At 36.4% G+C, this 52,693-nt stretch overlaps 3 protein-coding genes and 1 long non-coding RNA gene across 11 annotated transcripts in view; 2 read left to right on the top strand and 2 right to left on the bottom strand.

Moving 5' to 3' along the window:
• Window positions 1-5,342: 5,342 nt before the first annotated feature.
• Window positions 5,343-22,884, bottom strand: gpr107 (G protein-coupled receptor 107). Of its 3 annotated transcripts, none has more exons than XM_052556290.1 (18): window positions 22,465-22,884; window positions 22,158-22,280; window positions 21,865-21,915; window positions 21,053-21,141; window positions 20,795-20,937; window positions 20,140-20,168; window positions 19,994-20,050; window positions 19,718-19,840; window positions 19,484-19,617; window positions 19,252-19,327; window positions 18,944-19,017; window positions 17,762-17,879; window positions 17,516-17,646; window positions 17,308-17,351; window positions 14,158-14,207; window positions 13,688-13,771; window positions 12,129-12,250; window positions 5,343-6,337 (listed from the first exon to the last, which is right to left on the bottom strand). In XM_052556290.1, exons 1-18 carry the CDS (start codon window positions 22,561-22,563, stop codon window positions 6,247-6,249), a joined length of 1,638 nt encoding a protein of 545 aa, XP_052412250.1. In that variant the 5' UTR covers window positions 22,564-22,884; the 3' UTR covers window positions 5,343-6,246. The 3 variants fall into 3 exon arrangements, with proteins under 3 accessions (XP_052412250.1, XP_052412251.1, XP_052412252.1); XM_052556291.1 differs by having other exon boundaries at window positions 20,140-20,165; XM_052556292.1 differs by having other exon boundaries at window positions 20,828-20,937.
• A 126-nt stretch (window positions 22,885-23,010) lies between these two features.
• On the top strand, window positions 23,011-29,570 carry ndor1 (NADPH dependent diflavin oxidoreductase 1). 5 transcript variants are annotated; one of them, XM_052556286.1, is made up of 15 exons: window positions 23,011-23,119; window positions 23,700-23,841; window positions 24,281-24,358; window positions 24,449-24,546; window positions 24,742-24,840; window positions 25,844-25,945; window positions 26,043-26,231; window positions 26,321-26,448; window positions 26,575-26,792; window positions 26,968-27,075; window positions 27,967-28,081; window positions 28,180-28,326; window positions 28,586-28,704; window positions 28,826-28,920; window positions 29,093-29,570. In XM_052556286.1, the coding sequence occupies exons 2-15, from the start codon at window positions 23,707-23,709 to the stop codon at window positions 29,235-29,237; spliced, it is 1,776 nt and encodes a 591-aa protein (XP_052412246.1). In that variant the 5' UTR covers window positions 23,011-23,119; window positions 23,700-23,706; the 3' UTR covers window positions 29,238-29,570. The 5 variants fall into 5 exon arrangements, with proteins under 5 accessions (XP_052412246.1, XP_052412249.1, XP_052412245.1 ...); XM_052556289.1 differs by having other exon boundaries at window positions 23,056-23,214; window positions 26,578-26,792; XM_052556285.1 differs by having other exon boundaries at window positions 23,057-23,214.
• A 358-nt stretch (window positions 29,571-29,928) lies between these two features.
• Window positions 29,929-33,289, bottom strand: ntmt1 (N-terminal Xaa-Pro-Lys N-methyltransferase 1). Of its 2 annotated transcripts, none has more exons than XM_052556293.1 (4): window positions 33,136-33,289; window positions 31,978-32,152; window positions 31,185-31,437; window positions 29,929-31,035 (listed from the first exon to the last, which is right to left on the bottom strand). In XM_052556293.1, exons 1-4 carry the CDS (start codon window positions 33,180-33,182, stop codon window positions 30,779-30,781), a joined length of 732 nt encoding a protein of 243 aa, XP_052412253.1. In that variant the 5' UTR covers window positions 33,183-33,289; the 3' UTR covers window positions 29,929-30,778. The 2 variants fall into 2 exon arrangements, with proteins under 2 accessions (XP_052412253.1, XP_052412254.1); XM_052556294.1 differs by having other exon boundaries at window positions 31,978-32,192; window positions 33,136-33,268.
• An 18,252-nt stretch (window positions 33,290-51,541) lies between these two features.
• LOC127957017 (uncharacterized) overlaps window positions 51,542-52,693 on the top strand; it is a 4,596-nt gene continuing 3,444 nt past the window's right edge. The window contains exons 1-2 of the long non-coding RNA XR_008153687.1: window positions 51,542-52,478; window positions 52,583-52,693. The exon at window positions 52,583-52,693 is cut by the window's right edge and continues 18 nt beyond it. This is a non-coding gene — a long non-coding RNA (uncharacterized LOC127957017). The remainder of the gene's footprint in view (window positions 52,479-52,582) is intronic.

The following is a 52,693-nucleotide window of genomic DNA, read 5'->3' as shown; positions in this document are numbered from 1 at the left end:
ATTTATTTTATAATATTATTATTACAAATTTTTACATTTTATAATATTTGACAGCTATAACATATGTACACACACACACACACACACACAAATATATATATATATATATATATATATATATATATATATATATATATGTGTGTGTGTGTGTGTGTGTGTGTGTGTGTGTGTGTGTGTGCACGTGCGTGTATGTATGTAACAGCAAATATACATTCATGAATCATTAAACATTTACATCTTTTAGATTTCATTTAAATATTATTTATTTAATTCTATTTTAATTTATTAAAAATCCTAAGAATCAACATTGAAAACAATGAAAAGTAATCAGTTAAAATGTATGAACAGTTTAAATATTGCTAGCATTGGAACAAGTTGATGCAAGATTCAGTTAAAAATGCAGGAGATTTATATATACCGTAATAACTTTAATAACTTTAAGATTATATAAACCTGTTCACTGTGTTTTTTAAAAACTTTGGGGTTATTAGAACTATTACGTGAATCTCTTTCTCCATTCTTTTATTTTGACTGATATTGAAAATATGCATCACATTACTTTTTTAATTGGTAATCCATGTAATCTAAATAGATGGAAAATTTAAATACAAATAAAAAAACATACAAAATTTTATTAAAGTAAAAATATGTCTAAATATTATCCTAAATATTGTACATGTATATAGATAATCATAAATGGTTTTCCTTATATTTTTCAGCAATTATTCAGCAATTAAATGGTATATATACAGATGCTGGTCATATAATTAGAATATCATCAAAAAGTTTTTTTTTTCACTAATTCCATTCAAAAACTGAAACTTGTATATTATATTTATTAATTACACACAGGCTGATATATTTCAAATGTTTATTTCTTTTCATTTTGATGATTATAACTGACAACTAAGGAAAATCCCAAATTCAGTATCCAGGAAAATTAGAATATAACTTAAGACCAATACAAAGAAAGGATTTCTAGAAATCTTGGAAAACTAAAAAGTATGAAAATGAAAAGTATGAGCATGTACAGCACTCAGTACTTAGTTGAGGCTCCTTTTGTCTAAATTACTGCAATGTGGTGTGGCATGGAGTCGATCAGTCTGTGACACTGCTCAGGTGTTATGAAAGCCCAGGTTGCTCTGATAGTGGCCTTCAGCTCTTCTGCATTGCTGGGTCTGACGTATCGCATCTTCCTCTTCCCAATACCCCATAGATTTTCTATGGGGTTAAGGTCAGCTGTGTTTGCTGGCCAATTAAGAACAGAGAAACCATGGTCCTTAAACCAGGTACTGGAAGCTTTGGCACTGTGTGCAGGTGCCAAGTCCTGTTGGAAAATGAAATCTGTATCTCCTTAAAGTTGGTCAGCAGCAGGAAACATGAAGTGCTCTAAAGCTTCCTGGTATATGGCTGCGTTGACCTTGGACCTCAAAAAACACAGTGGACCAACACCAGCAGATGACATGGCACCGCAAACCATCTCTGACTGTGGAAACGCTACACTGGACCTCAAGCAACGTGGATTGTGTGCTTCTCCTCTCTTCCTCCTGCAGTCCACTCTTTGTGAATCTCCCCCACATTTTTGAATGGGTTTTGTTTCACAATTCTCTCCAGGGTGCGGTTATCCCTATGGCTTGTACACTTTTTTTCTACCACATCTAATCCTTCCCCATGCCTCTCTATCCTTTTGCAAGGTGTCAGTGGTCGTCTTTTGGACAACTGTCAAATCAGCAGTCGTCCCCATGATTGTGTAGGCTACAGAACTAGACTGAGAGATCATTTAAAGGCTTTGCAGGTGTTTTGAGTTAATTAGCTGATTAGAGTGTGGCATCAGGCATCTTCAATACTGAACCTTTTCACAATATTCTAATTTTCTGAGATACTGAATTTGTGATTTTCCTTAGTTGTCAGTTATAATCATCAGAATTAAAAGAAATAAACATTTGAAATGTATCAGTCTGTGTGTAATGAATGAATAAAATATACAAGTTTTATTATATATATATATATATATATATATATATATATATATATATATATATATATATATATATATATACATCTATGACTCTAAGTGCCATCTGAAATTTTCATCTAAAATTATGATTTTTATCAAGATCCTATGCTAAGGATAAGTCATTTTACCTTAATGGCAATGTGCAGGTCCTTTTCCAGGCTATTAAAGTGAAATAACTGAACATAAATATAGGAGCCTGATAAAAATCCTAATTTTAGATGAAAATTTCGGATGGCATTTAGAGGACTGTGAACTCTTCATATATATATATAAAACATAAGGCAAAGGCTTTATTAATATAAAATGATATTTGTGTACATTCATATGAATAATCCTAAAATAGGATTATAGTTGAGATTATAGTGTGGCTGTACAGAGGAAAGGCTCATAGTCTGTCATATTCTGATGAAGCCACAGTTATAATCTGCTGGCCCAGTTTAAGTACAGGCCAATACATTCCTCAGGGGAAGTTTAGTTTGTGCAGTGCTGTGCATGCATCAGAAAGAGAGAAAGGCAAATGTTTAATTTTTGCTTCTAAATGAAGAAGACAGAAACAGAAGAAGATGATGCTGAGTCAGCTTCATGCAGCTCCGTAAACACCCAGCAGCCTTTGCCAACAGCATCACCTGCTAGAACACTTTCTGAACTACATTGTAGACATTTAGTATATAACTTTAGTATATAGTATAAAATCTTGTAGATTTTAGGTTGTATTTAGTTAAACTTGTAGTTGTCCTGTATTTGTCTGTGGTGACTGATTATTGTTACTTTTCTCAGAATAAAACCAAAATGTAATACATAGTATTAAAAAAAAAAAAAAAAAAAAAATTAAATTTACATGCAGAATGGTTGGCTCCATAGATTACCATGTAACTACATGGGATATAATTATGGTATTCAGATCCACACTACACATCAAATAACCATGGTATTACCATTGGATACCACAATGGAGTTACGTCTGTTAGAGCAAACTATGATTTACACTGATAGTGTACGAAAGCACAGGGCTCACTGCAAATATTGTGATTAATATAGTTTAATGAAAAGCAATTTTCTAAAACAGAATCATTCTGAAAAACAAACAAACAATACAGCCAAAAATCATTAGGAAGGTGGAAGATGCCTATAAAGTGGCCTATAAATAGCGTCCAAGCAAAGAGGGGAAAAAGTAATTTACTTTAAGACTGACTTATGAGATACTGCACAGCAGGAGAAAAAACTGGAAAGTAGCCAGGAACTGAAAGACACTGAGTAGTTTGTAAACGTCATGCAGAAAAAAAGAAAGCATTTCTCTCATCATAAAATGACATGTTGTGCCAAGCATTTGGCTTGCCAAGCAGCACTTTTCTAAAATGATGGAAGCTATATTTGGTAACATGCATACAATATATCTACTGTAGTATCTCAAAAGAGACTTTTATGTTTGATGTTTTCCTTTTAGCTGAAGGTTATGGAAGGATTTTCTTCTAAAGTTGGCCCAGAATACAATGGTTTAATGGAGTCTTCAATCTTTGTCCGCACCTCTGAAGATATTTTTCTCTCAGAAAATGAGACCACAGACCATACAACCCACTGGGCTAAACCAAAGATTTCAGTTGGAGTATATGTGCTACCTTTAAGTCATTAAAGTTATTTAAGATTGCTTTTAACGACTTATTTTCTTTGATCTGTCCTTGTATGGCTATAATGCAAATACCCAAATAAAAAATAGGCAACTAATGTTTATTGAGTTTGCCACTTTCAAGGCTTTGCGACTGTGATCTTTTTAACAGTTCAATAAATAAAAGTGAAAAGTGTGTGAAAGTGACGTGACATTCAGCCAAGTATGGTGACCCATACTCAGAATTTGTGCTCTGCATTTAACCCATCCGAAGTGCACACACACAGAGCAGTGAACACACACACACACTGTGAACACACACCCAGAGCAGTGGGCAGCCATTTATGCTGCAGCGCCCGGGGAGCAGTTGGGGGTTCGATGCAATCTCAAGGGCATGAAGGTGAAGGTGAAGAGAGAACTGTACATGCACTCCCCCCACCTACAATTCCTGCCGGCCCAGGACTCGAACTCACAATCTTTCGATTGGGAGTCTGACTCTCTAACCATTAGGCCACGACTTGCTCCAAAAATACTTCCCAAAAAAGGCCACAGCAGAAGCAACCTGCGATTCTGCAAGGCAAGTTACAGACAATAGGTGTTTTTTTTTTTTGTTTTTTTTTCTGAATGAATCAGTGTTTTGGAGGAATCTGTTTTTTAAATTATTCAAATACTAATTTTAGGAACATTTCCTTGATGCCACCTAGTGGCGTAATAATGTCACCTGCAGAAAGAGTCACTGATGAACGCTCAGCCAATCAAATTCGATCTATAACCCCTGACCTCCTAGTGGTACATTAATACTGTGCAGTTAGCCTTTTAAGAGATAACCATAGCTTCAAATCAAGTAGGCTAATTTAGCTTTAAATAATAAGTACAAGTGATTTTAATAATACAAACTTTTAATCAAGCCAGATAAGAACAAAATTAAAATACAGTACTACTGAGTACCGTACAGTACATATATAACATTTTCTTTTAGTGTACAAATAATGAATATCTGTAAGTTAATTTCAGCAAATAATAACTAGAAAAATATAAATCGCCACACTGTTTTGTTATAAACAGACAATCCAAGTGACCTAAGGTAAGTAAGACAATAAACTGATTAATATGAAGTAATCAAGTAGCACATAATCGCTATTATTAGATTCAAAACAAGGGATAACATTTGCAAAACAGAACATCTAATGCATGTTAACATCTTGTGCTTCACTTCATCTGTTCTAAATTTAACTACTGAAGCTTGCATCTGTCCCCATTATTATTATTAAGGGATAATGGATAAGAAACTAAATGTAATTTTCTATGCAGGCACAAGGGGAATAGAATTAGCATTTTGGAATTGTCCTATCCTCAGCAGCCAAAACTCATCATTAGTCCCTATCTGACATTTTGTCAACATCAGATGCTCTTAATGGCACTTGAGCAAAAGTGAGCACAGCACTCCAGTCTTGTGAATTAATTATAAGCAAGCCGTTTGCTTCAGTGCTGTCAAATGATTACAGTGTCCAAGCATGATAAGATACTGCCTGAACATTAGTGTTTATGATCACTTTTTGTAAATATAAAGAGTGGACAATTTGTCCTAACAAAATACCAGTCCACCATGTGTATTCCTTATGTTGAAAAACTAAATCTTCATGTATACAGAATGCATAAAAACACCGATACGAATAGATATTTACACTCTTATAACAAAATATAAAAGACAAATACAAAGGAAACCATTGCACAATTTAATACTGAAACACAATTTCATAAAGCTTGCTCAAAGATAACTGAAAATTAGCAAAATATTAAACCTCAAAATAAAAGCTTCCATTGCATCACCAGCCGTCATAAATTACAAGATCCCTTAAATCATTTTAATCTACGTTTAATACATTTGAAATACATGTTTCTGGACACACTGGAGCTATTTCGTGAAGATCCATCATCATCCATCCTTATTAAATCACAAATACTGAAAAACATTTGAAAATACAAAGCAGCTGTCATCAAATCTTACTAAGCTTGAATACTGTACATCTTATTTTTTTTTTACATGAATCTGGGTTATGTTTGTTTTAAGGGCCTGCATATTTACATAAAAAGTGATTCATTTTGAGAACTCAGAGCAGTCAATAATTAAATTTAAATAATAGCTCAAAGATACTTCACAGACCAGCTATTTTCTGCACATCGCAGTGACCTCACGTAAGCTTTCACTTGACGAGAGTGTATCTGTTAAAGTGCAACAGAGTGTCCAAGATCAAGCAATGTGCCGGAAGGTCAAAAGAAAAGAAGAAAACCAAAAAAAAAAAAAAAGATTTGCACTCTCTGTCTCTCTATCACTCACTCTCACACACACACACACACACACACAATCATCAAGGTAAAATAAAAATAAAGCACAACACCAAACGTGTCAATTAAAACTACAGTGGCAAAAGGAATCATGGAGTGCCTTATTGTGAATTCTTCATACTGTCTGTGCCACATTTACAGAGATAGACATATATGTGGATATGGAGTGCGGTATCTTCACATGTGATTATGAGAGAAGGTCCACTGCGAATTCTGCGCATGAATATCCCACTTCAGTAGTCCGAGGCACACAGAACCGACAGAGAATTTTTTTCTTCCATTATGCCATGCTCTCTCTCTCCTCTGATGGGCCGTTTGACAGTTTCTTCATTTTCTTAACGCCCTCTCCCACGGCTGTTGAGGTAGTTACACTGAAAGGAAAATGAAGAGCCACATTAACAACAGAATCAAACTCCGATGTGTAACAAAAGCAGGGATAATTTGTCATTTGAAGCTGAACATTTAAATACTCAACCACAAAATATTGGAGAGCTAAAACCGTTTCTACAACATATTTGGTTATGTGCTTCTTCAGTGCGGACATGAAAGAAGTTGAATCTTGGTCAGTAATGTGGTTCTGAAATAGCTAACTAAAAACAGGTCCTCAAATAATTTCAGACTGTCCCAATTTTCTGAGGAAAGCCCTTCAGCGATCTAGCATGCAATCAACTGATGTTTAATTCATGAAATACTGAATCAGTTTCTTTAAAAACAAAAAATCATCTCTTAATCTTTCTGTTTTCAAAGAAGATCTGAAACACTGTGCAACAATTTTCAAAACAAATGTGTAATTAAACTTAGTGTTTACATTTTGGCATAAAGTAAAAAACCTAGTGTACACTGTACTTGTAAATATTTCCCCACTGGGCCACAAATGTTTGAATCACCTAAACAGAGATCATTGATATACAAGCATTTCCATAAAAATGTGACTGAGTTCACTGCCTAAGCATTCTGAGCGGCAAACATGGACAGAATGTCCTGACCAAAAACTGAGATCATGTGAGAGCAACACGTACGCATAAACTCACACGCGTTCATACTCTGCCCTTCTGTTCCTAATAATCGCACTGCATATGGCCAGACTGTACCAGCAAACTGTTCACGGCTCAGATGCACCACACATCTACAGTATTAGGACCAACTGTTGCTGAAAAAACATGACATTTACCCACTTGAGGTCCATTTTAATTCAGGTCAAATGTCAGAGACGAGAAAAACACTGGAGGAGTACAGTGTACTAGAATAAAATTAGTTGTGAGATACAGCGAATTAAAATATATTTTTCAGAGATTCAGAATGCTATACACAACCACTGCTACAGAACAGAATCACAGCAGGGATCAGCTCCAAGGTAATTGTAAAGACATTCACCACACGGTCAGAGAGCACAGCACCAGTCCAGTTCTCCACTCAGCAGCAGCCTCAGACCGCTGATACACAAAGCACAAAATAAAGGCTGTGGAAAACGGCAAAAAAAAAAAAAAAGTACTCTGCTAAATGTGTGTATGTGTGTGTGTATACAGTCTATGGTGTACATATTTTAGAGGTGGGCATAGATTAATTTTAATCTAGATTAATCTCACTATGATCTTGAAATTAATCTAGATTAAAATGGCTCATTCGAATTCTGCCGATGGCATTCAGAATATGTGTGTTACCCAAATAAAATTGACAAACAGTAAGGGTGTACTCACACTAGCCAGTTTGAACCGTGCCCAAGTGCATTTGACCACCAAAGCGCGGTTCGTTTGACTAGTGTGAGTGCTCCGAGCCGTGCCTGGGCGCGGCTCGATTGGCCGGCCCTGGCCCGCTTGGAAGAGGTGGGCCAGGGCACGGTTCAGTTGGACTCGGGCGCAGTTCGCATGCAGTGTGAGCGCTAACCGTGCCGGAGCACGGAAAAGGACGCGTTGCATCACGGTTTTGCGACGCTCCAAAACCAACATGGCAGGGAAAGGGTCGCTTTGGTCTACGGCAGAGGTGCAAAACTCTTAAAAAACTAAAAACTGCAAAGTCCTTGCTGCACTTCAGCTGGTACCTTGCAAACACCCTCATACGAGCAGCACGATTACGTGAAAATTTTCGCGCCACTAAGGCGACACATCTGTTTAACAACAGGCTGTGGACCAAACAACACAAAATTATCCACAAAGAAAACAGAGCGATGCACTCCATTGTGTTCAGAGAGCGCCGCTCTTCCTGTTTATCCCGAAACCGTCGCACCATAATGACGTAAGCGTGCTCCGGCACGAATGCTGAAACCCTATATGTGAGTGCAGGCCAGAGGGGGAGTGGGGAGGGGGGGACAATCGTACTCGGGCCCGGTTCATGGCAACCGTGCCTAGTGTGAGTACACCCTAAGTCTTTGAGAAGGGGTTTATCAAGCTAGATGGTGCATTAGAAATGTACATCTCCTGTTTCCAAAATGCATCACAAACTGCTTGAAAAAGCTGTAAACTAATTCCACATTGCACAAGCGGGGACCCGGTGAAGGTTGTACCAGTGGGCCCTGTTTGAAATTGTCTAATTTGTATGTTCGTTTATTTTTATTTATTTGTGCTATTTACACAATGTTTAAGTTTTTTTTTTCAAGTTTGTAGGTGTCAAAGTACAGAAACTAAATAATTAAATGTAAAAAAGCACTGGATAGTCTTCAATGTAAAAATGAAATATACAATGAAACCTACATTTATTCAGACACCTTCAACATTTCTCACATTATTACAGTTTTGCTATATATATCAAAAAATATATCTGGTGTCTGAATAATTTTTGGTTTGACTGTTAAAACTACAAAGTAGACAAGAGCAGTGAGTGATTTTCATTTTCATTTTCTTGGATTAACATTACAGCAGCCAGTAGCTAAATTAGGCGCGGTCACTTCAAGAGACGATGAACGCATGGAGTTGCATTCTGGGATGTGGCGGCCCTGATGCTAGCCTCACGAATGTAAACATACAGCAAGTTGAACGAGAAGAGATGAGTAGAGAGAAAGAAAAAAAGATGTCAAAATCGTGAAAATGTTGTGGGATTTATAGGGATACGCTAAATATGGATGCCAGGGACCGGTATGTGGACAAAATCGGCACTATTAACGGTTTGGATCCATATGAAATTCCCAACAAATAGTAGAGTACTGACGGAGACTTGCAGCCGCACTTTTGCATTACAGATATCTTCGGCTACCTTGATTGTTTTGTGAGCACCTACACTTCAGAATAGTTCCGAAGCTACAAGTCATTGAAGTCTCATGTACAGTTCACAAATGGATGGGTATTTTCCTGTAAAATATCCCGTGAGCTCTTCAATCGGACCTGTCAAGTCTCTGTGTTGTTGTCCTGTTGCTACTCCTTGTCCTTCCAGCGAAACAGCTGTTTTCTAAGCATCGTTTTGCTTACTTGAAAGCAACCTTAGCGTGATGTTGGGCTTTTTAAGATAGCGTGGTTGTTGTGAGAGCATGATTTCACACCAATCTGTAACTAAAGTCACGTTAGACCTAGCTTAACAAATCGCTTAACGTTAGTTAATGCAGCAGTTTTGTAGTTCGAATTTTTTGTGTCAGCAGAGGGATAGCAACAAAAAGATGAATGTTGAAATTTCCAGTATTTTGGATGAGTAACCCAAGAAATTTCCCTTATTTTCAATGTTGACTTAAGCTATATAAATGAATATTCAGATGTTATGGTCTCCGTGGTCGCGTCTCCAAGCAGGAAAGTGGTGTAAAGTTAATCCATTCTCATTTTTTTTCCCCATGGCGATTATATGTTGCGCCATTACACCCCACAATACAGCAACGGTTTACCATGGTTGAAATAGATTTTTAATTAATCAAATTAAGACACATGGATGAGGGGGAGTATGTCTAAACACTGCGCAGTAGTCCGATTGGCAGTAAAGGAGGCTACCAACCTGGCGGCCACGCCAAGTAATGACATCACGACGCCCAAGCCCTATACACATCCCATTTTTTTCCTCAAGCTTTTACTTTCACTTAAGAAATAACTGACAGTTTTTTCGAGCATCATTTCCAAGGTGGATATTTTGACATATTTTGTATGTATTTGTCGGCGCTAGAGCAAAAATAAGCAAATTCGATGTTCAAGTGTTTTGATCAAAACACTTGGAAAACGCTTATTTTTAGCGTCTCGAGACGCCTTTCTCTGCGTGAGCCCTAAACACCAGAGCACCGCGAGTACTATATCGGGCTCTTTCACATCTTGTTGTTTGTTTCAAACTGCGATTTGTATTTGTTCATTCCGGTGCAGGAGGGACTTTGAGGAGAACTTCGCAGAAGAGAGCTCGGTTCAGTGTCACTGTCCGTTAGGCTGGCCTCAGCCAGTCGGTTATATAAAACATCAAGGTGAAAGTCATCATAGCTTGCTTAGTATAGACCCAGCTCCCAACCCAACTTTGAGAATAGATTAACGGTGATATTTTTTTTATCGCCCGATAAGAGTCTCGCGTTAACGCAGCACGTTAACGCCGATAACAGCCCACCACTAATATATATATCAAATTTTCTTCAAATATGTATAAACAGTGACAGTAAGAAAAAAAATTAAAATTAAAATTAAAAAATAAAATTACTGCCTATTTTTGGAATAAACCCTTATTGAGAAAGTGTGCATTAAACTGATTAAAAGTGACATTAAAAACATGCTACATAATTCTTCATATGACTTATTTCATATAGAAACTTGTAAAAAAAGATTTTTGTTATTTGAAATTGTAATAATATTTCACAATATTGTTGCTTTTACTGTGTTTTGATCAAGTAAATGCAGCCATGGTGAGCATTAAAGACTTCTTTAAAACAAGAAGAAAGAAAAGAAAAAAAAAAGAAAATGGAGAAGGACATGTATGGGAAGTTATACATGTAACCCAACTGTTGCACTACATTAAAAGGTGCCTGATTGATTAAATCAATAAACAAATAATAAAAAATAAAAGCACTCAGGGAACTCTGAACCTAAGCTTCGAATGCTCATGAGAGCAGTGCTCTCTATTTTTGTGGTTAGCATCATCCATCTTTTCTGTTCTTTGCAAGACTCAATGAGGACAGCTGAATCAGGTCACACCACAAAATCACCCAAAAAAGTTTTGGGGAAAATAGGCCACAAAAAAAAGCACTCTGCACATTCAGTATTAGGCAGGTGGGAGAGATACTGTGGCAGGAGGAGGAGGAGAAGAAAAAAGGGCAAAGTGCAAGCAAGGAACAAGGACATTTGGAGTAACAGGGCATTTCTGGGAAGTGGCGGGATGGGAGGTGGATAAAGCACATGCCGCCTGAGGGGATGCTGAATATGGGGTGAACGGGAGTTGGGGACTTGAGGGAAGGAGGGGAGGATGGGGGTTGTCAAGGAACAGAACAAGGCTTGGACATCAGGGAGTGAAGAGGAACGCAATCCACCGAGACCTTAGAAAGAAAAATCACCAGGATGGGGAAAATGAAAAAGCCTGGAGAGTCGAAGACATTAAAACACACTGAATCATCTGACCTGATGAGGCCACTCAAAATGCTTCAAAAATAAGCAGCAAATGTTGGGTGTGTGTAAATAAACAGGGCATGACAGGTGCTCTCAGCTAGGGCATGTAATGAGGAAGGCCACTAGGTCCTCCAATCAGGAGAAACCCACTGGGCTTCTTCTAGAGCCATGACAGGTGGCTGGACCGTTGTAAGCCTGTCCGTGTGACCAGGTCACAGCTGGTAATGGAACACAAGAGGGTCACGGTATGTAGAAAAGCTGTGTGCAAAAACACATATAGAAGAAAGATGCCCTTATTATTGATAAGAGTGTTTCATGATTTCTTGTGCATCGTTATAATCACCCGTCATCACTGGCTCTCTGTGCTGTAAGTGAGGCCCATCATCTTGAGGAATCAAATTGTCCTTGATCTTTTGAGATTAAAGAATTATGTACTATAAAAACACATCAAGATGCTGATGTTGTAAGGCAGAAATGTTCTTGAAATGTCCTGTCTTTCTTTACATCCACCATATTTTTCAATGTGGAAGTAAGCTGAAAGAGGAATGAATGAATGATGCATTTATATGCAGCTAAAACATGTGGAAGCAGCTGAAAAGCTTGTATTCAGGTAAAATGGCAGTGCCCACTCTAACGTAAAAAATGTGAAACCAGTTGCATTTACACATTGTCTTACACATTGTCCATCTCCATATCTTCGTCCTCCACAGATAGCAGTAGGTAGGGGTTGTAGGAGGCTGGCTGGAACTTGTGTCCAGTTAAGAAGAAGAAGGTCAGAGTGGCCAGTTCATCCAGCAGCTACAAATAAAAGAACAAAACAAAAAATATATCATCAATATACTTTTTTTTTTTCCTATGCACTTATCCTATGAACCATGTACTCAGTCATCTAGTATTCATTTTACATGGAAAGCTGTTAAATGTATTAAGTGTTCAAAAACCCAGATTATATATTTTTTGGTTAATTAAGTGCATTTGAAGAATGGAACAGAATTGGGCAGAAGCACACAAATATGTACAATTGATTAAACAATGTAAAACCATGGTGGGATCTCACTGATTTTAAGAATTAGAGGGAAAACTTCACAAAGCCACTGAAGTAGACTCAAAACATTAAAAAGTGCACTACTGCCACAAATCGACACTTGAGCACAGGATACCTAAGGTGGGTGTTATTTATAAAGAAAAAGAAAACTACAATTGGCCTCACATCTCATGCTGTTTGAACAGCCAAATAATCAAACCAAATAGAGAATTGAAATAGGATTTAAAATGGCAAAGCTGCATGTTAACTTGGTGAAGATAATAATGGCTATATACTCCTTTAACATGTTTAAAGGGGTCATGAACTGTTTATTTTGACATATAAAAGGTCGTTGTGCAGCAAAAACATACCATAAGTTTCAGGACTTTCTTGTTAGACAGTATAAACAGGTTATACTGAAGACAGTGTGCCAAATCAACAGCTTGTGAAAATGTACTACTCTATTAAGTAATACTGTGGCTAAACACTGCCTCCACAGCAAATCATCAACGTCTGCTTCTACATCACTGCCTGTTTAGCCCCGCCCACAGACTCAAGCATGTAGTGTGAATAACAGGTCTTTGCAGAAAACATTTTATCATCATTTACTCACCCTCGTTTCATTCCAAACCTTTATAAGTTTCTTTCTTATGTTAAACATAGAAGCAAAGCAGTTGTTGGTCCCCATTGATTTCCACAGTAAGGAAATTAATTCTAAAGATATTATATATACACACACACACACATATATACATATATATATATATATATATATATATATATATATATATATATATACATATATATATATATATATATATATATATATATATATATATATATATATATATATATATATATTAAGCTAACTGAGATTTGTTATAGCACTTGCATATCACTGCTCTTTTGTTGATTTTGATTGCTTCCATTGTCTCACTTGGATAAAAGTGTCTGCTGAATGACTAAATATAAGTATATAGTATAAAATAAATTACCAGCATCCTTCAAAAGATTTTATATTTCAAAATATTTATGTTCAACATAAGAAAGAAACTCATACAGGTTTGGAATGACATGACGGCGAGTAAATGATTACTGAATTTTCATTTTTGAGTGAAAAATGTTGAATATGTTGCCATGAACTTCTTATCTGCCTGATGCCATGTTAAATCTGTTTTGTAAGTTTGTAAGTTTGAGTATCCATCACTCACCTGGTAGAGCCACTTCCATTGGAAAGGAACTATGACCTTGATGAGACTGGCAATGATGCGGGTGAAATAAATATAGCATACAATCTGTGACACAGAAAAGAGACCGTAAGGAGAAGAGAGACCAACAGAGGAGTGATTCACTTATCTAAAGGATTAGATAATTGTGTTCCAATGTCTCAAATGACTGATCACATTTAACAAAGACAATCAAACAAACAAAGAGCTGTAACAAAATGAAGAACAAATTTATCTAAGGTTTTGGACTAGTTAGGTCAATAATGAAATAAGTAAATGAGACATTGATAAAGTGAACTCCTCATTGTCAGATGTTCTTAAATCAAGCAAATTAAGCACAACTAATAAGTCTAATAATTCTCATGCCATGACAGGCACCAGGCACGTGTCCGTTTAAAATCACTGTGTCTGAATATAAGTGAGAATGACAGTGAGACAGTGGAGTGTATACATACCATCACATAATAGTGCCTAAAAAGTTTCAGTTGAGCCAGATTGACGGCAGCTACAAAGGGAAAGAGAAGCCAAACATTACAATTAAAACAGAGCGAGAGAGGGGATGAGCTGTCCTTTTACCTTTCATGCTTCAATTACTAAGCTTCTCGCTCCTGCTGTGAAAATTGTTAAAATCAGAAGGCAATCAAAGAGTATATCTTTGTGCCCTGCGAGCGACAGGCAGAAGATGAAAGCAGGAAAAAAATGTGATAGGCAGCAATGAAACAATGATTACTCGAGAGGGAAAAAAGGGTGGTGATTGCCTGGAGAGAATATTTTCTCTTCAGTATAGGATTATATGAAGTTGTAATAGGCAACACATAGTGGTGCTTCAATATATGTATCATATATTGTGCCTAAATATTTCCACTTTTGTAACTTATAAGAGTTCTTTTTTCTCTCTACTTGCAAAAATTGGGACACAAACAGTGGGGCTAAGGGAATAACCTGCTTCATTTTAAGTGCTGATCTCCCTCTCTCTCTCACACACACACACACACACACACACACACACACACTCCTACTCGTTCATACAATCTAATATCAGTGGGAAAAAGTTACTGTAAGCATGTTAGCTTGAAAATAGACATCCTCAGGGATCACATCAAAGATCTGAAATAAAGACAGCACACATTCATTCCAAGCTACCAACCTGAAAAATCCTCATTCAGCAACCGACACTATTTAAGAAGCATAATGCACAGCAGGAAGTTGTCATCAAAACCTGTACTTCTCTCATTAAGCGTTTTTTTCTTAGCAGGAGGTTAAGGGTTTTATATGTAAGATTTAAAGCATTGATCTAAAAACGTCTGGTTTTTAATCTAAGTCAATTCAAAGGATAAAGAGCCTTCTAAGCAAATCCTACAACAAACATAGTTAACAGACAGACCAGTACTTCTGATTGTTCCGAAGCTTCACTAGTTAAATGCATGCATTTTTAAATACCATTTATGTAACTGGCTAAAACAGATACAATTAGATTAAAAGTATATCAGCTTAAATGTATATTGTATCTAGTGTATAAAGGTATACAAGGACAGTTATAGTAAAATATAGTAATATTATGAAACGTATAGTAAAACAGTAATATTATGAAATTATTAGTTAAAAATAACTTAATGAATACGCCCAAACTTTTGAACAGATGCTACAGAGGCAGATGATACAGAATAATTGGATAAACAATAATTCCATGACCAACACCTTTTCCTGATGCTTTGCAACTTATTTTAAAATTATTATGCAAATAAAGCACACTGAAATAAAAAAATTCAGCTCATAAACTGGAATGAGGATATGCAGGTATTTAACTTTAAGAAGAAAAGAAAAACAGCACAAAAATTAAACTTGCAATGCAGAATATCTGTATTTTTTCACAGATGATGGAATTTGCAGAGATCCCTTGCTGCAGGGTTGGATCGGTCTACCCATTCCCTGGATTTGTGGGTAGGATAAAGTCATAACCCAGGCTGGTTTCTCTGAGCTATGACATTTGCAAGCTGCCTGGCATCTGCTGTCACAACAGGCAACAGTGCTCAGCTGCAGAGCACATGCCAATGTGAGCATCTCTAGCAGGATCCATTTTTCCACTCTAAAACTATCAAACCACAACAGAGAAATACTGTGTGTTGTTTCATTTTAGTAACAAATGTTTGCAGATGCGAAGACTTCATGCATGCACTGTTTGCTCAAAGGAATGAAAAACTAAACCCTGACCAAACCCCTGCGTGACTCACTGTGGTCAGTGTTTAATGACGACTAGATCCATCAGTGTTTTCAGATTAGGATCAGTTCATCTGACTTATGGCATGCTAACACAAAATCAATACACACAATTACTGCTTATAATGGGCAAATCATTGAAATATAGTGACTTAAATTCTCTTAAATTAAACAGTAATTCTCCATATTAAAAAATTGGGGGGCATTATTTTTTTTTATCATACGTCTCTTTCAAGACTGCATTTATTTTATCAAAAATACAGTAAAGACAATAATAATGTGAAAAAATGGTAGGTAAAAAATGTTAGCCTGAATGCACTAAGTTGCATTGGATAAAAGTGACTGCTAAATGCATACATTTTTATTAAATATAATTAAAAAATGGTTACGATTAAAAATCTTTTTTTTTTTTTTTTTATTAATTCCTTTGATGGTAAAGCTGAATTTTCAGCAGCCATTTGGTGCTCACTAAAACTTTTCTTATTGCTTTCGCAGTAGAAACAGTTTTGCTTCTTGATGCTTTTGTGTAAACTAGAACACATTTTTCAGGGTTTTTAGATGAATAGAAGGTTCAAAAGAACAGCATTTATACAAAAACGGAAATCTTTTATAACATTATAAATGTCTTTACTGTCACTTATGATGAAGTGAATGCATCCTCCTTACGGAATCAGCTTCCAGAAGAGATCAGATGTGCTAAAACATCAGCCACTTTTAAATCTAGACTCATCTGTTTAGCTGTGCATTTACTGAATGAGCACTGTGTGATGTCCAGACTGATTGCACTGTATTTTATGAATTGTACTGTTTATGAGACCCGATTAAAAAATTCAACGTCATTTTCAACGTTTTTAAATTCATTGTTTTATTTTTGTGATTTTACTTTCTTTTATGTGAAGCACTTTGAATTACCATTGTATATGAATTTTGCTATATAAATAAACGTGCCTTGCCTTGCATAAAAGTATTAATTTCTTTAAAACAACAACTTATAAGGCTATTAAAAAATAACAACGACTAAGGCTGTAAGTAAGGGCTATATTTCATTTACATTGCAGGATTTACTATTTGGTTAACATATGTCACAGCATATCTAGAACTGTTGCATTCTGGAAGATTCAGTTTCAAGCCATAAAGACCACGTCTCTTGAATAGCATGTAGAGAACAGCCAAATGTGAAAGAGGACAGCTCACACGACCAAGAAAAGCATTTGGAGAGATTAAAAATACATACTGTCCACAATATTTCATTTCAAATGGTTTAAACATTGTGACACATGACTGACGTCTTTTACAGCTGGTGATAAAAATAATGGTTCATGTGATGATCAAGTTTTATATCAGAATGAACTGCTGACCAGAAAGTGCTCTAATAATGTTTGACATACCTTTCCCATCTGATGCTGATGCCTCTTGTAAATGTCTTATTGACCTATCAAACAAAAACAATTGTTTTTAGAATTAAACTTCTACAAATAAAAAGCCAGAACAGCCTACCATTTATTCATATAATAGACATCAGTCAATTAGTCAAGAAATTATATCAGTGATAGTATAGAAAATTAAATCTGAGCCATGAAGATGCAGAGCACTAACCAGACAACTGGAAAGAGAATAGCCCCGCAGCACAGCAGATCTACCAGAAACAAGATCTCCATCCACAGACCATACTCAGTGGAGCCCTCCTCGGTGGACTCGATAATGATGTATGCCACATTGGCCAGAACCTGATATCACAAGACCACGTAATATTCATAAATGTATTTATCACAGAAGAAGAGTAGTTAAGCTTAAAAAGGTCATTGACAACATACTCTCTTAAAAAAAAAAAAAAAACAATACCTGCAGGGGGATGACTATCATGAAGATCTTTTTGTCTTTATCCGAGAGGATTTGCTTGACAAAGCCCGAGCCAGTTCCTATTAATGCTATAGTGATGAACAACAGTGCCCCCTTCAGTCTGCACAAATGAAAACATTCAGCAAAATTAAACAAACCACTCACATTGCTGAATTACTGTTATAGAAATCATGACAACAGTGCAGTGGATTTAACACAGAAAAAAAGTTCACTACCCACCTAATCAACAAACCAAACTTTTCTTCAGAAAAAAAAACAAAAAACATTGGAATACATCAGTGGGTCTCTGCATATTTTGTATGCATCTCTTATCACTTAAGTCTGTTCTATTCACAGGCAATCACAGGATATTTAGTTTAAAGGGAATGTATATGCTCCATTCAAATTTAAATTAGCATTTAAATATTTATTTAAAGTATAATTATGTCACACTTCTCTAGTAAGTTTCGTCTGTGTGTGAAGATTCTGCAGGCCTTGGTGTAGCTCAAATCCATAAATTAATGTCCTGAAGTGAAGTAAACTTTAATGGACTACCTGTGCTCAGAGAGTAGGGAGCAATGAACACTGTGTAGGGACCTAGTCGATCAGAACACAGTTCATTCATGGAGCTCTCTTCTAACGAGCTGGATATCTGAATTAGTTGTGTTAAATAAGAGAGACGGCAACATATGATGAGTGGGGGGGTCACCAGGACTGGGATTGAGAATCACTGCACTACATGACTTTGTAGTCGACTAGCAGTCTCCATTAGAAACACCACTGGTTGCTGAAAGTCAAAGCCAGTGTGTAGATTTTGGGAAGTTAGAATCGATCGACTTCACATAGAATGGTGTGATGCACAGACACAGAATCTGAAGTCATCAGCTTCAGACAATTCATTCAAAGGGTTTCAAACAAGCTGACAAGAGTGTAGTAATGTTTGAACTTTAGTCAGTTGGTGTAGAAGGTCTAGTTTTTTACCATGTAACCGTTTTTAAAGTAAGCAAGTATATGATGCCTAGTGTTTTAAAATCTGCTCAGATTCTAAATGTTGTGTTGTACATACATCAGTCTTTTTTTAACCTTATATGACAGTTCTTCACCTTATTTCTGTCTTATCCAGTTACATTTCTCTCACACACACACACACACACACACACACATACTTTATATTTATGAACTTACAAGTGAGTAATGTAATAGGCCACAGCCCAGCTTTCAATGGGAAAGCCCTGATTGGAAATGTAGTAGTAGTCAATCTGTAAAATAGGAATATAATCGTTAAAAACAATGTAATGCTGCTTTTTGCCTTGGGCATCTAGTTTGGTGTGATTCATAGACCAAAATCTAACTGCATTTCAAATCTGCATTTCCCCTCATTTGAAAGGTTTATATGAAACTAACAAGGTTTGCTAATTTATAATGTATGATTTGGATAAAAATAATGTTCTTTACGTAAAAAAACAAAAAAAAACAAATAGGTAAACACTCACTGAATGGAAAATAAGGGAAAGGGACTTTGTGAATGGAAGAGCAGCCATCAGCCAATGAATCTTGTAAACATCAGAACTAAAAAAAGAAATGTACACATAGTAATCACAAAATCTGCTTTACTAATTTAACAGGAGACCATATGAGACTTTGCTGCTCTCTACTGGTCATTTCTTGTAACATGTAAACCATCAAATAGAAGATGTACATAAGGTCTGTTATTGTAGCACTTACCTATGTGTACGCAAAACATGAACCCACAGCGTGCCGATGAGAAAGAAGAACATGGACATGCAGATGTAAAGCTTAGGTAAAGGTATCTCTCCTGCAGAGAGAAAGCTGTCTGGATTCTTTTCCTCGATGTTGATCTGAAATCATATTTACTGCTTGAGTACAAACTTGTACTTTATGACTTGTACTTCATTACATTTAAGGATACAGTACTTTAGAACTCAGAGAAACACTCACATCAATGCTGAAAGGCAGCATGGCTGACAAAGAGCTGTCCTGGTTTAATAGCAAAGAGTAGCAGTTGTAGAAATAAAAGTTATAAAGGCCTTGCTGCTCATCCGTTGTGACATTGAAGTAAAACTAAAACAAGAACAGGTCAGTCAGTGGAGAGCACAATTGGGCAGAAGTTCAAAGAAGTACACCTTGAAACGGCCAGGTATTATTTCAGTTCAGAACTAGCTTGATGTACTTCAAAGCCCCATGAGCTCTTAGCAAAACCACTTCATGTCCCACCTGAAACGAGTAGATTTTGCCTTTGTTCTGAAGAGGATAGGTATCTTCTGTCTTGTTCTGGAGAGATAATAACATTACAGTCAGTAAATGCAGAAATGAGACTTATTCAGAGCATATTTTCAGACTAAATTAAAAACGGATTTCACCTCAACATCTCGCTTGGACTTAGAACCTGCTACAAATTAACAGGAGAGAAACACAACATCTAATTGAATTGTAGACAAAAAAACAACAACAACAGCAAAATTGAAAATGTATGAGTTAAAAGGCTTTCATTTACAACACAAATGGGATGAAAATATTTATTAACTATTGTTAGAAGAGTTTCTCATGCTCACCAAGGCTGCATTTATTTGATCAAATATGTGGTACAATTATAAAACAATTTATCTATCTGATTCTGAATATATTTGAAAACTTTCATTGATTCCTATGATGGCAAAATTAATTTTCAGCATCATTACTCCAGTGTCACACGATCACTCATAAATCATTCTAATATTCTGATTTGGGGTTCAAGAAACACTTCTTAAAACAGTTATGCTGCTTAATTATTTTCTGGAAATTGTTATATTTTTTCCAGGATTCTGTGATGATGAGAAAATTTAAAAGGACATAATTTATTTGAAACCGAAATCCTTCGTAACATTAATAACTACAGTAAAGATATTTATAATGCATGCATCCTTGCTGAATACAAGTATCTTACAATGAATTAAAATCTTACTGACCCCAAATTTGAAATTGTACACATGGTGTATGCCATGATGTGATATTCAGTTCAAGATAAGAAAGATTTACTTTTAGACTCAGATCCATCATCTGGTCCCTTGCCTTGGGGATCTTGGCCCTTTTCAGCTTGTTGCTCCACCACAATATTTTTGGGGACCACATGTATGATTTTGGGAAACACACCCAACTCTGCTGAAGTCTTCATCCTCACTCTAAGGATATTGCAAGTCATGACAGACCAATCAAAAACTGGATAATCATAATACTTCCAAATTAATTTTAATTGAGAGACACAGAGGAAAAAAAAAATGTGATAGTAAAACTCACAAGTTATTTTTGAAGTCCAGCAACAGAAGCACCCCTGCATAAGTACTACTTGGATCCTTTTTCAGAGGACAGTAGTCAAGACCCTCGTCCTGCGTGTTGATAAGAGAGGTCATCGGTTATCGGACTCAGTTTGACTGAAAGATCATACAGTGAATGGCCAACGCAATGTTAGCTTTAATCTAATGTGTGACCCATGAACACAAAACCAGTCATATGGGACATTATTTTTTTTTTATTGGGATTTATACATGAATAAATGAGCTTTCCACTGAGGTATGGTTTGTTAGGATATGACAATATTGGCCGAGATACAACTCTTTGAAAATATGGAATCTGAGGGTGCAAAAGATAAATAAATAAAAGAAAAATACTGAGAAAAGTCTCCTTTAAAGTTCTCAGCAATACATATTACTAATGAGAAATTAAGTTTTGATATATTTACAGTAGGAAAATTTCTTCATGGAACATGATCTTTACTTAATATCATAATAATTTTTGGCACAGAAAAATGAAAAATGTATTAATTTTAACCCATACAATGTATTGTTAGATATTGCTATAAATATACCCGTGCGACTTATGACTGGTTTTGTGGTCCAGGATTACATATTACATTGTATGAATCATAATGTACTGCTATTAAATCCTTAACTGACAGAGATTGCCAAGTTACAGTGGTTAATTTATGGCAATACTAACTTAAACTAACAATAATAATCTACAGACACGTTTAATTTACACAACACTGATACCAAAACTGTACAGCAAAAGCAAAGAATTAGATTCAGATGGAGTGAAAGGCAGAGACTGACCAGATATGTGGAGAAGCCATTATTGCTTGCACGATCTAGGCTAAAACCAATCTGCAATAAATAAATGAAGACAAATTAATTTAAATAAAAGAAAATACATTAGAAATATATTTCATACAGAACCCCAGTCAGATATACATGATCAACATACTGCAGGTGATATACATTTATTTTAATTTCATGATAATGAGAAATGGTCTCGTATAAAATGAGAGAGAGAGAGAGAGAGAGAGAGAGAGACACAGAGAGAGAGAGAGAGGGAGAGAGGGAGAGAGGAAGAGGGAGAGACTGACCGTGGAGCTGTCAATGTTCTCCGGCTTCCCATCAGTGAAGCTGAGGCTGAGGTTGTTCATGCTCATATAGCCATCTTTATAAAAGCCGAATGTGTTTAGATGGACCCGCTGACGGATGTCATCCTGAGACGGAACAAGTCATGGATGCGTTCGAATTATCATCGGTTTAATGACAATTGCATTATAACAACAAAACGGTTATGATTGATAAGGCAGCATCAGTTGCTTTAAACAACAGGGACGACAATACAGTGACTATACGAATATTTCATAAAAACATTTCAGGCACAGCACAATACACACAAACCTTAAGTACGAGGTGATGGAGTCGACATTGACCTTCTATGATAAGAGCCGTTATAATCGCACTAATAACTGTAAACATACACCTCTTCCCGGTCGCCATTTTAAAAACCGCTTTAAAAATAAGAACAGGCCAATCGTACTATTATTTCCGGTTCACATACTTAATAAACGACGCCCTCTAACCTTTCTTTTACTGTCTATATGCCTCTAACGGACGAATGATAGAGCTGTGAAATGTCTTCCAAGTTCCGACTGGGATCAGTTTTCTTAATTTTGCTAAGTTGGTTTTTAACAACAAAGAAATATTTTTTTAAACATCCCCATTTGTGAAAAAATGTGTGGTAATTATGAGTGTTTGAAATATTAGGATAAATAGTATGCAGTTTCTACAATATAAAGAATTGATATGAAGAATCTCTGCAGTGTCCGTGTTTATATTTATAGTTTATATACAAATTAGTCTAAAATACTATGCTTCACTTGTCTATGGTTGCCATAGACAGTAAAAGAAAGATGGTTGCAGCCTTCTTTTACTGTCTATGGTTGCAGCGTCGTGAGTGAATTGCACAACTGTCGTAAACTGACGTCGGACCGAATGGAACCTGAGCTCTGCCGTAAAGCGCTCCATGATGACAACATGCAGATGTCCCGCTGAAGTCTGTTCTACGTTATTATTATATATATTTTTTACATAAGTTCTACATTATCCAGACGAAAGTCAGGGTATCACTTAAAGTGCTTATATCTGTAGGTAAGCCACTCGATGTCTTAGACTATACAATATTTTCTGTATCGTAGATCACTGGATCATGCAGGGTTTTGCATGAGAATCGTCACGTAGACGGTGGGCGACTCATAGCTGCCACTGACATGCCTTTACATTCGTCTGTTCTACAACTAACTATTGATACAGTCTCATAAAAAGTTCTGTTCAGTATTGTATTTTATAGTGTACTGTTTTTAGCTGACGTTGATTGCCCAAGAACCCACACTAAACATTGCTGCATGTAAAAACTAAAAGTCATTAACATATTTAAAATATTATGAAATTTTCTTTAGATCCCCTGTAACTCTGTAATTAATGTCATTTTATATTACACTGACTGTCCTATGCTCTGTACTATGTATGTTATTTGTTCTGTGTTCAAAAAAAGAAAGAAAAAAAATATATATATATATATACATTGTAAAAAAAAAAACATGTATTTGCTCCTCTGATCAGTTGTCTGATTCCAGTGAGAACATGAGCGCGCACGCTCTGCTGGTTCTGTACGGGAGTCAGACGGGCTCAGCGCAGGACACCGCGGAGCGGATCGGCCGCCAGGCGCAGAGGAGGCGGATGAGAGTCCGAGTGGAAGCTCTGGACAGTTATAATGTGGTCAGTGCACGATGCCTATTTAGTCTGCAGTCCTATACAGACATGCGAATATCTGCACTGTGTTGGGGTGTGGGGTTTATTGGTTAACAGTAATGCTAAAACTCATAAGCTCTTTTGCTCTGTTAAAGGTATAGTTTACACAAACTAATACAAATGCAGATATTTTTTTATGAAATTTGAGTGATCTCTGACCTTCCATTGAAAGCAACTGAAATGTTCCCAGGTCCAGAAACGTCAATGTGACACCAGTGGTTCAACTGTAATTTTACAAAGTTACAAGAATACTTTTTGTGGGTCAGAGAGCTCTTGGATTTCATCAACAAATATCTTAATTTTGTGTTCCAAAAATGAACAAAGGTCTTACAGGTTTTGAATAACATGAGGGTGAGTGCTTAATGAGAGAATTTTCATTTTTGGGTTGAATATGTCTACTCGTTAGGCGAACCTGATCTCAGAGTCTCTGGTAGTGTTTGTCTGTGCCACCACAGGGCAAGGGGATCCTCCAGACAATATGAAGGTAAGACTATAAACAACAGAATTTAGCCATCAGACTTTCATATTACATAATACATTCCATATATTTAAATATTATATTTGCTTTGTGTAGAAATTCTGGAGATTCCTGTTCAGGAAGTCTTTGCCTGCTGACTCTCTTTGTCGTCTTGACTGTGCTGTGCTGGGCCTTGGAGACTCCTCGTATCCAAAGTATGATGACTGAGCAGATGTGCTGCTTACAAAGCCTTTCTTTTTCCTTGGATGTGTTTTTTTTTTTTGTATCTGCACATTTTTTTTTCCATTTCAATTAATCTGAAAGGATAATTAATCTTTTAGAACTGATGTCACTGGTGTTTGTATGTTACACAACAAACAACGCTAAGACCGTTTTGGGCCTCTATTCAGGTTTAACTTTGTTGCTAAGAAGCTCCATAAGCGTTTGCTTCTGCTGGGTGCTAATATGCTGGTGCCTGTTGGACTGGCTGATGATCAACATGATCTGGGGTGAGCAGAGATTCCCTTCACATATTGACTAAATGTCTATGTTTATTCTTCACTTATAATTCAAAATATGTGGAAGTAAGTCTTGTCATAATTAGGCATTGTAAGAGGTTAGCAACCACATTCAATAGGCTCCCATGGTTAACACTAATAAACAAGTGTTAATTTGGGGGAAAATGCTTATATATATATATATATATATATATATATATATATATATATATATATATAAAACGTTATATGGAACGGTTCAGCTTTTTCATGGTTCGGTTTGTTTCACAGTTATAGAGTCACGGTTTCGGTATGTGCTATGTTTATGGAGAAACAAAAAAAAAATCAATCTAACTATGAGCAACAGCACAAATACATAGGAAAGATAAAAATAAAATAAACAGTGATTTTTTTTGGGGGGGAGCTCTAGCATTAGTTTTTAGGTACAGAAATGTAATAAATTAATCAAATGTAAAACAGCATCGCATAGTTGACTGTATAAATTAAAGATTGTTCTTTATTAAAGTTACAAAAGCTTTTCAATCAAGAGCAGTGAGTGATTTCTTTGTTGTTGCTGTTCGATTAATATAAAAACTGTCACTTTAAGAGAATGCACTGATAGAGTGGGCCTCCGTTCAGCCGGCTATGTCTGCTGTAGGATACTTAGGCCTAACAAAACGGGCATTTTGACATAATTTTTGTGGGAATTTGTCCATTTAAACACAATACTTCAGAAAACGCTTATATTTGCGTGTGTTCTGAGGCGCGGGTTTGCTCTAAACTGACAAAGCTTAAATGAGTTTAGTTTAAACACAGATATCAACATGTGCTGTTCAAACCCCAAACTTTTGAAAAGTAGTGTACATCTGTAACACAGAATTTCTATTTTGAACAAACACTGTTCTTATTTTGCAAATACACTGCTTTTATTCATCAAAGTATCCTGAAAAAAGTATAATGAATATATGTGTTACATGTATAGCTGATGTATCAATGTCTTTTAATTACTCCTCAGGCCAGATGGTGTGATTGACCCCTGGTTGATTTCGTTCTGGCAGAAAACCCTGTCTCTCTACCCTCCTCCAGCTGGCCTCGCTCCACTCCGTGAGGAAGACAAGTAAGTCTGTCAACTAATCTACAAATAATGTTTTATTAAAAGAATGAACTCAAATAGATAACAATTCATATAATTACGGATAATCTATCTTTTTCAGACTTCCACCCCGATACGTTTTCCACTTCCTAGATGAAGTCCCAGACAAGCAGACCGAGCATCTCCAGACCCCTCCCACCCCTCTGCAGCCTTTCCCAGCTCCACTTGTGTTCAATCAGAGAGTGACTCATCCTTCACACTTCCAGGATGTCAGGCATATCGAGTTCGATATCACCGGCTCCAACATACAGTGAGCATAATGAGATATTTCAAGTCAAATCATACAGATTAAATGTCATCACAAAATAGTATTAAAAGGTTTTTGTCTGTCTCTGACAGGTACAGTGCAGGAGATGTTGTAATGATGAGACCCTGTAATGCTGCAGAGGATGTAGAGCAGTTCTGTCAACTATTGAAACTTGAGCCAGAGAGATACTTCACACTAACTCCCACTGACAGCAGCACGGGTGAGACTTGACACCCTAAAAAGAAATGAACATTCTGTCATGTTGTTCCAAACCCACATGTCAGAATTTCTCTGAACAGAAAGTAAGTCTTCCCTTTTAAACTCTGTGTTCCTCTCCTTCATGCAGTAGCAGTCCCTGCTCGTCTTCCTCAGCCCTGCTCCGTTCGCTTTCTGGTGGAACAGTTCCTGGACATTTCTGCTGTTCCACGCCGTTCCTTCTTTGAGGTGTTGGCAACTTTTGCCACTAATGAGCTGGAGCGTGATAAACTTTTGGAGTTCAGTTCCGCTCAGGGTCAGGATGCTCTTCACTCCTACTGCAACCGACCCCGTCGAACAGCCCTGGAGGTCAGAGATCACTTGATGTTAAATACAACTCTCTTTTCTTTTGAGATGCCTGTAGACTCATATACAGACTTCTGTTGTCATCTGGAGTTTGAAAGAGCTGTGTTCCAACAAATTATTTAAGATTATTATTATATGTGTAAAAAAGTGGTGTAATCCCTTTCTAATGTGACCTCAGGTACTGGCAGACTTCCCTCACACTACAGCCCAGTTGAGCATTGACTACTTGTTGGATCTTTTTCCAGAAATTCAGCCTCGCTCCTTCTCTATTGCCTCTTCTCTCTTGGTAAATTTTTTTTATGTATATCTCTCTCTCTCTCTCTCTCTCTATATATATATATATATATATATATATATATATATATATTCTCTGTCAAGAGTCAAGTGATTAATCGCGATTAATCACATCCGAAATAAAATATTTTGTTTACATAATATATGTATGTGTGCTCTGCATATTTATTATCTATATATAAATACACACATGCATGTATTTCAGAAAAATATGTTGTTTATATATTAAATATATTCATTTATAATATAAATTATATGAATATAAATATAGATATTTTCAGTAGATATACTGTATGTGTGTGGATTTATAAATATACACAAGACATATATTATGCAAACAAGAACTTTTATCTTAAATGTGATTAATCGTTTGCCAGTAATATTTATTTGCAGATATATTTGTTAAACATTTATACAGACTGCTGTTCATATGTTTGGGGTTAGTAAGATCGTTTGTTTTTATAAATTAATTATAAGTATTTTTATTTAGTAAGAATGCATTAAATTGATCAAAAGTGACAGTAAAGACATTTGTAATGTTACAAAATTCAAATAAATTATTTTGAACTTCAGATTATTCATCAAAGAATTCTGAAAAAGAAGAATTGTTGTTTTCACAAAAATATTGAGCAGCAGTTTTGTGTTTTTAAGCACCAAATTAGCTTATTAGAATGATTTCTGAAAGGATTATCTGACACTGAAGACTGCAGTGGCTGCTGAAAATTCTGCTTTGTTTTCACAGGAATATATTTTACAATATATAAAAACAGAAAATATAAGATACTTTTTTTCCAAAACATTATCAACCCTAAATGTTTGAACAGTGGTGTAAATATAATATTTCTATAAATATCTCTTTCTGATTTTACCTTTTCTGCCGCAGCAACACCCTAACCGCATCCAGATTTTGGTTGCTGTGGTGAAATATAAAAGCATGCTTTTTAAGCCACGTAAAGGCCTCTGCTCTTCCTGGCTGGCATCTCTAGACCCCTCTAAAGGTTGGTCTGATCAAACTGAAAGAAAGTAATGTCCTCAGACCAATAAATTAAGTGAAATCTGTACATTCCATTTTATTGGTGTTCTGCATGCTGTTTAGGAGATGTTTGCGTACCACTGTGGGTGAAGAAGGGAAGTTTGAGTTTCCCTCAGGACCCGGACACCCCTGTTATAATGGTGGGACCAGGAACTGGTGTGGCTCCCTTCAGATCTGCCATACAGGAGAGGGCTGCTCAGGGGAAGATGGGTGATTTTTCCAGGATTTTGCAGTTTTTCAGAAATTAACAAAATTGAAAGTGATCAAACTTTTGAGCCTTTTCCTCTTAAGATCTGATATATTCTGCATTATTTGTTTAGAATGGCAATAATCAAGACATGGGCCTATTTGTTTTCATTCTAGCTTTATAATACAGTATGATAATACAGAAGTAGTGACTGAACGGTGTCATGACACAGAACAGTTAAGTGATAATACATCCTAACTGAAGTCTCGTCTCCTTTTTCAGCTAATGTGCTATTCTTTGGCTGTCGGTCTGAATCAAAAGACTTCTACTGTGGATCAGAATGGGAGGAGAAGGTGCAGGCGGGCCAGATGATCCTTGTCACAGCCTTCTCCAGAGACCAGGTCAGACAACCTTAAGAATACTGCTTAGGTTTGTCCAACAAGCCAAAGATCTAAAATGTGCAGTGCTGGGGATGTCCCAAGAACACTTCCCTGAAAATGTTTTAACATGATTCATTTACAGGAGGAAAAAATCTACGTTCAGCATCGTGTGAAGGAACAAAGCAAACTTTTATGGGATCTGATAGCAAAGAAGAATGCATTCTTTTACATAGCAGGGTAAGTCTTTTTATCATCAAGTTAGGCATTCAACAATAAACTACTAAAACGTTTCAGTTGTTAGCAAGCAAATGTCAAACCCTTACGTGTATAGTTGGTTAAAGGGCAATATGACAGTACTGTAAATATGAGGAGCATTATAAAAATGAGCTGCCCTGCCCTCTTCACCCAGGAATGCCAAGCAGATGCCTGCGAGCGTGTGTGACGCACTGAAAGAAGTATTCCAGAAAGAGGGTGGCATGTCAGAAAACCAGGCACAGGAGATGCTGGATGCCATGGAGAAAGCAAAACGCTTTCAAAGTGAAACCTGGTCCTGATCTCTCTATTAAACATATAGCCTTAATATCCAACAGCCTCATGTGTGAAAGTGAGTCTGCACTGAGATTAAATGATGTTAAGTGTTGGGGTCTGACCACTTTCTTCTTCCGAGTTGTTCCCCAATGCCTTTGACAATACAGCTGTGATCTGTAAGTGTAACTAAAGTTAATATGAACACACACTAAACCAGGAATTTGATTAGATATTAGCTTTTAAGTAGGTAGTTGCTGCTTCCATTTTTCCAGTTGTGTTGTATAAAACTAAAGGACAAAGACTTGAAACCAAAGTTGTTCTTTTTTTTTTTTCATAAAATAAATAGTGACCAAACTATATGTCCATATCCATCTCACTTCTATATTCTGTATATTCTGCATTAGTGGTTTTCAATCCAGAGGACCTCCACATACTGTTATGGGATGGCTTTAAGCATTTACATTTCTAAAACATTAATATATTAAAATTTCAAGATGGATAACTTTTTTTCTGAAACAATAGTACTAAAGTCATTAAATATATCAATAAAAAGTTTGAAAACAAGCAGCTTTTTCATAATTACAGCAGATATAATGTGATTATCTTACAAATATAGCATGTACGGGGGACATGAATATTGTGTTGGACAACAAGTGATCTTCAAGCAAAACAATGTAAGAACCATTGTTCTACACAATAACACTGCCATACAAACACTGCTTCAAAATATTAGTTTATTCAAGGCAAAATACAGCATATGGTTCAGATAAGCGTTTTCTGTCAACAGCTGTAAATTCACACATGTAACATTAACTAATATAGATTCAAACTGCCATACAAGTTAGTAAAATGTTTTACACACACCATTCAGTGCCACAGACACATAATTGAACTCTGATCAAACAATCTTAAATAGGAAAGTTCACCCCAAAATGACAATTCTGTCATCAAATCTCACAATCATGTCATTTTAAACCTGCATGACTTTATAGAACACAATAAACAACATTTTGAAGAATGTTGATGAGCACACAGATTTGGTGACCACTGACCAAAAACCCAGACATTTCCAAAAACATCATATTTTCTGTCCACTAGAGGAAAATATGTAATACAGGTTTGGAACAACATGAGGGTGAATGACCGTTTTCATTTTTGGATCAACTGTCCTTTCAAGTCTTCAGCACACCCATTCATAAAAACAAAGCAGTGCAGCGTGGTTTAAATTTTTTCATGATTGTTTCTACCTTGTACACTTCAAACTGAGGATCAACTGGAGTGTAAAACTGTTTAGATATCTGGAAAGCTACCATTTGCCACTTTTGCATTCAGATTCATAATACCGATGAACCCTAGCTGTTTATATTAGAAAACTCTAGAGGTCAAGTAAAACTCCCCTGCTTAAAATCCCAATGTCACCTTCAAGACTTGTGCCTTTTTTGTTTAAAACAGTGATCACATTGGCAGTAACACGTAGCTTCTTGTGTAACTAACATTGATCTGAACTTGTTCTCACATGATTGGCTTCTGAACAAACACATAAAACCTCCTCGTTCAGTGCTCACAGCTATCTGAGTGCTAGAGTGTGGACCTGATAGATTTCCTCAGGGAAGTTCTGCTGCTGCTCCTCACAGATGATGTTAAGTCCGGCCTGGGATACTAGGCGATGCAGTACATTCAGGTCCCGACACACACTGCTGTCTACATCATCAGGTATGATACCTTCAAACGCAACATTATCCTTCACCACAATCAGGCCATTTGGACGCAGACCACTCCGGCAACGCCTCAGGAATTCCACCAGGTGGTCATCGGTCAAGTGACCTAGAGACACATGGAGTGATTTGTGTTTGCAAAATATAATAGAAGATACATTTGGCCATAGATTACGTAGTGAAAGAAAATAGAAATATCAGTTAGATAATTGAATATTTAAATAGATAATGTAGTGAAATATGAAATGTATGTCTTACCAATCACCCACTGGATCCATATGACATCGTAGCGTTCTGGCTGGGGCTGAAAGTCTTGTAGGCCACAGCAGAAGTAGTTCTCCACTCGCTTGGCCTCCTCACCCAGGTAGGAACGAGCTTTATCCAGAAACTCCTGTGTCACGTCCACTAGGTCCACTGTACGGAAGAGGGGCAGCAGCAGGCGCTTGGTGATACGGCCGATTCCTGCGCCACAGTCCAGAGCACAGCCTGTCCCAGTCTTACCCTGGCCTTCCTTAGAGTTAAACAGAAAACCTAGTGATTGTGTGTTTCTCAGTAACTTGCATTTGTGGTTACGTGAAAGTTGAGTATCTAAAGGAAAGGTTCGTCGGTTTCATAATATTGCTTTAAATAATCAGTTCATAAGACTTCAGAATAGTAGACTTGCGAAAGATATTTACACTAACGCTCAAACATTTGGTAATGTCTCATATGTTTGATAATATAGTCACACACACACACACACACACAAATATATATAAAGATGCAGTAAAAACTATAATACTGTTATAGAGCGCCCTCTCGCGGCTGTAGATGGTAATGTTTTCTCTTGGTTCTAAATAAATGCGACTCATAGTCCGGTGAGACTTATATGTTTTTTCCTAATCATGACGTATATTTGGACTGATGCGACTTATACTCAGGTGCGACTTATAGTCCGAAAAGTATTTGAAATATAAACCTTTTGTAACTTTATAAACGTCTTTATTTTCTTGACTTTTGATCAATTTACTTTGTGCTTGCAGAATTGAAGTATTACTTTAGAACTACTCACCCCAAGGAATTTTTGAAGAAACTTTTTGGAGCCATTAATGTCGATGTTAGAAATGCTGCCATAACCCCCCAGCATTCCATCCACAGTGGGCGGGACTTCCTTCCAATAGTGTTCTGCCTTTGAGTAAAAGGTTGTCTGGTCTCCTATCAAACGGTCTTCCATCTTTGTGCAACTCCTGACCACAGAGATCAAAATTAGTTCGTTTTACCACAGATCTGAAGGAGAAAGTAATTTAATAAAGTTTTATCATATTTGCATTTACGTAAGACTATATATTACAGGTAGACTCTCAATTCTATTTAATGTTTCTATATACATTGCTTAAAATTTAAAACTATTTCATAAACATTTTTCTACAATTGTAGTTTCTGTGTAAATGTATTTATGCTGTCTCTGCTGCATTAAAAGTCTGTATAAATGCATCTTTCCGTTGCTTCAGGTGAAGCTTCTGTGCAGTGTAAAATGCAATTATATCTCATACAATGAATCTGTTGCATTATTATGAAATAGTTATAATAAACTGCTATTAGTAAAGTTTCCGTACAGTGCTTTTGCACAATACAGACCGTTTTATATCATATTAACATAAACGTCATATATAATTTCAATGAAATGTTCAAGAGCCAAATAGTTAGGCTGGAATGAGAACTAAAGAGCTGAAGCACGTGTCATTTTCAGACACCTGGATCCAAATGCAGCTCTGCTGTTGAAGCTCAGCTGTCAGGAAGAATCACTTGACAGCAGACTGACAGACAAATGACTCTACATGTGGTCTGCTAACAAAATACAATCATGGATAAATATAGGACATCATACCATGCATATCAAAATCCACACCCACTAATATTTTAGTCTGTTGGATAGATTAAAAAATAGGTTTATGTACAAAGTAAAAGTTTTTGGAAAAAGTACTGTGGTAAAGTTGCATCTGTTAACTTTCATTCGCATTACTTGATGGATTTTCTTGGAGCAAAAAGTTCTTACACGTGTTCCTGCTACCGTGCTGAGGTTAATGGTGTCTTGTCTCTCGGCTATATTTGGTGGTGACAAAAAGTTCCACGTGTTGACACACGAGCAGATGGAAATCACACGCTTCCACTGCCTCTCTCTGACCTCTTTATATCCTAACAGTAATTCAGACAGTGAAGACTGACGTACCTTTGCTTTCGTGCCCTCGCTGACTGTCGTTTCTTACTATCGGTCATGTCACAACTGAACAACTGTAGCAGAACTGCCCCATGAAAGCTTTTCCAGCTCCCTGGCTTCCCAAACTAGAAACACTGCACACCTCACGTCATTTCCTTATTTGACTACCGCGTTTCCCTTCAGTGTTTTGTTTTTTAAATGTCTCCATCTTGCGGCCGCACTTAAACTTACACGCGGGTAATAAACCGTCAAGAAAATGTTTTTGTTGTTTTCGTCTTCCTCCAAATGCTCGTAAATTGACCTAAATTGTAATGTCCTTTTTACCCAGTGATGTTTTACCCAAAATTGTAATGGAAAGAAAGAATATTTTAAATATATTTTAAGAAATAATAATTTGTGTCCCTTCTTTGCTCTGAGAGCGATGTGTTTAGAGAAGAGTTGATACTACGTTGAGTAACTAGTTAGTCAGTAGGTGTTACTTTTTATACTGGGTCAAATTTTAAAACTATTTTAAAACCAAATTTTCAAAACGAATCATTTCATCTTCACATTGTGTTTAATTAAGATCTAAATGTTGGCATAGTAATACTGGTATACTTTTATAAACATCCTTTATCTCTCATTTCCCAGAGATCTCCGGTCTCTTTAATAAATGTTCATCTGAGTGTTTCGATCCTGTATTTATTTTGTATTCTGTCCAGCCTCTGCTGCTTTTGCTTTCTTCTCATCCCATCTCTTATTTTCACTTCCTTCATTACCTGACAGCATGCTTTCTGTCTCGTTTACTGGTCTCTCCTCCCTCACAATCCCAATGTTTCGCTGCTCTCTTCACTCTCCCCTGGGTCACTCCTCTCCTCCTCTCCTCCCTCCCGGCTCTGTCTGCTCATCCTCTTTCTTTCTCTCCTCCTCAGCCGAGCTGGCAGGGTATACAGATGATGAGTCAGTACACTGGCTGTCTACATCGGACAGCCTGAAGTCAGTCGATATTTAATCTGATCTGCTCTCTTCTTCTGTCTACTCCCTCTCTGGCTCCGAACACCTTTTACACTCTCATTAGAATTACAAAGAGGCTGGAGAAATGGAGCGGAAATCAACACTTTTGAAATGTCCTGAGTCAGCAGAGCTGGCCGGCTCTTCTCCTCACCTGTCTCTGCCTGTTGTCCTCTCTCTCTCCTTCTCGTTGTGCCCTCTTCACGCTTCTCCTTTCAGATGAACCTCTTTTTTGCACTGCTCCATATGTTTGATAATATACACTAGTTATACAGCACTAGTTTTAAAGTATTTTCATTTCAGGTTTAATTGTAATTGCAATTTTAATATTCTTATTTATTTATTTTTATTTATCAATTTCAAGTTCTTCATTTAATATTTGTATTTTTCATTTTATTTTAGCTTCATTTCAATCAACAAATATATATTTAAATATGAACTATCCCCTATGTATAACTATATATACACCATCACACACACACACACACACACACACAATAATCCCTTTAAAAAATACTTTTTATGTTCCACTGAAGAAAGTAAGTCATACTATTTAAGGCGGAGAGTGTAACGTATGCTGTAGATTAATATAACATGTAGATTGGTACTGTATTTCGTTTCCTTGTGCCCAAATGTGCAATGACAATAAAGTTGAATCTAATCTAATCTAATTGGTATGCAGATCTCATAATATTCTCTGATATCAAGTCAGTTAGCTTTAATGCCTTCAATCAGTTACACAATGACAACAGTACTAGAACACCTGTCAATAACAGCATTACCAAGAGTAGCTGATTAAAATGCAGTGCAGTTGGTATTTAGAAAAGAAACGTCTATGGTTGGTGTGAGAGAAAGGTTTGAAGATGTGTCTTGCATAGGGTGGAAAATCATTTTATCATTCTACACACAGACTTTCAGTCTCCCTGACTCAAAGACATATGTATTAATCTGTATTTTTGTCATGTTGTTGGTGTCAAATAATAAAAATTGATATAAAGTGTTATGTTATTTACTAATATTATTACAAAAACATTTTTTTGAATGTGTACAATTCATGTGTAGCCTATATGATAACTGATATAAAACTACCCTGTGTAAGTATTTAAAAAAAACACTAATTAATTAGTGCATTAATTAAAGTAGCCACGTGATGGCACTGTTGTCCTATAATCAAGCTAAGTACGACTGCCCGAGGTTAAAATCATTCTTTCCTTCATTCAGTCAGTCATTTATACTTTTATTAAAGTTAGTTATTTAATCAACCACTCACTCAATTAATCAATATATTTATTTATTTGTATATTTAAACATAGGCCCGACAGGATCTGTAACCCTCTCAAGTAAACTAATAAACGCAATGCCACACAGTGGTCAGAGCTCAAAACACAGTCAATGAAACTGACTAACAATGGTATTTCGGATAAAAGCCTGAAATACATGTTTTATTGTATAAAATACTATGAAAATGTATATGTAAAATTATGTTCATTGTTATAATAGGTTGACACTTTAAAAGTAGCTAATCTGTAGACCTTTTAACTGTGTTAAAGATAGTGGAAATATGACTGAAATGTCTCTCCACAGTTCTTACCTTAGAAAACTCTGAGGACTCTTCATGCTAAACCTAGTAAGACAATTAAAATCTATCTAAATCTATAATTAGCAATCTATATACTTTAGAATGCATGGCAACATTGTTAAAAACAATTTTATTCAGCAGATGTCTACTGTTATAATTATAAATACAATGCTGTAAACAACAATACTGAACTTTTAGATATAACAATGTGTATTTGTGTAAATAATGCATATAATAGCACAAGCTTGTTAACATGATACAAGCTGCTATAAGTTTATTTGTTTGTGTACTTAATAACATAAAATACAAGATAAACTGCTCTGTTCATGAATCCCATTTGCTCAACAGTCATATGATTGTGTTTGTGCATGTGTGTATGCAAATGTTTGTGTTTATACACACTGAAAGGTCACAAGGAGGTCTTCTGCCTGATTCAAGCTGAACCATATGGCCAGAATGTCTGTCACAGAGCCAAAAGGCAAAAACAACCAAGCTAACTAAGAAATGTTACAATATCATTAACAGTGTTTTAAAAATGAACGACAATTTAAAAAAAAAAAAATAAGTCGGGAGCCAATTTTAGCCAAAACACATTGCAAAAGTCTTTGAAGAGAGTGTGTTTGTGTGTGTGTGTGTGTGTGTGTGTGTTTGTGACACATGACAGCTGTGTGGTTCTTTGATGTTTAGGATTACAGTTGGATTACATCATGGTAGTTTGGATGACAGCACCTGTATTGTGATAGAAAAAAAAGGTAGAATACACAGATGAAAAGAGAGGCCGGACTGAGGTCTCTCCTGAAGCAGAAGACAACAATAACACTCTTTTTTTTGTAACAATAAATAAATAAATAAATAAATAAAATTAGGAGTGTAAAGACATGTATGTTTGCTTCTTTAAATATTTTTGTACTGAATGCCTCTGTACAAATTGAGTATTATATTGATTTTAGAAGCAGTAGCCTTCAGGTAGCTATAAAGTGCTATTATTTACACAGCTGTCTTGAATACTAGATTCTGATTGGTCAATCATGGCATTTGGCAAATATATTCAATTTACGAATTACTATGAATATTTTTAATAACGACTGCTTAAAATGGATGACTACATTTGTCATGTTCATATTATATTATATTGAATTATAATCTTGTTTACAGTTGTTATAGTAAATAAAAAGTTGTTTTTGGTCATTGAAAAAAACTGAAATAAAATAAAATATCAATATTGTAAGGAAAACTTAAAATGGAAATTGACTGAAACAAACTGACGGTGACATTAAAATTGTTCAAACTAAAACTAAAATAAAGCTATAAAGAGATGTTTGAAAAATAAAAATGACAGAAGCGCATAAAATTACTAAAACTTAAAATAAAATATAAAATAAAAGCTAAAACAAAAAATGATTAATACCATGATATTTAGGGGTGTAACGATACGCGTATTCGTATTGAACCGTTCGGTACGACGCTTTCGGTTCGGTACGCGGTACGCATTATGCATACCGAACGGTTCGTTGGACTAATTAATTATATTTGAAAAAAAAAAAGAGAAATATAATGATATGCGTTCAACAAGGTAGCCCAATAACCCAAACGACGTAACAGGCAACGCCCCTGACACTCCCGAAGAAGAAAAAAACACCAACTTATGTTTATGTTATGTTATGACTCAGTCAGGCGCTCGCTCACTCAGTACGCGCTGAAGGCTCGTTGCAAAATGGCCAATGCGTTTAACAGACTAGAAAAAGAAGATGACTCTCAAACATATTGTTTGAGATGCATGATTCCATCTATGAGCTGCTCGATCAGAGTGACATGAGAGCCCCTCCTTATAACATTATTTGTAAATCCATGTTATGGTAAGTGTGCACGTGAAGTCTTTGCACACTTTCTGAAATCCACACTGTGGTAAGTTTGCACACTACACTAGTGCTCTGCATTCTTTCTAAAATCCTATATAGTGAGGGCTTCGCGCGGTTGCTTCATTGCTTTAAAAAAAAAAAAAACACCAGCGTGAATACTTGAAACATGTCAACTCATTTACGCCGACATCACCTTATTGTGTCAGTATCTGGGAAAAGACGAAAAAAAGGAGAAACATGCACGCAACAAACTATGCCTGCAGCATTTAGACACCAGTATTATAGCTTACAGGGAATCCAAAGTGCACCCAAACACCAGACCTGTTGGTTATTTTAGGATCTTATATTTCTGGTCTGTTAAATGCATTAGACATTTTGCAATGAGCCTTCAGCGCGTGCTGAGTGAGCGAGCGCCTTAGGGTCCGTTCACATATCGCTCCTAAAAACGCGTGGAAAACGCTAAGCGCGTCTTTCTCCTCCTTTCCAAAGCGCTCGGGCAGAAGCGCTCATGAGGCGTCTGTCTTTGCTAAGCAACAATGACGTGCTCTCTCCATGAGACGCGGAAATTTCAGCGAAGGATAAATGGATTTGCAGCTCTAAAAATCGCTTGCAGTAGCTCTGCTACTAAATTTATTTCAAAATTGCAATCCATATACAACTATAATCAGCTGTTCCTTCATCTTGGCTGAGTTTTCAACGTTGTTATGGGAAAGGATGAAGCTGATTGGTTAGTTCTTGTCACATGACCCGCGGTGCGCTTGCGGCATTCTGAAAAGTTGAGATGTTTTTGCATTTTGCTGTATCTAAAACGTATCGAACCGAACCGAACCGAACCGTGACATCAGTGTATCGTATCGAACCGAACCGTGAATTTTGTGAACCGTTACACCCCTAATGATATTATATATATATATATATATATATATATATATATATATATATATATATATATATGCATTTATTTTTATAATGTAATCAGTATATAAATCCGTACTCAATATGCAATATCTTAAGTTTTAAAATTTCACTTTCTTATATTAATAAATCATTATAGTCCCTGTAGTAACATATAGCAATATATCAGCAGCAAACTTCAAGCAGTCATCACTAGGCTCTTAATCGAAGCCAGAGCTCTGCAGGGTGTCGAGCTGAATGCTTAATGACTGAACTACAATCAGGTTTGGGTGAGAACAGGATTAGTTCTGTCTTTGAAGGTCTGAGATCTGATGTGGTTTCTGGTTTCACAGTGCAGCAGTGATGCCTCGCATTTTGAGAACAGTGTAAGTATGTGTGTTTATGGAACAAAACAGGATTGAATGTTACACAGCCCAGCTACACGCCTGCATCCCATGCTATGCTTGCCATGCTAACTGTCTTTTCTTCTCTTTCTGCCTTTTTGCCTCTGATTTCCCCCTTTCTTTTTCTGTTTTCTCCATGTGAGCCTCTGACACCCCCATCACTGCCAACAGCTCTCTCTCTCTCTCTCTCTGTATCTATATTTTGTGAGATCAGCCTTGGTTGGGTAGATTGAAGTGGACAGCGGTGCAGATCACACGCTCACCACTGCCTCTCTGCCTAATCCCTGACCTAGAAACAGAGAGAGAAAGAGAAAATACTACAAGGTTACTGAGAGCATAGAAGTGTCCTGTGTGGGTGGCTTAATTTAGCTGAGATTTCTGGGGGAAAAAAAACTACAAGTGAGCTAAATCTTGTCATAAACTTGCTCTGGAGACATTTTTTGTTTATAATCATCACAGAGTTAGTAATTAATTCATATACAAAAAATGTGAAGGACTGAGTTTGGGATTATTAAATGGTTTGAATTTAAGACAAAACGTATTATCAAAGATGAAGGCAGTTTATTTCAGGTTATGAGTTACAAACTAGTTAGTTGCACAGGAGCTCCACACCTGGACTGGAGGAGAATTTGCACTTCTCTGAGACTACGTATGGCTGGCACAAAGTTAAAAATGCATAAGCCATTTTCTTATTAATATTTCACATATGCAAGCTCCCGATCACCAGTGCAGCTGTGCAAGCAGTACAGAGATCAGGAGAGAGAGAAAGAGAGATAAGAATGTAAGAGAGATACAGGGACAGAGACTAAATGAGTATAAAAAGAGAGAAGAAGAAAGAGAGGGGAAAGTAAGAAATATATATATAAGTCGGAAAAAAATAGAATGGAATCCTGCTCCCCTTTGTTTTTAAACCAGATCTCATATGACACAAGCCAGACTGGTCTTACATGTTTAAACTGTTTCTATGACATAATTTCTGAATTGTGCTTCTCACTTGGAACAAGTACATGTTAAGTAAATGTCTCGAGTAAACTCGATACAGCAGATCAGTGTTTTTTCCAAAACCGTGCATATTGCATTACATTGAATTATAGTTTCAATGACCATTGTAAACTCACTGTAGAGCAGCACCATATTGCAGTTCAGCCAAACAGTAAAAACAGCATTATTGTGAAATGTCGTTTAAAATCCTTTTTTTTTTTAACGCATTTTAAAATTTAATTTATTCCTGGGATGACAAATCTTTATTTTTAGCAGCCATTACTTTAGTCTTCAGTGTCACATGATCCTTCAGAAATCCTCAGAAGCCTTGCAACTGTGTTGTGACCCAGTGTGTGGACAACCTTTTATTTTTATTTCAGTCACTTCATTTTTTCCTCTCTTGGCTAGGAAAGACATCTGTTTATAGTGGTAATTATTTGATTAAAATCATAATAAACTTCTGTAAAACCATGTAGGCTTGGCGACAATCAAGGGAAAAGCTTTGTCCCCACAATTCTTTAAAAATGCTAATGTGTCCTGATTTCACCTGCTAGACGCATTCGCCTAAAACGATGTCTCTTCAGTGTCCTTCTAGCTACCGTCTCTGGTATAGTTTGTTCTTCTCAATAGCTGTTTCTTTGCAATTGAAAGTTGATTTGCTGATACTTTCAATTCTAGAATGTCTTTTCGCAAACCACTTTGCAATGTACCTGGCTGCCATAACAATAACTTTACACACTCGCTGCTGTTCGCTGCAGTCCTACAGCGCAAGCAGCTTCTCAATTTAGCTCGCTAGCTAAGCTGGAGAAATGCCCAAATGAAAATGTGCTTTCAATGATGCGAGTGAAGTGTTTTGCTGTCACTGTAAATGTTCATTTTCTGTTGCCAGCAAAGGTGAATTAAACATTGCAGATCACAAGAGCCTCTAACACTGTTAAATGTGGAATTACATTTTATTGTTTATGTTGTCATATTTTGTTTTAGATATGATTTAATAAAACATACATTTTAATGTTGAGGAGAAAATATTCTCAAGTTTTATTGTTCTATTGTTCTATAGTGTTCAAGGAGACCCAACATTTTGCATTTCTTAAGTACATACAGTACATACTCATATATAGGCTATGCACAGACATATACAGTAACAATTATGCAAGGAGGCCACTTTTTACAGTTCCTCCCAAGACTTTAACTTGTAAAAACTGATTTGGAGTTGTACATGATAAATAAAAAACAGCTTTGAGTAAATCAACAGCTTTTGAGCAATTCAATGATTCAGTGAGACTATACTGATTCAAACAGTTAACTCTTCTGATCAAACTGGCAGAAGCAGTTAAGCAAAGGACGTGTTGTCTATTCATCGTCTTCTTTACTTCATAACATCTCCATAATTTTATACTTTTTAAACTGTTGTGGATATATGTTGTCTTTACCTGCAGTACAAGTAAAGACCACCGATTCATTGCAGATTCAAACGATAGATGATAGTAAGTTTTGTTTCTTCAGAAATGCATTATAAGTAAATATCCACCATATCCAGCGTTCTTCTGTATCCTGTCTTATCCCATTACTCTGTGAGAAACAGCTTCAAACGATTCAGTGGGTGAGTGAACTGCCCAAATGAATCAAACTGCAAACTGCACAAACAATTTCAGACCTTTTTGCAAAGCCATCTGAACAAAAGAGAGATTCATTTGTGAAACTGGCATCGTTGGTTGTGATTCTAAACAACTGTTGGAAAACACACATGGCATGATTGTGGAACTATTAACAGGGAAAATACATTTCATGTCGGTATTTGGCTATTTTCATTGCCAAACAAGCATTTATTAGTAATATTTTACCAAAAAAACTTAAAGAGTATTTGAAAAGGACTACTGTCACAATAAAATAGACTATTGATGACCTGGTTCAGACTCCAAGATGACATCTCAGCTAAAACTTTATTTATTTTGCAGTGGAGCTGTGGTTTCAACAGCATGCCAACACTGAATTTTCAGACATGGCAAAGCTTTTGCCTTTAAATAGTTAATATTTTTAATGTTTAAGGCATATACTATATACATAAACTTTTTCTGATAGAGAGTGACCAGGCTTCCTGATAAAACCTTAAATATTTCTCAAATATTGAATTTAAATATTTTAAAAGTAAATGTCAACATGCACATAAACAATCTTTTTTTTTATTAATTTGAAGAAAAAGAGTTTGAAGGAACTGTTTCTTGCTACTGTTATACATGCACACAATAAAGAACTGATTCATTGTTGAAAAAAGATAAAAATACTTGCTCATTTTTTATTTTTTATATTATTATGGTCATCTGGTCACCCTACTTAGATGACATGATTCATGATGGAAATGATTATAACACACACACACCACACACACACACTCAACCAAGCATGCAAGGCTGCAGCAGTGACATGTCTTGGCATCCTGTTGCAGAACTCAGGCCTGTATGCCCGAGTGTGTGCGTGCAGAGGATCGATCCAGCCATCACAAGCACCAGGGCCCTGAGAGACACGAGGCGGGTAGAGCGAGGGGGGATGGATGAAGAGAGAGAGAGAGAGCAGCAATAGCTGCAGCACAGCTATTCAAGCTAACTCGTTATGTCCAGGGCTTATTGGAAAACAGTCCGACTGAGGCTCGGCACTGAAATTAGTTATTGATCTTGCCTTCCCATCCCCAACCTGCCTCTCTCTTGCCCTCCTCCTCCCCCTCTGCTTTGGGACCGCAAAAGCCTCTTCTGCTGATTCCTACTCTTTTTCATTTGTTCCCCTCTTCCTCGTTCATTCCCCGGCTCTGGCTTTTGCCATACACCCCTTTTCGTTCCATACATTCTTTCGAGTTTTAACGTTTGAAGTCCTTTGTTTCCAAGAACCAGGCTTCCGTGGTTTTGATCAGTTCTCTCTCTTGACAGTGGCTCTCTGATTGGTTAACTTCTTCTCTTCCTTTGCCTTGCTATCACTCTTTTAGATTCTGTTTTCTTTCCCATCCACTGCCTTCCCTCTACTCTATCTCACTCTCGCTCTCCCTCGTTGTTCTTTTCTCACTCACGAGTGATTCTTTCTTTTCCATTGCTCTCTTTTTATTTCTCATCTTCGCCTCCTTTCTCTCAGCTGCATCAATTCTGCAGTCAGATGCACAAACTAGTTATAATTTAAAGGAAAACCAGAGCGTGTGTGTGAGAGAGAGAGAGACAGTGCTGAGGGATAAATGCAGATGTAATTGGTGCAGTGAGGGGAAAAAGAAATTAAGAACGTGTCATAATGGTAACACCATAATCCCAGAAAATTACACACAAAACATTCAAATAAAAAAATTCTAATACTGACACACATGATGCCATTGTGACGAATACTAATATATATGTAAGTATATAGCCTAATAAATAGAATTATTTAATTGCAATTCCTGAAGGAAATGCCAGAAATTGTAATGCAGCATAAATAGGTGAGTTTGGGTTTAAAGCTTTGGCTCTGTGTAAAAAAGATGCCGTGGTCATTACACTTGTAATGACGTGTTGTGTTCTTTCGGCTAAGTATCATATCTGAGTATCAACATGCACACAAATACCATCTTTATGGTGTAAATGTGGCCATAAATCATTTAACGGACACAAGAAAGAAAGACCAAATACAATTATGGATGTTTTTTTTTTCCAAGTAATTCTAATATGCTGAATTGCCACTCAATAAACATTTGTTGTTATTGTTTCTTATTTTGAAAATGTTAACGCTACTTAATATTTCTGTTGAACAAATATCAATACAGTATGCAAATATTACAATGACGCCAACTTGAATTTTAAATTCCTTCAAAGTATAACATATCCAAAAATATATATGGATCCTGAGTTACAAAAATTATGTTATCTGTGTATTAAACTAAACATGTTAAACAGTTAATCTTTGAAAGATAGTCATTATGTGTTGCCTATATACAACAGATTCATGCCTAGTGGATACAAGTTTAAAGGGACAGTTTGTACAATAATGAAATCTGTGCCATCCTTCACAGACTGTAACCATTCCTTTAAAGAATCTAAATGACTTTACCCCCTAAAAGTTGTTTTTAAGTGATTTAGACTCTTTAGACTGTGTACTTTCAGGACAGAGGCCACCACATGATTCAATTTCATTCCTTCAGTCACATGAGCATCAGCATGTGGACAGAACATTGAACTAACATTCTAAAGGTAGCTGGACAAACAGGTCAGGCTAGAGTTTCTGGCTCAAGTTCCCAGACGGCATTGCTTTGCTTTCTCATATCAACACCACCAGTAAGGCATCTTGAAAAGGACTTGACTTCAGATTGGGTCATTAATTGAAGTGTCAATGACTCTTGCTCAAATTACAACTGGTCTAGAAGACAACAAAAATGGTCTAACATGCACACTGAGCTGATTTAGTCAGGAAACGGGGGGATTCTGTGCTTGGCAACAACGTTGCTGGCTCATTTATTCTGCTTCTGCCATTTGGCCACCAAACCCACAATTCTGTGGGAAAACAGTTGTCTGTTCATGTTTGTCAGGGTTCAGATTGAGGTTGCACAAATAAAAAGATCATTTTACATCTAAGAAATAGTTTACTTTTCTTCTTGCCTCAAAGAAATAGATTCTAACTTTTCACTATTTTTCTAATATTGACTTTTTAAAGGGGCGTTCAGATATATGTGATTCTGTTTAATTGTGACCCTTAAACAGCTTTCAGGATTATTATAATTTAAAATGGATTTATTGCTTTTTATTTCAGCATTTTATTTTCAGTTTGTCTTTCCATTTTATTTATTTCATCCTGTTTAGTTCAGTGTTCAATAGTTACATTTTCAGATTTAATGAAGGTTCTTTTTAATACGCACTACCATTGAAAAGTTTTTTTTTTAATGTATGCATTACATTGATCAAAAGTAATGTTACAAATGTAACACATAAATTCTGTTCTTTTTAATACATTCATCAAAGAATTCTTAAAAAAAGTTGTATGATGGTTTCCCAAGTATATTAAGAAGCACAACTATTTTCAACATTAATAATAAAAGGAATCTTCTTTTCTTGAGCAGGAAATTGGCATATTATAATGATTTGTTAATGATCATGTGAATCTGAAAACTGAAGTAATGGCTACTGAAAATTCAGCTTTACCATTACAGGAATACATTTTAAAATATACAGACATTAAAAACATTATTTTAACATTATTTTAAATGGTATTATTTAAATTATTACAGCTTTTTGGTGAAATAAATGAAGCCTTGGTGAACATAAGAGAAATTATACAAAATGTATAGTCATAAATCAATGTTTTTATTTTTATTAAATTCATAAAAATGCTGTTTTTAGTTTTTGTACTACACTTATAACTTCACCATTCATAGAATATAGAAGTTATATTTTGGAGTCAAACAGTAACCTCAGCTCAATTAACCCTCAGCCCCCCGCTCTTAGCGCTCCATACGATCTTACTCTCTTCTGATCTCTCTAGGCTGGGAAACGAAGCTCCAGGAAGAGAAAACGAAGGAATGGGAACAGTAAAGGGGGTTGGTGGAGAACACGGGAACAAAGCAGGAATTTAAATGGAACCCCTCCACCTCCTCCTCCTCCTTTCCAACCCCCTCCGCACCCCCAGCCCCAAATGCCTCCCAGCCCCCGCCTTTTCATGCGCCTGTCAGGGCTCTGCAGCACGGGGGTAGCAGTGCTGCCCGGCTTCAGGGGGAGTGTGGAGCGATAAGGGTCTTCACGGTGTGCGTGGCTGTGGGATGTGGCAGGGAGGGTGTTTTAGGGTCACGGCGAGAGCGAGATGGTGAGGTGAAAGGAATGTTTACATTATTGGGATCCCCCACTTGCTCTCCCCAAATGGAAAAAAAGAGTCCTTCCTGGAACCTACCACATGTCACCTGGTTCTGGTTTAGCCTCTTTGTGTGTGTGTGTGTGTGTGTGTGTGTTCGGTGTAAAGTCCATTAGACCCCTAAATTCCAGTATGGTAGTCTAATAACCCATGTTCCAGAGAGTGGAGCTGGTCTCATGGCTAACCAAGAGTAAAGATTAACCATAATACATGCAGCTCTATAAAACAAATGGCTTACGAGCACTGACTGGAGAAATTACCTCTCTGTTTTATGAGAGAAATGGTATTCGTCCTTCACAACAGATGACATAACTGGTGATCTAGAGAAAACGGGAGCCCTTCACTCTGAAATGACCTCCAGCATTCAATGAAAGAGAGGGTTTTCTACAATACAAAAAAAATGCAGTTATTCATAGTGCAAATATATCAATGGCAAAATCAATTTGCTGATCTTGATGTGTGATTTTGTTCTGTGCTGTGGGATCCCTTATGAAACAAAAATATATAGCAGTATATTGGAAAATATCATGTAATATATTAGGCATATATACTTATATATATTTATTTTTTCAAATATATTGCAATAAATTGAAAGTCGCAATCATTTGTATATTTTACAATATATTATATAATATATGTATCATCAATATATTATTAAATGTATTCAAATATATAATATTTTAGAAAATAAAAAGGGAAAATAATATATTACAATATATCACAATATATTTTAAGAAATATATTGGTAAATATATTTTCCTTTCGTAAGGGATAGTTCAACCAAACCTTAAAATTCTGTAATCATTTATTCACCCTCATGTTAATCCAAACCGGTATGACTTTATTTCTTCTTTGAAATGCAAAATAAAATATTTTTAAGAATGTTTGTTACCAAACAGCATCAGGCCCCATTGACTCCCATTGTATTTTTTGACCATAAAATTGAAGTCAATGGAAACCAAAACGGTTTGCTTACCAGCATTCTTCAAAGTATCTTCTTTCATACAGGTTTCAAACAACATCAGGGTTAGTAAATGATGACAGAATTTTTATTTTTGGGTGTACTATTCCTCAAAACAAGATAAGCTATCTCAAATATGTTCTTAAGATTTTTAGCTCCATAATAAAAAGGAAGGTCAGAATCTAGAAATATACACTAAAAACAGCATGCAGTGTTTTATATACGAGCTGGAGTCTCCATGAGGTTCAGCATCTCTTCTTCATGTCACCTATTGTTCTGAGATTAACTTCTTTTTCCTTCCACATAATAGTGAAGGAATCTGAAAATGTGAGTCAGGAAAACAGTCATCTCCTTCCACGAGTTCTCTCCTCCACCCACCGTTTCCCCCTATTGCACAGAAACCATCAGGAACTGCGTCACAAGTCAGGAAGCACTTCCAGGAAATGGAGCAAATGCACCAAATAAGGAGGCAGGATATTATTATGTAAAAAAAAAAACAATAATAAATAAATAATCTCTCCTTTGCTAATTTGTTTAATCAAAATGTGCATGAAGATAGAACAGAACTTGGATATAAATACTGAGGTAGACTCTGAGGTAGATATCTGAAACTAAGTTCTAGTAGTTCTGTGGGGGGGAAAAATAAGGTTCAGGCTAAATCTCAGATGTGCAGTTATGGCAGTTAGCCTGTGGTGGTGCTCTAGTTCCTAGCAACTGTCATGTGATTAATGTAGTAGCAGCCGTTAGCCATCAGGTGGCACTGTTAGTTAGGACACTTCCCGGTATTCCGGACCCAGCCCTTGCATGGTACTCGGTGCTGCAAGCGCAGGAAGACATGAAGTGGACTATTTGACCCATAAAAAGTACATGGGGCTGCGTTCTGTGACTGGATATCACAGAGGAGATAGGGCAGGGAGCGGAGGTGAGTCAACCTCATCTGCCTCATCAGGAATCTGGAGCCTACTCATGGTTTTATCACCAAGTAGATCAGTAACGCATTCACTGCCTCTCTTTGTTGATGGAAAATCAGAGCTGGTCCCATTTACCAAGTAAAAACATTTTGGGACCAAGGACAAGTGGTTCTGTTCAACCTTCATTAATTTGCTTTAAATGAACATTTAATAAAGTGAAGGGCCTTTTGATGCTTTTCAAAAAGCTTAGCAGTCAAAGTTTGAAGCTAGTCAACTACTAAATCTCACAGGGGTCATGTGTATGTTTTGTTCTTCTCCCCATTACACAGACAAATCTCACAAATGCAAGTTTTGCCACCGCAACCCACCACAGTGTTCTTCTACCATACTTGACACTTTTAAAAGACCCAAGGTGCTTTTGCAAAACATGGAGGCACAATGAGCTGTGTGGTTGTGTACTGTAGGCAAAACTGCCTCTGTCAGAGTTAGCTTTAATATGCGCTCTAAACCCTCTTCAGCTCCGGAGCAGCACAGCTCCTGTTTACCAGGAAAAGAATGACGTGGGACGTTACATAAGATTGAGTCTGCCTTTCACAAAAAGCAGTATGAAGCAATCTTTATAACCTGCTTGTTGCATGTTAACTAGGCTCCACCACACCAAGTAAAAATATCACCTTCTTCTATTGGGTGTGTGATGTGCTAAATAGGCTGAATGACTCTTCAGGGTGTGGCAAGGCAGGTTTGTGTACGTTCACGCGTGTTGTTTACTGACTGCTGGCAATTTCATCTGAAATCTTTTACTTCTAAATTTGGTTTTCTCATTATCATCTACATTTTTAAAAATTACATTTTTAAAAGGTTTCAAAATTGGGTCTTTGCAGCAATGCCATAGAAGAATCATTTTTTGGGGTTCCTCAAAGAACCCTTCAGCAAACAGTTCTTAAAAAAGCACTTAAAAGTACTTAACCTTCTGGCATTGTTCAGTCATTTTAGACAGGGAAAATGTAAAAAATCACTACTTCATTGGAATGGTACGAAACTCAATGACTTTTATGGCAGTCACTGTGTGACCATGAGAAAAAATTATGGACTTGATTAGAAAAAGATAAATGGTCAAAAATGGCCGCCATAAAATACATAAAAATACATAAAAATACAACAATGCAAATACATTTTGTGTATTATAATCAAATCATTCATTATGCAGAAAAGAATTGCACAGCTATGAAGGGGTGACACTCTAAAATATCAAGTGGAAATTAGACACTCCACCCATGTGTTATGTGCAATAAAATGACTGTCGTAAAATTAATGCAAAACTAATATATATATATAAAAAAAAAAAAATACAAAAAGTTGTCTTTGAGAGTGTCTAATTATATATCCAAATGCACAAAAAAAAAAAAAAAAACAACTACAGAATTTACTAGACTTTTATATATAGCTATTTAGGAATCTAGTGGCTAAACCATGGAATTGCAGAAATCCTCCTTTTTTTTTTTACTCGGACCAGATGACACTAATCTGACTTCAAAAATTGGAATTTTAAAGACAATTTCTCTACTTAACAAGAAATACAGATTTAATTGAAAATATAAAATATTAATATTTTTTTATTATTATTTTAATTGGGAAAAATTTAGCATAATTATTGCATAAATATTAATTAGTAGAATGAAATTCTCTCAAAATAAAAAATAAAACATATTACTGGACACAAATATATTACATTTATTTTACTGAAGATACATTTCAGGTGTCTGGTCACTTTTGACCACAAACAACATAAGCATGACTCCCAACTGAACAATACCAGAGGGTTAAAGGAAACTTTTTAATAATCTGAGGAAATATTTTAATTATCTATATCTAGAATTGTTTGCACAATGGAATGGTTCCATTAAGGGTTCTTCATGGAGCCATCAATGCCAATTAAACAAATAAAATTAACAAAAAAACTTTTTTTTAAGAGTGTATAATGCTGGGAGTTGTAGACTGTTGTAATACACAGATAGAGTCGCAAATGTTTGGTTTGTCTTTCATGTCTTTGTTGTTCTAAGTTTCAAATATACAATCTTTGGGTGTGAAAAAGTCTTTGAATATGAAGGTCAAATGACTGTAATTGTCTGAAATTGACTATAGAAGACAGTAATTATCACTGGCTATTTTCACATAAAAATCTAAGTTTGTTTATAAAGCACACTTAAAAACAACTAAGTGCTGTACAATAACAACTAGGAAAAAAAAACCTTTCCAGTGATAAAGGAATGTTGTCTTACGAGTCTTTATTTAGCCTGGCCCTGCTCAATATAAACCAGACATTGCAATCAAAGTCAATTTGACAGCAACATGTTTGTAAAGTCAGGTGCATCTTCCCACAAAGAAAGGACATTTCTTCAGACTGCAAAAGAAAATAGCTTGTCAGTTTCAAAGGTTACAATGCCATTTCTATGGTTCTAGGGCTCAGAAGGTCCATTTTCAGAGCCATAATATCCAAATGGAAAATGTTTGGAATAGATGTGAATCTTATGAGAAGTATCAATCTACAACAAATTAACAAAGTTGTGAAGAAATTTGTTGTTACAGTTTTGCTCTGTGATACTATTGATATCTAACTCAACTCCAACCCAATTAATTCTGAGCAATTTGTGTGTATTTTAGTCACCCTAACAGTTAGGAAGTTGAAAAAAATGGTGCAACACTCTTTGTCTACTCCTCGTCCCTCCATTTCTCACAATTGGGTGCAAGAGTAAATGCTATCAAATTAAACAAGAACATACTGATTCAGATGATACCTGCGCTCTCATTTAAGTTATTAAATTTGATTATTCAAGTTCAGGTAACAAATTATTACACCGAAGTCTCCTCTACATCTCACTTTCATACATTCATGGGTTTGAAGATCTGATGACATTTAGTGTAAAACTAAGTAAAAATAAAGAAAACTGGACACTTTTCAGAGCACTATAGTTAATGTGACTCTAAAGTAAAGCTGTCCTCTCTCCCCCTCCTTTCTGGTGAGTCAAACGGTAACATTTCCTTCTCCATCTCAACTGCTTTACCGTTTCTCTCTCTCTCTCTCTGTTTGGAGATTAAATGGGCATCATGCCAGTTTTTCATATTTCCTGGCAGCAAAGGGGCCAGCCAACTTCCTGGAGGGGAGGGGCTTACTGAAAGGTTACATTTGCACAATGTGCCTATGGAAAAACACAGAGCGGGGAGAGAACACGAGAGAGGGGAGGGGCGGCAGGGGAACAGATAGGGTGAGAGAAAGGGAGGGGGAGCTTGAGAGAGCGTTAGGCAGCTTGGGCTAAACTAAACGACTCCACCATTCTGCTGTGCTCGGGTAATGGAAAAAGCCCTCCAGGGGAATATTCAGCATGCAAGAGTATCGAGTTGCTCTCCATCATTACAATGCTGCCTAACACCCCACACCCCCTCCCTCCCCAACGCTCCCCTTTCAGTCCCTCCCCCGCAACGGCCCCCTCCTCCTCCCAAGCTTCATTTTTTCCCTCCCTTTTCACCCGTCCATGCATCTGTGAAATGAAAAGGCTTTCTGGGAGGCTAGCTGAGGGCCACGGGAGGTTGTTTGCACCTTGGCCTATTTGAAGACGGTGTATAGGATTTCATGTGCATCTATGTGTTTGTGTGAGTGGCAGGAGCTGGTTGGTTAGTTATGGGAATGGGGTTGTAGTGCAGTTGTACTGGTTCAGGTGTGTAGTAGATATGCAATGGAACAAGCATCCTTGTCATTGTCTATTCATAGAGTGGGAAGAAAAACAGAGCGAGACTGATGGAGATAGGAATAAGAAAGTGACTACTGTAAGCCCATTTGGTTGGTGAAAGCCTCAGTTGGGTTTAGAATGGCAGAGTAAAGGCCTGTTCATACCAATACAAATGTTTGGTGTGATAAACATTTTAATTTGAATAAACAGCTGTTAATGCATCGATTTAGACCGACACAAATATGTTTGCTGTCAATGGATTTTTTTTTTTTTTTTTTACAGAAAGATGTTCTAATCTCTTTTCCAACACACTTAAAAAAAACTCACCTACTAATAAGGTCACCTACTAGCTGCTGTGTTACATTAAGCTACAACAAGGTGGTGCTTACGAATGTTTTAATAAGGAACACTGAAAAGCAGAGGAAAGGTCTGGGAAAAGCTTTCCTGTAACTATTTGAGAATATTTAAATACAGTTTGACTTGCTCTCTTTTCTGAGACAATAAGCGCCACCTACTGTCAGAGAGAGAATCTGCATTTTCATTCAGCTCATCTGACATTTTTTTCTTTTTTATTTGTTTAAAGATTTTCAGAGTTTGCCACACCATATTTAGATTTTTCTGTGCTGGTCTATAATTTAGGAATAACTGTTTTATAATGTATATGATGTGCCCCTAAAAGGCAGATAAATACAAACCAAACTGTAACTGGTCCCTATACTTGTTCGTCAGACTGCTCTTTCTGCCCAAGTAGGCGGCACAGATAGAAACCTGAATCTGAGAATAAAACACAGAGCAAAGGAAAACAAATTCCACTTCTCACAATTATCCCAATCAATTACTGTAGAGAAAATGGGAAATACTTCCAAAGAAACTTTGCTAGAAATACTTCCAAAGAATTTAACCCTTGAACTCTACATTCAAAGCTTATGAATATGTCTTTCTTGGCCGGAGTAAGTCTTACTTGTGGATATTCTCTGATATTCCTATGTCCTTCTGTTACGTAATAAGGATTCTGTGACAAAATAGATTAGCACTAATGATAGTAATGATGACATTTATAAAGCCAGGCATACTGCACACTGCTAAGAATGGACTGCACCACACCCTTCTCACTCCCACTCACTCAGTATTTCAAGCGTAAGAATTGCTCAATTCTGGCAGCACTGGCAGCCCTTCAAAGGACTTGCACAACCAAAAATAAACTGTAAGTACTCATAGTGGCACAAAGTGTCAGTGTATAAACATTTTGAACTTAATATTGAATAGATATTCTTCTTGAACAATACTTCATTCCGCTTTTTTGCCCAGACTTTGAAATGCCTATGAAGAGAGAGGAGGAAAGAGTTAGAACGAGAAGCAGAGGAAAAGCTAAATTATTGTCCCCCAAATCCTTTTCAAGTCTGTTTGAGCTCTAGCGCT

This window comes from Carassius gibelio, chromosome B5 (assembly GCF_023724105.1).
Source record: "Carassius gibelio isolate Cgi1373 ecotype wild population from Czech Republic chromosome B5, carGib1.2-hapl.c, whole genome shotgun sequence".
Lineage (NCBI taxonomy): Eukaryota > Metazoa > Chordata > Actinopteri > Cypriniformes > Cyprinidae > Carassius > Carassius gibelio.
Note: the sequence above shows the minus strand (reverse complement) of the source record. Positions and strands in the feature narration are given on the sequence as shown.

Excerpts from the sequence above, each read along its gene's own strand:
- ntmt1 (XM_052556293.1), bottom strand. The coding sequence starts at position 33,182 with ATGACCGATAGTAAGAAACGACAGTCAGCGAGGGCACGAAAGCAAAG. Across the intron at positions 31,438-31,977 it reads TTCTTCAAAAATTCCTTGGG|GAAGGCCAGGGTAAGACTGG; the intron begins GTGAGTAGTTCT and ends TTTAACTCTAAG. Across the intron at positions 31,036-31,184 it reads ATGGATCCAGTGGGTGATTG|GTCACTTGACCGATGACCAC; the intron begins GTAAGACATACA and ends ATGTGTCTCTAG.
- gpr107 (XM_052556290.1), bottom strand. The coding sequence starts at position 22,563 with ATGGCGACCGGGAAGAGGTGTATGTTTACAGTTATTAGTGCGATTATA. Across the intron at positions 19,618-19,717 it reads TGCTGCCTTTCAGCATTGAT|ATCAACATCGAGGAAAAGAA; the intron begins GTGAGTGTTTCT and ends ATATGATTTCAG. Across the intron at positions 6,338-12,128 it reads GATATGGAGATGGACAATGT|TGTAACTACCTCAACAGCCG; the intron begins GTAAGACAATGT and ends TTTTCCTTTCAG.
- ndor1 (XM_052556286.1), top strand. The coding sequence starts at position 23,707 with ATGAGCGCGCACGCTCTGCTGGTTCTGTACGGGAGTCAGACGGGCTCA. Across the intron at positions 26,449-26,574 it reads TCCCACTGACAGCAGCACGG|TAGCAGTCCCTGCTCGTCTT; the intron begins GTGAGACTTGAC and ends TCCTTCATGCAG. Across the intron at positions 27,076-27,966 it reads CTATTGCCTCTTCTCTCTTG|CAACACCCTAACCGCATCCA; the intron begins GTAAATTTTTTT and ends TTTCTGCCGCAG.